This window comes from Tamandua tetradactyla, chromosome 5 (genome assembly GCF_023851605.1).
Source record: "Tamandua tetradactyla isolate mTamTet1 chromosome 5, mTamTet1.pri, whole genome shotgun sequence".
In the NCBI taxonomy this organism is placed as follows: domain Eukaryota; kingdom Metazoa; phylum Chordata; class Mammalia; order Pilosa; family Myrmecophagidae; genus Tamandua; species Tamandua tetradactyla.
In genome coordinates, this window is record NC_135331.1 from 80,221,418 (window position 1) to 80,293,506 (window position 72,089).

Sequence of the window (72,089 nt, forward strand, 5' to 3'; positions counted from 1 at the left end):
TTTTTTTACCTTAGTGCATACATGGCTATATTAAATAGCGCTATTTATTTTAGACTTTTAAAAGGTTGTAGATTCTGTTGATTATGAACAAGAGATGCAGACCAACACAAGTACAAAGATTATAACACAGCCCATATTGGATGATTTCCAATAAAAAAAAGTCTGTGTAGCACAAGCCAATCTTCCTTTAGAGAAAGTGGGTATAGAATGAAAACTCTCACTGTATTAGGCCCTTACTGAAATATTTCTTGTGGTTATTTCCTCTTTAGAGATACTACTATCCAAATCTATTTGAATGAAAGTATCTTAATTGCAGATTTATAGACAATCCATGTAAACAAACAAAAAGGATACATGTGGCTGAAGGAAGTGGAGTGCATTTATTAAATGCTAAACTATGAGGTAGCAAATCTAAAGCAAAAGGATAACCTGTGGTTTTTAAAAATGGAGTCCCACAGGTGGCTGAGCAGCTCTGGTTACTACTTCTGCTTGAAGAAAAGATAGAACATGTTCATTCATTCATTCATTCATTCATAATTCTATCCTGAGTACAACTTTGTGCCAAGCACTATTAGACACTGGGGATATTAAGAAGGATACAGATATGATGCCTTCTTTAAAGGGGAAATATAATTATAAACAAATGTCAGGAAAATCATTTAAATGCAGTAATAAAGTTTAGACCAAGCAGAGCAGTAGCACTGCTGTTTTAGTTTCCTGGCTGCTAAAACAAATACCGAATAATGTTTGGCTTAAACAAAGGGAATTTTTTGGCTGACGGGTTTGAGGCTAGGAGAAGTCCAAAATTGAGGCATCAGCAAAGCAATGCTTTCTCCTGGAAGACTGTGATGTTTTAAAGCTGGCTGCTGCAATCCTTTGCCCTTGACCTTGCTGTTACATGGCATCGCATGGAGTAGCTTCTTCTCGCTTCTCTCCCAGGCTCCGCTGACTTCCTGCCTCTCCCCATGGCCGGCTCCTTCTTTCTGCGTCTGTATTTCATTCTGTTTGTAAAGGACACCAGTCGACTGAATAAGCCCAACCTAAGTCCATCGGGCCACACCTGACCTGAAGTAGCATCTTCAAGGGAAGCTGCACAATGGTCCACACTCACCAGAATGAGGCCATGGCCAAGGGAATGTCCGAGCTGGGGCACATGCCTCAGCCCACCGCAGTTACAGACAGGCGGCTTCACCTGGGAGTCTTTGCGAATCTAGCTGTTCGTAACTTACCGAAATAGACTTGCTGTGCAAAACCAGGCAGGAAGAACATATTAGAACACCTAAATATTTAAATAATTAATAATGGCTTCATTGCTTGGAGAACTTCTGTTTGTTCTGGCAACCGATGAGATCACTAGATTCAAAGCGGAAGATAAAGCATACAGTACTGAAAAGAGCATTCAACTGTAATTATTTAAAAGGAGGTGTTAGTCATGATTATTTTGAAGAGTGAGGAGAGAAAGTGCTAGTTTCCTTCAGATTTTTAAAAATATTTTTATTGTAAACAACTAACAAACATACAAACATTCTTGACATGGTGTACAATCAATGGCTCACAATATCATCACACAGTTGTGCAGTCATCACCATGATGATTTTTTTTCAACATTTGCATCTCTCCAGCAAAAGAAATAAAAAAGAAAAAAAAAACAAAACTCATACATGCTATACCCCTTATTCCTCCCTCTCATTACCCACTAGTATTTCAATCTACTCAATTTATTTTAAAAGAGGGTTATTTTTTGTTTTGTTTTTTTGGCAAGTGCATGATCCAGAAATCGAACCCGAGACCCAGGTCTCCCACAGAGTGGGCAGGAATTCTGCCACTGAACTACCCCTGCCCTGCTCTCCTTCAGATTTTCATAGCAAATTTACCTGCCTTAGATTACTTATCTCTGGGCTATTCTAATCATTTCAATGTCAAGAAAAGACACAAAGCATTTTTCAAAACTACATATTTAATTAATTACTTGTTTACTTGGCTTTCTCCTCACTAAGCTGTGAGCTTCTTCGAGGTGAGAGACCATTTCTTATTCATCTTTATATCTAATGCCTAAGCACAATTCCTGGTACACAGCAAACAATAAATACTTGTTACATGAAAAAATTCTAATGCCCGTCATTTGCATCCTTTTCTTGGCCTCCTACTACTGACAAAAACAAGGAGAAAGGGATTTCCAAACAGCCTAATACATAGTGTTTATCAAAGTCTCAAGAAATTAAGTCTTCAACACTTACCAGGAAACTTAAATTCTCAAAAAAAAAAAAAGTCTTTTATTTACATTTAAACTCAAACTTGTATACTTCTGAAAGCGTTCCTGTTGTTGGATATCTGTGTGATACCTTAACAAATAGAAAAACGCAGGCATAGCCCTAAACTTAAATAAAAATGATTGTATTTATTATTTTTATCTTCACTTTTGCTGCAGTGGCTGTGAATGGCTTGGAACATGCAAAATATGCTAAGCAAGAAACACAACCTGTACCTGAAGAGTCAGCAGTTGAAAGACCCAAAGAGGTACAATGGATTTAAAAGCCTCTTGAAAAACAGCCTTTTGCTGCATAGATGCCAAGCTTGACAGTATGTGGCAGAAAAAGGGTTGGAGAAACTGCTTTAAGAACCTATTAACTAGGAATGTGAAAAAGCAGGGAACAATTGGGAAAGGAGGGAGGTGCTCACTGTTTAAAAGGCTTTTAAATGTGACCATATTTTTGTTGGCTTTTTGCCTGCAACGTAAAATGAGGATGTGTACTGAATGGCTAGCTGGCTGCCAAAGGTGGAATGAATGGAGGCTGGGCTAGAAAGTCAAGGCTGAATTTTGAGATGCCACTCTGGACAGGGTATAGCTGTTGAGACAACTCTCAGCAATGATTGAGTGAAATAAACACAAAATTCAGTCGGCCTACTCAATCACCCTTTCATTCCTGTGTTTTTCTTGTTCCCATAAATATTTGCCGTCATGTCTTTGCTGCAGATATTAAGGAGTTAATACATTAGGCAGCCAAGGAGCAGGAGTTGAAGAAAGCCACACAACTTAGAACTGAACAGCTGACAGCAGATTCTGCAGGTGTGAGATGGGAATCAGCTCTGTGTTTTCTGTGTAGCACACTTTTCTCTGTCTGGGCTGTGACCTGATTTCCTGGCCCTTTCAGGACAAGCTGAGTTATAAGGGAGAGAATTCCAGAAGATCTTCCCCTATCATCTTGTGAACTAACCATCTAAAAAACGAAGCAACCTCCTTTTATCTTTGCATGGCTTTTCCTGCATAGTGGGGACAGCCTTGTGAAATGTTAGTTTCCTGTTAGGAAGGATGACGCCATGCTGATTAAATGTGATAGATTAACTGCGCAGCTCAGGGCACCGGCTTCATCCAGTTAGGTGTCAAGAGGTGTGTGTATGGGGGTCGGGGGGAAGTGTTAGGAAAAGGATGGCTGCTTGTTGTTGAATATATAAGTGCTGCAGCAGATAATAAGGTCATAATACAGTAGGGAGAGGAAGAGAAACGGACTGTTAACTTGCACACTTCCAATAAACCAGGTTATCATATTCTTCTAATCATGTCATTTGCTGGCAATGGGCAGTCAAAGCTAAACCCACATTGTGGCAATTCTTCCAAGTATTTTTGGCCCTGTCATGGCAAAAATGTCAATTATATAGAATTTGAAAGTGTTTGATAGGATTCCTTGATTTTCAAAACATGTCAGTGCTGCTTCTGTGAAGGGATTTGGGTCGCCTGTAAGAGTGATAGTAGCTGATTGGATTGATGATGGGAAATTAATTTGATTTTCCTTTAGGCTGCTGAATGTGGCCTATACATCCAAATCCTATTGCCCAAACACTGTTATGAGGTATGTATTTGGAATAAAGATAGACAAAGCTCAGAAATCTAGGACTTTTTCTAGCTGGACTCCAGGAAAGACAGACAAATACTTTAGATAGCAATGGTCAAAGCGGGAGCCAGTGTCTACTATTCAATCCCTTTGTGAATCTTCCTTTTCTCTCAGGTCGACTTTAAGTCCCTAAAATTCTATGCCTCCAAATTCCCCCTTCTAAAACTTTAGACCAAAAAAGGTTGGCTGCTTCAGAAACACTTGCCTTAGTGAAGTAGATTGACTTAAAGAATTCTGAAAAAGTCTCCCTGATCCAAAACTGCCTTCCCCAGACTTTCTGTGGTGACCTAAAATTCAACTATTAGAAATTTCAACATTCAGAGTCATTTTCTGTCCCTTATATACAAATTCAATTTCAAAACACAGCAAAATTAAGCACGCATGAAAATTCAAAAATAAATGTGTATTACAGGGCAGTGCGACCGTGGCTCAGTGGCAGAATTCTCACCTGCCATGCCCAACCCTCAGGTTCGTTTCCCAGTGCCTGCCCATGCAAAATAAATTAATGAAAATAAATAAATAAATGTGTATTACAAATATGATTTTTAAGTATCTGTAGCCAAAGACCAGAAGAGAATTTTTTTAATTTAAGTCATTTATGGTGTTAGGATGATGCTATTATAAATTACATTTTCCTTTTATAATTTCCCTTTAATGCCCTTATAATAAATAGCGAGGAAAAAATTAGTATCATTTTTAAAGACTGTGATTCTACCTGACCGCTGTCTATCTCTCAGTATTGGAACCTAAATAAATAAATAGTAAAATAAAAAATAAATGTATACTCTCACTTGTGAGTTACATGAAATAATTAAATTAAAGGAAAAAGAAACATACAATTCAACAAATATTCACTTACAAGTGAATGAGTATTTATTATTGGGAAGGCATTTTTGAATGATCGGAAGATACAAAAATGACCAAAACTGGTTCACTCTTCAAGCTTGGGACACAGAGCTAGTAACTTCCAAGAAAGAACAGACACATTGTTCTTATCTGTCATTAGTATATTAAGATGAATCCATTTCTTAGCCATTCATTCAGTGGCAAACAGCTAATGATTTTGGAAGAGGAAAGGATGGGGCAAGCCTGGGACCCACACAGAGATGACGAGCCTGCACTGAGACACTTAGCGAAGGAAGAAGAGGGCAGCAGGCACAGGCGAGGCAAGGGGGTAACACAAAAGAGGGAAGAAGGTGAGAGCGTGCTGGCTGCAAAACATATCTCTTTCACAGGGTTGATCAGTGCTACCGCTGACTTCCAGCAAATAATTTTCAACAGAAAAAGTGAACCCAAACAAAGTATCATCCCTATCAATCAAAGAGTATCAAGTAATCACAGAGGGATAATTATAGACAAACATGCGCTCACATTCGCAATGTAAACTCTGAAGCAGTATGCATTTTCTTATAACACTTCACTGAAGATTGCTGTAGACCAGTTATTTTTAAATCTCACTCCAGTATCTCAGGTAGCTGGTATTCTCATTTGTTATTCTGTTCCAAGCCTATAAAACCAGAAAGAAAAAGTAAATCCCCTAAAGAGTCAAATTCATCATGAAAAATTAAGTATTTCCTAAGTTGTTTGGGAAATGGTTAGCTTTCTCTCTGTTCCCCTTCTGTAAGCCTCAAAACACAGTGCTTTTTCTTCACTGGTAAAGAAATATGACATTGGGAAATATCAAGTTAACCCACTTTAAGAGACTTCTAAGCATACTACAAATTTTATTTTATTTTTAAATGTCTCTTTTTAGGATGGGTGATGGTGGCTCAGTGGCAGAGGTCTCATCTGCCATGCTGGAAACGCGGGTTCAATTCCAGTGCCTACACATGCCAAAGGAAAAAAAAAAAATGATCCTTATTTCCTTCAGTGGATCACTCTTTTTAGGAAGCATTAACAACCACAGGCCTTAATTTCAATTTGATTCCCAATACCTCCTTTGGTAATCAACATACTCTTTTGCTTTTCCCTCTAGAGACACCCTTGTTCTTTGTATCTATTACATTTTTCTGTTTCCTTTAGTCACCTGCTTTCATTCCTAATCTCTCCTTTCAGGCCAAGCTGTCTGCCGTTATATCCATATTTTCTTCCTCTTCTTTCTCACTCGACCCTTTCTAGATTCTTAGATTATGGACATGGAGACTCGTGACTCATGGTTTTTGCCACAGTGACCTCCTAATTAATAAAACGAAACGCCCCTCCCTCACAAGATTGTTCCAGAACAGCTTCATTTTAAGCATCTGCCTAGAACTGCCCAGATAGAGAGCCGTTTGATTCAATTTCATATGTTTTGAATCAAGTGTGTTTAAGAAAATGACTTTCTACTCCCCATTCTTATTTGGTATTTTCTGCAGTTCTCCTTTGTTACGTCTTTCTGTTGCGCTGCCGAAACCCTAGCTCTCTGCGTCCATGACTGGCCCGCACGGGACCCAGTGGTAATGACCTGCTGACCTACCGTCCTCCCTGGCTGTGGGCAGAATTGATAGCACTTTTTCAATTTCTCCCTTGTCTTTGCTTGAACATACTGGAATTACAACCTCTGACAAAGGTAACATCCCTTTTGTAGTGGAAACAAAAGGCGTGTGTAATGAATTGGTTAAGATTACATTGCATGTTTACAGGATGAAATCCAATGGCAGCTCCATTCCTTTATTTTCTCTAGCTGAGTCTGGTCTTTCAAAAAGACATTATTGACTGGCATCTTCCCGAGAACAGGTGCTTTGGAATACAGCCTTGCTGCCCTGAGTTCTTTAGACTGTAAAACAACTATCGTATAGGTCAAGGGAATCAGATATGGGACAATAAGGCCCAGTATTTTAGCTAATCCATATCCAGGTAGCACTAAAAGAATAAAGAATGAAGGGTCCTTGGGCTTATGTGAAGTGCTAGCCCTTTTAAAATAAACTTTTTTAGTTACTCAGATAGCAGGGTATGAATTATAGTTTTATTTGGCATTTCTTTGAAAAACCCTAAGGCTGAGAGAAGTGAGGAAAAGAGAGGCAATTTTTTATACTTCATCATTATGGATTTTGCTATACTGCCATTATAAAATGAATTTTCAATCTCTCTGGAGACATAATCAATGCCACAATGGTGTTGTATTAACTATCTTTTTATCATAAAACATATCACCTTTGGTTGCTCAGAAGTGTAAATAATAGGCTTCTTTCTTCCTTTATCTCTTATGTAACTTTTGCTGACGGTTTACGTCTTTAAATGAAAAAAAAATCCCTTATAATTTTTGTTTTTAAAAATGATGTAATACCCATATTGGCCTCAGAAAATATTTAAAATGTGTTTCTCAAAGGATGATCAGATCATTTATTCATCTTTTCAAGAAAAATGATTATATTTATTTCAATTATTTTTGCCAAGGACTTTAACCCTAATTTTACTCTTTCTAAAAATTAAAAGAGCAAACAGTTTATATAAGGTGTTGATAATTACATATATTATTGTACCACTGTGACAGATGTTGGCAAAAAAGCCTAAAATGCCTACAGCTGTGCACTCCATGACATCTAGTTTATACTCAGACAGAAGGCTAACAGATGTTCTGAACTTCACTTTGCCTAAATGTTTTTAAAGTCTAAGGGCCTGCTTTATAATTCGCGAGGGTCTGGTTTGGTTTCAGAGAGGTCCTCAGAATCCCCATCTGTGACAATTAATGTTGAAGACATTGATAAATCAGCCCTTGTGTCTTCCCTCTTCTTTAACAAACAGGCATCAGTTTTTATTTGGATTGTTGAATGGAAGGCTGCTTTTATATATGAACTGTGAAAACTGTATTGATATACATCCTACTTGTGAAATTATTGCCTTAATCACAGATAGAATTGGGCTACGAGGACACACCAAGGTTTGCTTTATGTATGGAAAGGGCCCAGGAAATCACTCCTTCTTTCCTCTTCACTAAATTTTATAGTCATATACACATTGGAAGTAAAATATTAACAATTTCTAATGATGGTTATATGCTTCCAGTCATTTAAAAAAGTGTTTTGTTATTTTTATGTAGCATTTAACAACTCAACTCATAACAGTCGCTATAAATTGTGTGGCCTGTCAAAATGATGGAAGAACAAGATAAATGGAATTCAGGTAGTATAGAGCACATCGTCTCCAGCTTGACACCCCAATACTCCCTCTTCCCAAACATGCCTTCAGATCCCTCATACAGAATTATTGCTCGAGCCTTTTTTGCTGCTGCTCTTAATTTTAACAAGTTGGATTCCTGTAGTACACTCGCTTAATAGTTTAAACATTTGTTAACAATCAGGTGTTTGGCCCATCCTCATTCTCCTCCATTCTGTATAGAAATATAACTCCAAATAGTACATCTTTCTGGGTTTGTTTCTAAATTAGTCCCCACACTTAATTACCAGGATGAGAGGGATGCCTTATTCCTCTTTGTTATAGGCTAAGCCCTCAGTAATCCCAAACAAAAGAGCCAGTTCTGGAAGATATAGGATTTGTGAGCAGGATTATGGTCTCATAGATAATGATGTGCAGTCAGCAGAAGCGAAGCTTTATTTTAATTCAAATAAGCTAGTAAACAAACCACTGACAAGTCTGCTGGTGAGAGTAACTGGCTGCTCTTACCACATTGGCAGCTAAATTATAGAAAATCTATTATACCCTGTTCACCATATGTTTAATTTAATACAAGATACAAATTAAACTATCCACAGTGCCTATTAAAATAACAATACTTTTTTTATATTTGAATGTCTTAAAATAATTTCTAGTGACCTTTTACAGGGCAGTTTTGATATAGGTGATTATCTGGGATAGGGGGGAGGTAGTTGATAGATGGCAAAAAATGAATTGCTTTCATTAGAAAATAAAAATATAAATGTTCATTTGTTTGCAGCTGTTAATAAGGTTAATTAGCAGTCATGGATTCTGTTATTACTATGTTTCTCTCCCACACTTCTGATTTCTGAGGCTGGGGCTTTAAGGGTGATACTTAGTTTGTCCTAAGTAAGTCTGTCCTTAAGAAATCATTACCTGGATCAGCCAGTGTGTGGGTAACTTTCAAACAGATGCCAACCGAGACTGATATTCAGAAAATCGAGTTTGAACTCTATGGTCACATTCAGTATGGCACAGGAAAAGACTCAGACTTTTATATTCCTGCCTCAAGCCAATCTCTCTCCCAAGCCAAACAATCCTAAGGAGAACCAAAATTCAGAGGCTGCCTTTCAGAATAAAAGAAGAGAAGAAAAGACAAGCCCATACCCCGTTTGCAGTTGACGTCTTCCTGTACCCACATTAGTTAGCAACCAGTGATGCTTGCTTGAGTCCATTTCGACTCAGTCTACCAGGTTCTAAAGACCAGACAGGGTTTTAGAATTGCAGAGCTAAATTTGAATCCTGGATCCACTATTTGCAGTTGTGTAACCAGAGGGAATGAACTCAGCTGGTTCTTCCTTTATTCTAACAGTTAAAAATAAAAGCAAGTGGTGGTGGGTAGGGGTAATAATTTCAGTTTTACAGGATTAAGTGTGTTAGGTAATAGGTGCTCATCAAAGGTTAGTTCCTTCCCTCTTTTCATCCTCAAGCATACAGAATGCTGCTCTTTTTCAAGAATGAAGGGAGAGTGTAAGGAGGAGGGACTGAAGAGGAAAGTGTAAGTAGAAACCCCCCTGGAATCAGTTTCCTGGAACATTAACTCATTTCCACAGGGAAAATCTAAAATAGCATGCTCCTTTACTCCCAAAATTCACCCTAGTCCTTACTCTCTTTAAGAATTTACTATAATAATATTTATTGAGACAAAAATAAATAAATAAATAAATAAATAAAATGGGGGGGGATTTATCAGTAAGCTACCCAAATCAGCTGCCTATGCCAGATAGTAATGAAATAGAGAAACCAAAAAGGATCACCACCCCTTGGGATGCCTTTTCAAAACCGGGCCTGCACATGGGCTCATGGGCTGTGCACGTGTGACTCGGTTCCAAGAATACGAGCAACTTCAGCCGCGCACCTGTGGTTACAGTATTGCTGCATAAGGTGCGCATTGGAAATGGCCCAGCGAGGTTACCCTTGAAGTCCTGTAGATAATTTTAATATTTTACCCAAAATACTAGTTAATTTATTTTAGATTGAAGCCAGAAGCAATTTCAGGGGTGCAGTTCCCATCGCACATACCAGAGGGACAAGATACACTGCCCGCCACACGCCCTGTTGATTGAGAGTTCCGAGACATTTCTATTTACTGAATATATTAAGAAATTGGAAAAGAGGATCACAAAATTTGCGGCCTATTTTAAGAGTTTAACATTTTTAATTGTATGCCTTTAACACATACAAAAAATCTGATTGTATTATAAAATGTAACAAGGACTTCAAGAATATGGGACTTCTATAGCACTTCAAGAATAACTTACACTGGGGCCTTTTCAAGCGCTCACCTTATGCAACGCTAACCACTGGCGCGGAGCTGAATTTGCAGTGAGCTCCACCGCCCATAGCCTGGCGCGCACCTCCAGCACCCTTCCTACCAGCAGAAGCGCGGCCTTCTCTAGTCCTTGGATCGGTTTTAGCGGAAAACAAACACGGAGGGAGCCTCAGCGACTTCCAAAAGTCTGAGCGCGGGTGGGAAGGAATCCCCGCACCGGGTGCTTCTAAAACGAGAGGGCGGGCGGCTTTCGACCGTGCCCCGGACGGCGGTCGCAGCCGGGTGCCAGCCGACCCGAGAGCGCGGGCGAGGAGGCCCTGCTGACCCGGCCTGGTTCCCGATTTCTATCCCTAGAAACCCTCGAGGTGACCACGGAGCAGCGTCCGGGCCTGCCCAGGCCTGCCCACCGGGCAATGGCCGCCGAGGACTCCCGACCCTCCGAAGCCCCCAGGGCCCTCCTGGGCCTGCATTTCCAGAACCGGAACTCCGGGGAGGCACCGCTGGGGGCGCGGGGCCGGCGGAGGCCCGCACACCCGATCGCTGAGGCAGAGAGGCTGCCTCCGCCGCGCCTCGTTGCCGTCCAGGCCCGTGCGAAGGTGCGAGGGGCAGGGCAGCCTGGAAGGCGGGCCGCAGCCCCAGGCTCCCACCCAGCGACCCGCGCGGGACGTCCCGTGCAGGCCTTTCCGCGGGGGCCGGTGCGGTCTGCCCTCCCCAGGGCCGGGAATGGGGCGCGCTGGGCCGCGTGGCACCGGGAGAGCGGGATCCGGGGCGCTGCGCGAGGGCGGCTCTGCTGGCCCACTCCGCGACCCTGGGGAGGGCAGACCGCACCGCAGAACCCGCGACCCCCTGACAGGCCGGCCGGGTGAGGGAGGGGACCCCTCGCGGCCGCCCCCTCGGTTTCCACAGCCCGAGAAAGGGTCGGAGCAGGGCAGGAGGCTGTGGCTCTGATTAGGGACTGTTGGGGGGGGGGGGGGCTTTGACACATGATCTTCCCAGGTCTGTTCACGGGGCGCTCGGGATAGTGAATCTGCAGACTCTGGATTTAAACCACAGCGTTCCCGGGTCGCCTGTGCCGGAGACGTGCGCTGGGCCGCGCTCCCGCGTCGTTTGGCCCCGCGCGTTAAGCGGCGATGCTGTCTTGTGTTGTTTTTGTCGTGACTGTGTGATTGAACAGTGTCGGGAGAAACCTTGTGTTACATTCTAAGGCCCTCGCATCTGTAACCCCTGCGGACCCGGGGCAGCTGCTCGCGTCGCGGCAAAGCTGTCCCGCAACCGGGCGGCCGGGGCAGGAGAGGAACTTGCTAAACCGCGGCGGGTTCAGCGCCCCGGGCTGGAGACGCGTGGGGTCCGGGGCCTGAGAGCCGCGAGCCAGGCCAAAACCGCCCGAGCCCCACTTACTTCCCGGTGGAGAGTGGGGGAGGCCAACTAGCGAATGACGGGTCGCTGGAGGAGAGACCGGCTCCGGCTCCGCGGCGGCTGCCGGCCCTGCCATCTCCTGGAAGCCCGTGGTGGGTGTGATCAACGGGTCTCTGCTGCATCCGACCCTGATAGCGCGCAGTTTGCTTCCTTAGAAGCAGCCTTCGTTAACTCAAAACCGGGGCTCGGGTGCCCTTCTTGTTAATCCTCCCCCCGCCCCCCGCGCGCCATTAGTCCTTTTAAAGCTCCCCTGTCTACCTTTCCTTCTTCCTTTCCTTCCTTCCACAAGCACAGTCCTTCGTGCTGAACGCCATTCGCCCAGCGGCAGGAATGGCAGTGGGAGGGAATCCGCTCTTGGTCCCCCACTTTGCTCCTTAGACGGCTGCCCTTGAAGGTCCGAGGAGCATAGCTTCGGCCCCCAGCCGCTTTTAAACAGTGAAGTTTCCAGTTCAGAGCCACCTCCCAGCGTCCAGAGGCCAGCTCACAGGGGTTCCTCCACCCCGTTAGAGAGCAGCTTCTATCGTAGGATGCCTTGTTAATGTGGTGGCTCTAAGGAGAAAGGCTTTCGACGGTCAGCTCAGCCTGCGCTCCCTGGATACAGCAGGGGTTTGTTCGTTCATTTACTTATGGACAGCAGCTTTCCAGTCGCAAGCAACGGGTTCCTGATCCCCTCATCTACCAAGACAGGGGCCCATCCCTTGACACAGCCCATATTTTTGGTAGCTGCTGTCTTCCTCCATGTCAGATGGAATGTCACTGCATTACAGTCTCTGAGACAATTTTTGGTGATTTGCCTAAAACACTCTCTTCCTGATCCTCCCAGGAGAGTAAGGCCAACTGAACGACTATGAGCTTTTCCTAAGGCTAGGACTGAATAGGTGATATGAACAATATGAATACATAAGGTTTGCTCACCTCTAATCACCCTGACAACTCACTGAGTCTTCCTATCTTACAATCTTAGATTTAGCCCAAAACCTCAGTGGACAGAGGACAGCTTGGAAGCCAGCACTTCAGATTCTCCTTTCAGTTCTGTGTGAAGTTGAAAATACATTTTATTTCATTGGGGCATCCTTTATAAATTTTAACCAAGAAAGGTATGACAAGGGAGGCCAGAAGAGATCATTCAGTTATTTCAGTGGGTTGTTTTTTTTAGTGCAGTTACAAAACACTGGAAAAAACATTTCACATTTGCCCTCCTCCACTGTTAGTTGGGACAAGTCTTTGTAACACTGATTTTTAATTTGGGGTAATGCCCAACAACCCCCCCCTTCCTACAATGTCACACACATCCCTGTACTTGGCAAGTAACAAATACACATTCCTTAACCTGTTCTGTTAAAGGTCACTCTTGGTTTTGACTGTTCATTTCTTCCCCAGCCCCAACACACGTGCACACACACACTTATTCAGGCACATTTTTTCTTGATCCAGAGAGTGCTGGAATGTACATAAGTTTTTTATATTATCCTGACTTTCATTTTTCTTGAGCTGATATTAAGGTGTTTATTCTGAGATACAAAATGGATTACTGAGAAACAGCCATGTGAAAAATTGTTTAATTTTCTGTTTGTTATTTGTCCTTTTTTCCCTTCAAGTTTCAAAGGAGGGGCTTTACTTTGTGTCTATGTAATGGTCCTCAAGAATTAGATTATTTCTTCTTAGATTATTTCAGATGAGTTGTAAACCAATAACATCATTGTTTCCAAAAGGGAAAGTGGAAACTGAGGTCAGTTTTGTCAAGGGTCTCAATTTAGGCATTAATCTTTCTTTTATCTTGAATGGTTTATGGGAAGAATACAAGGAGAAATAAAACAGAAGCTGGGTTGGGGGTGGGAAGGGAACCCAATGAAACCTGGTTTTGGTTTTTAAGATTAAAGCCATTATCCCAGGCTGTTGTCTTGCCACAAGTGACAAGGCACAGAGCAGAAGTCGTGAAGGTGGCTTACTGTCACTCCGGGCTGCTGGGGGCCTGGAGAGCCCTGGCATTCATTCTTCCCAAAAGGTAGACAGACCTAGTCAGGAACTAATGACTCACCCCGCCACCGCACCCTCCTCTAAGGCTCATGGATCCTCAGGAGTTGATGCAGGCCTTAGACAGGTCTGGGGAGCAGGGCTTCCCCAGCAACAGAAAGCAGATGCTCTCAATGGAACTGATAGGGAGGAAGCTGAGAGTCCATAAGAGTGAGCTTAAGGGGAGGCAATGCTGTAACTAAAAGGAGGGCTGGGCCTCTAGTCCTCTGGCAGGGTACAATCAATGAGCCAAAGACAGCCAAATGGTGATGAGCCAAAGAGAGGCAGAAGTAGGGCCGTTTGGTCTTGGAGACCGATCATTAGTTTCTGCCATGCTCCGCCTGATCTCCCATCCTACACTGTCCAGGACTGGAGACCTTATCAGAGGCAAAGGCGAACCTGGCAGGGAAATGTGCCTAGTCCTGCCATCGTGCACACACAGGTGGGAGCTGGCAGAGATGAGGAGACACACCTCGAGATGTGAAAAGTACTCAGTGATCTGCCTGCCTGGCACTTGCAGTAGGTTCCCTTGTGCGTGACCAACAAGGGGACTGGGGGGGGGGGGAGGGAAACCTCATTTTCTTCAGTCACTCTATCTGGTGTGGCTGTGCTTCCTCTCCCCCAACCTCCGCCTCACCCCACGGGGAATAAATAGATTTGAAACTCTCTTGCCTTTGCCTGGATTGAGCCTAAAAACTCAGATTTTGATAAGGTTACTCACCATTGATACAATTGCAGATTTTTAAAGCCTTCTCAAAGAGACAGATGTTTGGGCTGATTAAGAATTAAGGAGGAAACCTGCAGCTGCACCAAGGAATAATCTATTGGACAAATATTTTAGTAAAAAAAAAAAAAAATATGAAGAGATCAGCTCGACCTTGCAAGGTCTTCTGCTTTAAAAAAAAAAAAAATCTTTATCAAACCCCTATTCTATGGCTTCAATAAACAGAACCCATTACCTCACGGCATCTTTTGTTGGCCCCATACAAGAGAGAACAAAATGGTTATTCAGGGGAACGCTTTCGATTTTTATTGTGGGTAGCCTGCACAAAGAGCCGTGTTATTGTATTTAAAAGAACCATCTGTAGCAGAAACAATGGCATCAAATTATCTTTGAATACCCACTGAAAAAACATAAAGCTTTTTTTTTTATTCTTCTGTACGGTGGGGGGATAGAGCAGTGTTAGGGTAACTGACTTTTTTGTTGTTCTCTGGGTGCATTCTTTTCGCTCCCCCTCTCTCTCCCCCTCACCCTCTCTCCCCTCTCTCTCTCCCTCTCCCTCTCTCTCTCTCTCTCTCTTTTAAAAAATCAGCCATTTGGGGTTTTAAGCCATAAACGATTTTTCTTGTTGCAGGGGACTGCAGTGGTGAAGCTAGGCTAGGTCTTGGAGGCTGGTGGAAGGCGATGCGGGTGAAGGCAGGAAGCTGATGGAGAGACTGAGGAGAAGAAAAGCCGAAATGGATTCACGGTGCCTTGGATGGAGGACGAGAGGGGAATTGCAGGCTCCTTGAGCTCGTTCTGGCCGGTGAGAAGTGATCAAGCCTGGGCTGGCAAGAGGCGCAGGGAGCCCACGTTCTTTCCCTTTTTTACCTGCCAATCAAACTCCTACAAGACAACACCCTGATCTGGCATGGACATGTAAGTAGCTTGCAACCCAACTTTGACATTCACTGCTGCCTCACTCTTCCCCACCCCCAAGCTCACTTTCTTTCCCTCTCATTCTGGGCTTTTTTTTTTTTCCTTCCTTTTGACCTTTAAGAGCTCTGGAAATACACCCGGTGTGACAGTCATTTAACACAGGGAGATTTAAGTGTGAAAGCGTTAACTTTTGGAATTCAATGCTAATTTAGATTTCTTTAACAAATGCAGAAACGAAGTGACATTATTTTATTTTCTTCTGAACAGGTTTAGTGCTCAACATAATTAGTTGCCTTGCAAGGGCATGTGTGTTTCTTTTTCTATGAAAAAAAAATAGATCCGTGAGCTCCCAGAGAGAAATCCAGGAATTAAAAAAAAAAAAAAAAAATGCAGGCTTCCATCTTAAAAATGTTAAAATTCTAGCATTTCACCCCTACAAAAAACGTTCTCCAGATCAAGGTTACTTGAAAAGCGTGATTTGATGCAAAAGGTACGTGTCATTAAGGGGTGGCTTCAACTTCATCCCTCATCTTGCTATTTTAATGAGGGGGAGGGGATACAAAAAAGAGAAGGAGGGGGAGACGGCAATACCTCGTGCTTTATGAGAGATTGACATTGAGGGAGGCAGAAATGCGAGAGGGCAGGAGAAGGAGGAAATATTACCTGAGAGGGGAGTTACGGAGCCGGGCGAGGCTGGGAGCCTGGAGGGCGGCTGCGGGAATTGAGCGGAGCGTGCGGGGAGGAGCTTGCTCTCTGGCGCCCTCTGACGGCCGCTTGGGCCAAGGCGTCACCGTTCTCCTTCGGCTGGGGGAAAAGCAGCTGCGTTTTTGTTGTTTTGTCGGTTATTTCTCTGCAGGTTCAGAGACTAGAGACGATGAGTGCATAAATGGATTGTTTTCAGCCCGGAAACTAATGTATACGCTTAAAAATTGTACCTGTTTTCTCCCGAAACACCCCCTCCCCTCCCTAAATCTTGTTAACCTAACAGAGGCGGAGAGGTTAATGGCAAATTGACTTTTGGAGGGTCTCCCATGCCCAATTAGTCATTCGCAGAAAGGGCTTCGTTTCCTACCTGAACAGCCTTCGGACTCTTCTAATACACTCGGGAGGTGCGTGGGGCGGGAGAGGAGGATTTGGAAATTGCAGATTCTGACACGGCTGCATTGTAATACAATTTAAAGGGGCTCTTAGGAACCTCTGTTATTGCGACATGAGCTGTGGTCGGGGGCTTTCCTCCCCACCTCCTTGTTCTTTTTTTCCCTTCTCTTCTTTCTTTCGTTTCTCTTTTTTTAAGAAAAAAAATTGGTAGATAAAGGTTAATCTTGGGCTGAATGATAGAGCTGTGATTGACAAGCGAAAAGGTGTTGAGGGCAGGTCGCGCTGTCTTATTTACAGCCCACTGCTTGCTGTAGAGTCTTTGTTAGGACTGGAAAGCTAATTTAGTGCTGATCAAAAGCACCACAGAGTTAAAGGACTGGTAATGACTGCTAATTTCATTTCAGCCTCATGCATCCCAACTGCTGTAATTAAAGACACGCTATTTAAATACAGGTGAAGGGTTTTTTTTTTTTAAGTTGGGTGGGGGTGGATGGATTACAATTTTATTTGGCTTTCATCCTATATATATATGGGTGTTATATAGTCCAGATTGTGGTGTTGCTGTTTAGAGCCCTTGTCAGTTATACCTGGCTTTGCAGAATCGGCAGTGTGAAATATATCAGCCGCATAAAAGCCCCTGTTTAAAGAAAAAAAGAAAAAGATGGCGAGGAGTAACTATTTAGGGGGGATTTAAATATTTGGGCCCCCCCCCCCTTTTTTTTACTCCTTCACATTAATTGAAGGGCTACGAAATAGCTAAAAGTATTTGAAACTTGGGGCAGGGTTCACAGGCCAAGGGGATCAGTGTCAGCTTTTAAAGTACTTCTAAAAAAGATCATGTGAACAGATGGAAAAATATATTTTTTTAATTAAATAATTTCCCCTACACTGTGGCCGCAGTGTTGGCTCAGAGAACGTGTAATTTCTCAACCGATAGGACTTTCTTTATGAGAACATCAAAGGATAAAAGCTCTACATTTTCGTAGTTGGTTAAAATTGATACCCCCTTCAACCATCCACCCACCCACCCCCGCCCCCTCACACACACACCCAAAAAAGAATTTAGCCTTTAATCTCTTTTTATCCACCAAGACCAAAGCGCTGTCCTCGACCCGGCGAGCGGCCTCGCCTGGCGGGGCTGGGCCCGACTCCGAGAAGCGGCGCGGCCTGCCCAGCGCCCCCTGTTGGACGCAGTGGGAGCTGCGCAGCGCCAGTCCTGGAAATCGCTACAATCTTGCAATGAGGTTAGAGAAAACGCTTTATTGCCCTCCAAAAAGGGGGTGGAGCGAGGAAATAGACGTTTCTATATCCTTGAGAGGTAAAATAATTTTAATTCAATAAAAAAATAAAGAGATGATACAATGTTAATTCAATAAAAAATAAAGTCTTGCTCCCCACATCCTAGCCGCTTGGGTTTGGGTTTGGGATTCTTTTAAAGCTTCCACGATGGCAAAGCAGTTAGAGAGACGCGACGGAAAAGAGAATTTTCTTCTGTAGCGGTGAAGAACCAAGCAAAAGCAACTTCTTCCGCTTGGTCCACATTTCAAAAAATGAAACAGAAGGCACTGCTGCGTGCTGTTTTCACGTTATCAGCAGCGTCGTGAGGTCCCGCGAACTATTGTAACGGAATCTCTGAGTAAACGAAATAACTTGCTCCTTTTTATTCACTTACTCCCGGAGTGTCACTGAAAGGCCAGTCTCTTCCTCGCGTGTTTCCCATCCTCCAAACCAATCTTGATCTAACTTCTCCTTTCCCGGTCAGATATTGTTTAAGAAACAGGTGCCTGACACCTTTCTCCTTTTATCCCAGCAGTAAGATTTCAAGGAAGGCGTGCTGGTGGCAGAGCATTTTATTTGAAATTCTGTATTTTCATTTTCGTAGCGAAAGAGGGGTATTTTTACACTTCCAAAAACTACCTGTCCACATAAGAGAGAGCTTTGACTTTTTTCTTTGGTCAGCACGTGAGGCAAAAGGACACAATTCTTTTGGAGAGATAAACTATTAAAAATGGTTATCCTCTGAATTCAAAACAATGTGAAAATGTTGTAGGTTGGCTGGTTAAAATCAAATAGAAACAATTCGTGTGCTAAATGAACACGTATCATCTCAACAGTGTGTTTTATGATTTCCATTTTCAGGGATAGTATTTACAATTTAACTTTTACATTAAAACCGTAAGAAGTTTAGGGCTCCCCCTGCCCTCCTTTTTAAGGGTGCCTGTTGAAGAAATCCAGCCTGATTATCCGAACAGTAGGGCGTTTAAAAATATCTGACACCATGGCTAAGCAGGTTGTTTCTGTTGACCTCACGTTGATTCCTGCCACCTTCACAAGTTAGTGGGTCTGAAATGGTGTTGCAGAAATTGCTGTTCTGGGGGCTGCGAGATGCCTTCTCCAGCTCCGGACCCGGACCTCGGGGTTAGTTTCCCAGTGAGTGGGTTCGGCTGCACTGGCAGGGACAGACCCGAGGGCTGTGATAAAACTTTACCCGGAAATCCGTCGGAGTAGCGGGTAAACGGGCTTCCCCGGTGTGGGCCCCTCCACCCAACGCTCAAAGGCCGCGCGCCCAGACCGAAACGCCGCGCCGCGGTTAAAGCGCTGCGAGCCGCCACTCGCCGGACTGCTGGTGCGCTGACCGCCGCCCCGGCGCGGGCCACAGCCAGACCCGACCGTGGCGGGGATGGGCCTGCTACTAGCTGGCAGGCAGGATAAGGACCGGGTCCCAGAGACACGACCTCGAGGCCCCAGCTGTCGTGGGAGGGGGGTGACCGCACCTGGCAACGGCCAAGGAGGAAACACAGCCCCTGGCTGAGGACAGGGGCCAACCACGTGGGTGGCCGGGCCGGGCAAGCAGCCCAGCGCCCCCGGCTCAGCTCTGCAGGCCCAGGCGGCCCAGCCCTGCCGGGATCCCACGGCCTTTGCAGGGCGGGGGTGTGTGTGTGGGGGGACGGCTCCCAACGCGGCGGGGCGGGGCGGCGTCCGTGGTCTCGGGTCCCAGCGCCCCGCGCCCCCGGCCGCGCGCCCTGCTTTGTAAATAGCCAGGCCCACAGAGGCCGGGCCAAGTCGCCGGCCCTTTCTGCCTCCAAATCCCTCTCACCTTTCCTGGTGAACCGAAATCTCCCTCTAAAAGCCAGTGTATGTGGCTGGTTTGGGGCCTGAGAAAACGGCTGATAAAGCCGAGGCTCTAAGTGGTGGTAAGACCGAGCTCTGGTTTCTAAGTGCGCGCTTTTACTTTGTCTTAAACTCTGGAGACGCTTCCCTCCCTGGCTCCAACCCCGAACGAGACCAAGGCGCAAGGAGAAAGCGCAGCTGGAGCGGCGCTGGGTGGGCGCGGGCCCTCACCCCACCTCCGGGCACCGCGAACCCGGGTCCGCAGCCACGGCGCGCCCCGGGGTGCTGAAGCCACAAGTACAACTTGACACCGCTGAGCCCGGGTGCTTGTCAATAATCTGTGAATTAGGTGCAGGGATTGTAACCGTACACCCTAACAGTTTCTCAAGGACTCATTACAGCCTATCGTGTCAATGATCTTCAAATTAAGGGGGGGGGGGGCTGAGGGGAAACAAGTGGGGAGAGCTGACAAAAAAAAGAAGAGGGACCGGAGGGGAGATAAAAGTCAGAGCCCGGCTCCGGAGGCGCTTTTAGAGAGGATCAGGCCCGCAACCTGAGGGGTCCCCGGGGGTGGGTCTGGAAGCGCCACTCCACTTCGGCCCGAGCTGGAAGGGGGGCGCCGGGAGGGGAGCAGGATTTCGCCCCTGGGAAGCTTCTTTAGAAGCCAGAAGAGCTTTGGGGAGAGAACTCGAGATGTCAATGGGAAATCTGGAGGATGCCAGCCCGCACGGACCGGAGTACACTTTGATTTAGAGCGCGCTGCATGGCGAGCCACAGCTGCAAATCTTTGAGAAAAAGTGGTAATAGTTTCATTTAGGGCTGATGGTGATTGTAGGGTGATTTTATTCAATGGTTTGCTTTCAAGCTTCTTTTCATGCCACAGGTGAAAGTCTTTCTTTGATATGTATTCTTGTCCCGTAAGCACATGTTAATGCAGTATCTTTCCCCTACTGGCTTTTTGGACTGCCAAATAAATACTTCTGCCTTCCCGGATAAGATGGGCTTTGTCACTTTTGTCGGTTTGTATTAAGTACGATTGTACACCTGGAAAGGGGGCCTGTGGGTTACACTGGAGCAGGATGTACCATCAGAGCTCTAGAAGAGAGAAGACTGAAGGCCATATAAGCAGCTTGGGGGATGATGTTAAGGAGAAGAGGTTCTCCTGCCTGGTAAACTCCCTTATAGTGAGTGCCCATATGCACTGGGGTGTCCTTTACTCTGATCTGGAGAAACCTTAAGGAAGGGCCTAGGTTTGTTTTTCCCACGAAAGTTGTGGTTACAACCAAATAAAATAATCCCAGATGAAGATTTTAAAACAATCATCTTTTTCCTAAAATGAGAGTAATAATCCTAGCCACTGGAAAATAAGGCTTCTAAGGAAGTCTTATCCCTTTTGTGTGGTTAATTGTGTGAGATGCTACTATAATCAATCCGGGAGATATGTAGTTAGACCTCCAGGCAATGGCTTAAAGGTAGAAAAGGGTTCAAAGGTTTGTTGGGCCAGCAAGTTCCAGGAGATCTGTTTGTGGGTTTTATTTTTCATCCCTTTCTCCTAATTTTTTAAATCAAAATCATAGATTCTCTTTTTTTTTTCTGATGCAACTGAAAACCATGAGTGGCAGCTCTTTAAATTTTTAATTTGTCCTTTCAAGGGAATTGCTATTAAAATAATTAGTTGTTTTTTTTTTTTAATGAACACACTTGCATTTTTCCTGGACAACAGTTGCAGCACAGGGAACAGAATCTTATGTTAAAATTGCTTGACAGTTCAGAAATGGAAACTCTGAACTTTTGAGCTTGATAAAATATGTGTTCTCTTTATATTTAGATAGATAGAGAGAGAGATGAATAGATATTGTGTGTGTGTGTGTGTGTGTGTATGTCTGTGTGTTCGCTTTCCAAAAATTATTTGAGCTGGAATATATAGAGGATGTAGGCATGTATGTGATACTATAAGTAATATGATGATTGTTATATCCAGTCCTGAACACACACATACATATATTACCTGTATTTCTATAACTTAAAGTAAGGGGAAATATATTTAATTTTCTAATCATTTAATTATTTTAAATATATATTTATTTCATCAGTGGGAATCAGATGAAAGAGAGTGAATAAGAAAAGGAGCTGAATGCAGAGCAGCTCTGCATTCCTTGGGTTTCAAGAGTCCTTACAGCTCTTGAGTGAACTTATTTGGTGAAATTGGGTCTGGGCTGAAACAGCATTTGTTATCCCCTTGCACTTGTAATACCACTTCTGGAAATTAAAGGCAAGGTGCTGAAGGAACAGACAGGAAGAAAAAAATATGATTAAGCAATTTTAAAGTGCCAATCTACCATGCGTCCATATGCAATCTCTGTCTTGGTAAATAGAAAGGGGTAGAATCTTGCTCTCTGTATCATTTAGAAATTTTTACTATTATTCTTGCCAATAACCCTTCACATTTCCAAAACCTGACAAGTTTATCATAGGAAGAAAGTGGGAGAAATGTAGATGGAAGAGTTTCTATTATTTTGAAAATTGTTTAATAAAAATTTAAAGAGATCCCTCTAAGACTCCATGTGAGGGATCCTTCACACTTAAAAGAGATAAAGTATGACAATTCTGTTTCTAAATTTGGCTATTACTTCCCATATCCTAACTTTTTCCAGCTTATTCTTGTTGATTGTTTTTTGAGCAGTATATGTTTTTGTGTTTTATTTTTTATGGGTTTTTGTTTTGTCTGTTTGCTTGTTTTAGGAAAAATAAATCTTCTAGTACATTTTGTTACCTTCATTTATCCTTGTTTGTTTCATAAATCTTGGATAATCAAGCCTTGATCATTCTGGAAGTCTTGTGGCATGCTCCCATTTGGAGTGCTTGGAATTTTTTATAACTTAGACCAGAGAGGAAAACATATAAAAAAAAAAAATGGCTATATCAATCTCCTTAGTCTGTAATTGTCAGTTTTCTCATGTTAGGGGCCACATATAAATAAATAGTCTTCTCACCCTAACAGATCATACCAGCGTTGCTGTAAACATTAGAATTTTTCTTTACTTTTTTGTTTTTAAAATCAGAAACTTTACTTGGTTTGCTTTTAGTTTTATTTGCCTGTGCCTTATCAGACTGCTGGTATGGTAACTTGTACTGCAGTGTGACTACTGTTCTGGTCACTTTCAGTGGAGATTGCTGAAAGGGTGGAGTGGAGGAAACATAACCAAAAAGGGTGTGTCGGGGGGATGGGGGGCTTCGTTTGACCAAATCTGGCTCCTAATATATTTAACCACTTTCAGAATTAGCAATCCTTTCTGTACATTTTGTTCTACTTCTCTCTCTCTCTCTCTCCTTTCTTATGTAATGAAATTAAAACTTTTGGAGCCCACAGTTGACATTTTTCAGAAAATTGAGTTATCAAGGCAGTAATTATTTCACAGGGAGATAAAACTCTCATAGCCCTAACTGTCAAATAGGACCCTTTTCAGATTTTAATTACAAAATAAAATTAGTCTGCTCTTCCTCAGAATGGTTTGTGAGTGGTTAAACAGAGCTTTCCCCAATACTGGTGGTCGTCAAACTCTGCTAATTAGCAATGCTGAGAAATTCCAGTTAACAAGGACATTCTCCAAGACTCTGCAGGTTCCCTGCCGTTTGCCTTCATTTCCATAAGAAGATTAAGAGAGAAGGGGAACACACTCAAATGCAGATGCAGAAAAGAAGCGTTTTTTAACAAGCATCATAATAGTAAGATGCTTGGCTAGTTCTCACCTAATTACTGCAAGTTAAACCTCTATTTGCCACTAAGAAGAAAAAATAAGTCTACAGTCCCCTATCCCCACAAAATTGTTAGTTGGCTCTAGATATAATACTTGAGGGTGGATGGGAGGAGTTTAGAAGAGAGAAAGCAATGGGGAAAAAAAAGTTTAATAAAATCAAGTTACACTTGGCAGCTAAGACTTTTTGACGAGGGCTTATAGTAGAATAAAATCAAATCAGGATACCCCAGGCACTATTCATTTTATCCCTAATTACTAATCTTGCAGCAAAAGTGTGTAGATTTTTACTGTCCATGGAAGGGAAATGTTACCCTGTCTTTAAGTGCTTTCAATTTTCACAAATTGTGCCCACAGCAACATTTTAAGTTCTCAGAGGATGAAGCACCCTGTGTTATTTTGATACTCTAGTAGTCGATGGTGTATTATCAGTTCTGTAGCTGTCTGTTATGAATCTAACAGTTCTGCTTCTGTTGTCTGTTGTCATTGTCACAGTTACTATCATATTTAGGGGCCAGTAGTGGTGCTGGGTTGAAATAGAGTGGCCAGTGATCTAATTTTTAAAATGCATATGTTCTAAAAATCTAATGAGAAAATTGTTTCTATTATCACCACCTTCTTTAATCTTATTTTCATAGCACATTATTATGCATAAACGCCAGCCACAGTTAGTTTATTGCCTTGATAAGTTCAGCAAGCTTAATTAAAATAAAGCTGTAAATAAGTGCAACCAATGATAACACAATTGTAATGTATTTCCATAGCTTATTTATATGATAAAAGCAATTAACAAAGGACCTAGCCAGCCCCTTTCACCTCTTAAATGCATTATGAGAGAGTTCAGACAGCAGCACATGCATCTGAAATTCTTATAAAAGCTTTTTTTTATATATTATCCCAAGGAAAACTATGTGCTGCTTACTATGGGGTGGGGGGTGGAGGTGATTATTTGAAGATTCTGCAACCATCTGGTATTAATATTTATTTTAAAACATATACACTACCATTATTCACACCAACCCCTTATCTTTTTCTTCAAACTTAATTACCCATAAGCTTTGATTCGTTTTTGGAATAATGCTATTAAGCTCAGACCAAAGCATACACAATCATAAAGTGAATGCTTGTTCTGCCCTTCGTTGCGTCTGGACAATCATAATTCATTCATATGTTGAATCTCATAATTTGTACCTATTTTTTCCCATGGTTTAACCTCCCACTTATCTCGAGGTTATATGTTCATTTCTGCTAAGCAAATTAAATCTGATTCTTATGATTTGGTTCCAAGGCTTATATGATTTGTTAGCGTTTCTTTTGTTTAGATTACATGTAATTAGTTTAATCTTCCTCCCACCCCCCTCATTTTTTCCCTTTAATTATTTCTAAACACTTTCTTTTTAAGGTAAAAGCAATAGTCTTAGCGAAACGATGCACCAGTAGGGGGCGCACCAGCCACGCCTCTGAAACCAGGCGCGGTGTGAAGCCCGGCCGAGCCTTCTCCCAGCTCCTTCCGAGCTGTTCCTTCCCTATTTTCTTTCCTAATAATCGAAGCTAATATCACACTTCGATTAAACAGAAACATTATTTGGAAGCGTATCATATTATTTATGCATTCCGAAAAGCTCGGTCTCACCTTCCTGGGCTCCCAAGACCTAAAACAAGCCACAATTTAAGAGAAAAGTGAGAGCCCACGGGGCGTGGCGTGGGGGGGAGGAGATCGGTGGGAAATCCTTTAGGAAGAGTCTGCAGGATTCTTTTTAGGAACTTTTCTGGATTTCCCGTAGTCACACACAGCCTGAATTGAACAAGCCCAGAAAAGTCAAGGAGGGCAGGGATTGGGGAGCGCTTGTGTGAAGAGGGCTGGCAAGGAGCAAAACAGTGCACGGTTCTGTAAAGCAATATACGGAGCGTGGTCGGTGGATAACAGTACATTTTCTTAGGGCGAGTAAGGGTAGGTCAGAGGAAGAGGGGGCGGAAAGAGAGTTACAGAAGAAAGAGAATAAGTAATCCTGATGGTTTAAGCCTTTTTTAAAAAAAGAAATGGCATCAGGTTTTTCTTTTTCTTTTTCTTCTTCTTCTCTTTCCCCTCCCCCTTTGTAGTCAAGTGCATTTTAGCCACAAAGATCCCAACAAGAGAGTGGAAGGAAACTTAGACGGGGCTTTGTTTGACTCCGTGTAGCGACAACAAGAGAAACAAAACTACCTATTTGTAACGGACGTGCTGCCGTTGCTCGCGGCATTGAGCGCCTACCTATTGAAATCTTTAGGTCGGGACAATGGGAGTGCGGCTAAAATTACCATCTTGGGTCTCGGGCGGGCCGGATTCCTGAGCCCCTACCCCGCCCCCAGCCCGGCCAGCCCCGCCCCGCTGGGCCCCCTCCGCCAAGCCGGCCTCCTCCCCCTCCGTGGGCCTGCACCTGTGCCTGTGCTTAGCGGGCCCGGGGCGCCCGGCTCCCGAGGATGCGGCCACCGCGGTAGATGGCTGCGGGGGACATGCCAGAGCTGTTCCTGCCCGAGCACTAGGAGCTATCTCTGCGCAGGAGGGAGTCTGTGAGTGTGGCCCGAGTGCCACCTCCGTGCTGTGCAGTGGGCGCCAGCAAGTGAAACTTACTCTCCCCATTCCCGCACTTTCGAGCCATCGCTCTGTCTCCTCCTTCCCCCAGCCCCTTTTGAAACTGAAATCCTTTGGGGGCGGCTCGGGAGGAAAATGGGGAGAGGGGACGAGAGTCTGTGCGTCCCCTTCGCAACAACCGCGTGGAGGACTGGAGGGGAGGGGGCCCGCGGCTGGAGCAGAAGGGAAGGCTGGGGATTCCTGGTTCCACGCACTGCGTGGGGCCGTGAAGAAGGTGGAGGCGGCCGCCCGCCAAGGCCCTGCCGGTCCTCAGCTCCAGGGTCGGCCTCAAGGCCCGAGCGGGATTTATTTTTCAGAATAAGAGAAAGCAATGTAGAAGCAAAAAGGGTTTGAGGACAGAGCTTTCAGTCTGGTAACTTCTTGTCGGGACAGTGTGAGGTGGGGCCGAGGGAGTGCGGGCACTCGGCGAAGAAGAAAGGAGAAGGGAAGAGCGTGGTGAGGGAGGGCAGTGCTGGGGAAGGGGGTGGGGGGGGAGCTGGGGGGGAGAGTGCGGCGAACGAGCGGGAGAACAATGACAGAACAACTCTTGCATTGCCTGTTTCCTGAAATACTAGTTGGACAGTTGCCCTGAACCACCCACTCCGCCCTGCCCCACCCCCACCCCTTCGCTGCTTCCCGTGCCCCCTCCTCATTTCAGCACCCCGTACGAAAAAGTAAATCAATATTAAGTTTAAAGAAAAAAGAAGAAGAAAAAAAATCGTGTCTTAGTGCTGTTTACCCACTTCCTTCGAAAAGGCGTGTGGTGTGACCTGTTGCTGCGAGAGGGGATACAAAGGTTTCTCAGTGGTTGGCTGCCGGGCTGTGGGAGCCGCCTCCCCCTCCCCGTCCCTCGCCCTCCCCCCTCCCTCGCCCTCCCCCGCGCGGCCCCGCCCCCTTTCATGCAAAACCCGGCGGCGGGGCCCGGCGCGAGTGGAGGAGCCGCGACGCGCTGATTGGCCGCTGGAAACCCATTTATTCCCTGACAGCCCCCGTCACATGGACGGTTGTCTATTAACTTGTTCAAAAAAGTATCAGGAGTTGTCAAGGCGGAGAAGAGAGTGTTTGCAAAGGGGGGAAAGTAGTTCGCTGCCTCTTTAAGACTAAGACTGGGAGAGAAGCGGAGCGAGAGGAGGGGAGAGCAGTGGGCGCCCCGGCCTGGGCCTCCCCCCGGAGCGGCAGCCGGCGGCGGCGGGAGCAGTCCGAGGCGGGCGGAGCGCGGCTTCCATCCCGGACTGCGGCCGGCCTAGCTGTTGCCCCGGCCGGCCCGGCGCCCGCGCTCCACGCCGAGCCCCGCGCTCCGCCGCCCCCGCCCGCCTCCCCGTCGCCTCCGCCCCCGCCCGCGCGCCCCCCGGAGTCCCGGCCGCGCCGAGGGTCGGCGCCTGGCGGGCCGGGCCCGCGCGCAGCGCCCGCATGTACAACATGATGGAGACGGAGCTGAAGCCGCCCGGCCCGCAGCCGGCCTCGGGGGGCGGCGGCGGCAACGCCACGGCGGCGGCGGCCGGCGGCAACCAGAAGAACAGCCCCGACCGCGTCAAGCGGCCCATGAACGCCTTCATGGTGTGGTCCCGCGGGCAGCGGCGCAAGATGGCTCAGGAGAACCCCAAGATGCACAACTCGGAGATCAGCAAGCGCCTGGGCGCCGAGTGGAAGCTGCTGTCCGAGACGGAGAAGCGACCGTTCATCGACGAGGCCAAGCGACTGCGAGCGCTGCACATGAAGGAGCACCCGGATTACAAGTACCGGCCGCGGCGGAAAACCAAGACGCTTATGAAGAAGGATAAGTACACGCTGCCCGGCGGGCTGCTGGCTCCGGGCGGCAACAGCATGGCCAGCGGGGTCGGGGTGGGCGCCGGCCTGGGCGCGGGCGTGAGCCAGCGCATGGACAGCTACGCGCACATGAACGGCTGGAGCAACGGCAGCTACGGCATGATGCAGGAGCAGCTGGGCTACGCTCAGCACCCGGGCCTCAACGCGCACGGCGCGGCGCAGATGCAGCCCATGCACCGCTACGACGTGAGCGCGCTGCAGTACAACTCCATGACCAGCTCGCAGACCTACATGAACGGCTCGCCCACCTACAGCATGTCCTACTCGCAGCAGGGCACCCCCGGCATGGCGCTCGGCTCCATGGGCTCGGTGGTCAAGTCCGAGGCCAGCTCCAGCCCCCCCGTGGTGACCTCTTCCTCGCACTCCAGGGCGCCCTGCCAGGCCGGGGACCTCCGGGACATGATCAGCATGTACCTCCCTGGCGCCGAGGTGCCCGAGCCCGCTGCCCCCAGCAGACTGCACATGTCCCAGCACTACCAGAGCGGCCCGGTGCCCGGGACGGCTATTAACGGCACACTGCCCCTCTCGCACATGTGAGACGGGCCGGACCGCGGACCGGAGAGGGAGAAGGGAGGGGTGCAAAAGAGGAGAAAAAGAAACGGCCTGGAGAAAAACCCAGTACGCTAAAACAAATAAAGTGAAAAAAGAACATCCCATCGCCCGCAGCAAACGACAACTGCAAAAGAGAACCCCAATCCCATCCACACTCATGCAAAAACAGGATGCCGAGAAGAAAACTTTTATGAGAGATCCTGGACTTCTTTTGGGGGGACTATTTTTGTACAGAGAAAGCCGGAGGGTGGGGAGGTGGGGAGGGGGGAATGGACCTTGTATAGATCTGGAGGAAAGAAAACTACGCAAAACTTTTCAAAAGTTCTAGTAGTACGGTAGGAGCTTTGCAGAAAGTTTGCAAAAGTCTTTACCAATAATATTTAGAGCTAGTCTCCAAGCGACGAAAAAAATGTTTTAATATTTGCGAGCAACTTTTGTACAGTATTTATCAAGATAAACATGGCAATCAAAATGTCCATTGTTTATAAGCTGAGAATTTGCCAATATTTTTCAAGGAGAGTCTTCTTGCTGAATTTTTATTCTGCAGCTGAAATTTAGGACAGTTGCAAACGTGGAAAGAAGAAAATTATTCAGATTTGGACATTTTAATTGTTTAAAAATTGTACAAAAGGAAAACAAATTAGGATAAGTACTGGCAAAAATATCTCCATGGTCTTTTAAAAGGGCAAAAGTTTTAGATGTACTAAATTTTTTTAACTTACTGTTAAAAGCCAAATGGCCATGCAGGTTGACATTGTCGGTAATTTATAATAGCTTTTGTTTCCCAACTTTCCATTTTGTTCAGATAAAGACAATATGAAATTACTGTGTTTGAAATATTTTCTTATGGTTTGTAATATTTCTGTAAATTTATTGTGATATTTTGAGGCTTTCCCCCCTTTATTTTCCGTAGTTGTATTTTAAAGATTCGGCTCTGTATTATTTGAATCAGTTTGCCGATAATCCTTGTATATATTTGAACTAATGCCACCCTGATAACAGGTACATTTTCAACTTAAGTTTTTACTCCATTATGCACAGTTTGAGATAAATAAATTTTTGAAATATGGACACTGAAATTATGCTTTGAGTCTTTTATTTATTTGGATAATGCTGGTTATTAAAGCATAACTCCTTTGGGGATTATAATACTGTGCTCAGCCAAGAAAGCAAAATAGCAAAATCCTTGGTATTTCTCCTCTGCAGCGTGTGCTAGCAAAGTTAGCTGCAACAAATAAGTGGCTGGAAGATTAATTAAATAAGTACTCTTTAAAAATGGAGATACTTATGTCGTTTCTAAAATAGAAACTACAGATATATGTCGTAAGTCCACCCCCTCCTTTTGGAAGCAGCGTGAATAGGCATGATGGGGACTCATGCTTAAACTGTTTTATGCCACTTGTTGCCAGAAAGGAGTCAATTCTGAAAATTTTCAACTTGCTTAGCAGATGGGGTATTGAGCCAAATCAGAACCAGGTCGGCGGGTTTTGTTTTCTTTTTCACAGCACAATAGGCCCTTTTGGAAAGCTGGGTATAGAGGGAAATGATACTTCTTGTATAAGAATAATTGCAAACTAGACATGCAAAGTGCTCATCTGCTGAGTTGGGGGTATGGATAATTCCGGCCCTGCTATTGTCTGAGAGCAAACAAGTGGTTTGCGTTCTTTGTTCCTTGACTTCATAAACTTTCTCCTCTACATTTTCCGGTTTAGGGACAAGAGAAAGCAAAGACCGTCTTGCAAAACTCCCCGACTTCTCACGGCTATTTTATTATTTATTTTATTTTTTCTCCTCTCTCCCTCCCTCCCCGAATTCCATTTCTTAAACTGGCAGCACGGTCCAAGCCTGTAGCCCCAAATCGGATAATCTCTACAGCTGATAACAAGCAAAAAAAGAAGCCAGGCAACAGCCAAATTAAAGAAGAAAACAAATCAACTCTGAGGTAGATATTTTACTTTGTCCGGTCTAATCACATTGGGAGATGATTATGCTTTTGATCTGTTAGCAATGTTTTACTACCCTAGTGGAATCGCGGAGGGTGGGGGTGGGGAAACAAGCTCGGATTTGTTGTTTTCTTTTGCCCTCGGAAAGGCAAGGAAAGACGATAATTGTCCTCAGTGGGGGCAGAAAAGTTGGAGAGTTCCCCTGGTTTTTGGATTAGTAAATGAGGCTTCTGCACCGTCACGGACCCTGCGCTGCCGCGCGGCCGAGTAATCTGAAAACCCGGTCAGGGATTTTTCTCTCCAGTTTACCGGTTGCCTCGTTCATCGGTCCCCATCGAAGGGACCAAGGACCAATACCCGGGCTTTCTTCACGGCGCAGTGTAGCTCCCACAATTTCAAGAGCTTGTGACCTCAACTTGCTTTACAACTTGGGAGAAGTTAGGGTCTGGCGGAATCTTCCCCTGGAGCAACGTAGCCGCTGTAGCCAGCGTTCGATTGTCCTGCTGGTTTGCAGCTTCTCGAGAAAATCTTTCTTTGGCCACTGTGGTGTCGTTAATGGTAGTTCTGGGCTGCGCTGGTGATCCCTAATTTTTCTGGGATCCGGAGGAAATAAAACAGGGTAGACGATATGGTTTTAGTAATGTTATTTATTCTGGATTGCTACATGTTAGATGTGTATTGGCTTTTATGTATTCTTTCTTCCTCTCTTTTTTTTTTTTTAGAAATCATCTCATTTTTAGGGTAATATTGCACTGGGAAAGAGAATTATTATTCCAGTTCTCAATTCTAAGTGAGGCATTTTCCCCCCTAATTAATGCAGAGACTCTAAAAGAATTTCTCCGGCCTGGCCAGCCATTGTAATGCATATACGGATTATTCACGTGGTAATGAGCACATTCGCCAGTTCTTGCTCACACATACGAATAAAAGAAACTTTGAATAAAGATCCAAATGATCTTGCTGGGGGATGGGAGCTTAGTTCCAGAATTTGAGCCAATCAACTAAATAGAAAGTGAATATGTTTGAAAAATAGAGATTTATTGGAAATATGTATAGGGATTTAGAGTATTTGCACTGCAGTAACCCTCCCCCCTGTTTTCCCAAAGAACCCACAGGATTAGGCTAACTCAAAAGCAACAACTTTCTGGCAAAACGTGCAAGTTCAAATATTTTGAAAAAGGGAAGAGAGAAATATTTTGGAAAGTTGGGCTAGTTTGGAATGACTGCAACTGTCAGCATAAAATAAGAGCACACCCTTCCCCCACCTCACCCTCCTTATCTCCAGACCAAATAGTTAGGGAGGAAAAGAAAGGAAGCCAAAATATTTTGTTTGCAAATATAAACTCTTTTGATAAACTGCCTCTAAGAAAAATGATATATATCTTATTTTATCATTCACTTGACTGTGTTAAATTCTTCCACAAGATGTGTAGCTTTGTGGCTAGATTAAAATTGGATATAATATTTTAATTATAATGTGGTTTTCAAGGAGAAACCTATAAACCTGCCCAGAGATGGTTATCTCTTGGGTCTGAAGTTAGTTGTTGAGGGCTCGGCTCCTTCCTGGGAGGCATTATTCTGCTCACGAAAATCACTCAATTTCTAGTTAAAGGGGGAGGGGTGAATTTAAATATTTCCTTAACCGTATACAGAGAAGTAGAAATGTGAAGAAGGAGATTACAGTTTGTTCCCTCTGCAATTTTTTCTCTCCCTGCACCTCCCCCCATACTTTAAATAAAGAGCGTTAAAATATTTTGCTGAGCTGTAGGGGTAGATTAGCAAGGTTTCTTGCCAATGCTGGGAAGCTGGTATTACAGACAGTCCCAGGGGAAAATGGCTCACATTAACCACTAAATGAATATTTGACAAGGGCTCATTCGGAGGTATTATTACTATAAACGTGTCCCTACTGGACTTTTCAAGGGTCAAAGAGCAATGCTTCAATTAATTATTTAGACTGCAAGTAGATTTGGTTGTAATAGCTGTACTTATTTCTAGAACCGACACATTCTTACAGTAGGAAATCTCAGGAGATTCTTTTCCATCAGTAATACCTTGGATCGAAATGCATATAACCCTGGCATGCTAAAGCTGACTTTTTCAAAAAAACCTTTTCTTGGGATGAAGAAAATTACCGTCTCTTTTTCTAGTTCACTGATAGTTTTGTATGTAAAAGAAAGAAAAAAAGAACATAATTTCTCTTGATTTCCACATCGTGTCTAGCAAGGTATTCTTGGGGCCTTGCTATTTGGAGAGAGAGGACGGGGTATTTATTCATTCGTAACCTTTGTTTTTTCTAAGTGGAGATGTCACTGGATTTCAGAAATTCAGGCGGGTGATGTATTTAGACAGAATGCATGTTCCTGTTTGCCAATAAAACTCAGTTTTAAAATCCAAGATTTTGTAGGTTGGGGACTCAGGTCCTAATAGTTCCAGAGTAAATTGGGGTGCAAGGTAGTCCCTCCTCCCCTCCCCCACCTATTGGTTTGAATACTGAGATGCAGTTGGGGGTGGGCAGTGAGTGTTCCATTTCTGCCTTGTCATAAGTTCCTCCACGGTCCTAGGTAAACCGTGGCAAGGGAGTAATTTTAAGAGTAAGAGTCGTTGACGATATTATAAGTTGAATGAATAAGAGATAAGCTGCTGGGGGAGGGGGGTCGGGAAGAAGTAATTGCAAACCCAATTCATTCAGCTTTTCAGAACTTTTGTTGTGGGAGCTCCATTGACGGGTTTTGAGCTGCCAGTTTTCTCACATTAAAAAGAACTGATCAGCGCCTCAGGGGGACAAAAAATACCGTGTAACTGCATAGTGATGGGGTCTTCATTTAGAACCATTACAAGGAGAAAATTAAACAGTGCCTTTGTGTGCACAAGATTTACTTTTCAATTGCGAACAGTTTATAGCTAACCGATCTGAGAATGAAGTTTGACAGTGGTTTGATCGCCTGCTAGTTGGCACAACTTATTTATCTGTTGTAAATTTTTAAAGCTTTTTATCACCACCTTTTTTTTTTTTTTTTGCTCCTGGGGAATTTACAGAACCGGCCCTCACATTTTGCTTTGTAGAAGGAATTTCTTTTGCCTTGAACTTAAGCAGACTTGAGTTCCTATTCCCCCAAACTCCCTGCCCACTCCCCTCCCCCAAACACACATACACACCATTATTGCCTTAAAATAATCTGCATCTCAGTCTCATCCTTTCTGCTTCATTTCCCTGCTTCCAGAGCAAAGGCTGCTTTTCAGGCCAGCCACAACTGGGGCTAGAAATGGGGGTGAACTTATTTCTTTGCTTCCTTTTTTCACCTCAAGTTGAGTGGATTTCCCTAGGGACCTTTCCTAGCAGGTGGATCTCTTAAAGAGGAAGGAGAGGGGAAGAGGGAATTTTTATCTTTCCTGTGAAAATAAGGTTCAAGTCCAAAGGGACCCAGGCTCCCGTGTTAGAGAGTAAGATGCTGTGGAAGGAGCTTTCCAAAAGCGGTCATTACCCAAACCAGAGAATCGGTTTGGTGTTTTTCATTATTATTTTCTAGTATAAATTTTCCTGTAAGTCTAAAATGCCTGACACCACCCGGGAAACGTCTAACTCCTCTCTTCTTTCGATGTTCTGCAGGTCTACAATTCTTGTTTTCAGTTTGTATGTTTTGCTTCTGTGACCTTTAGGCAATAATGGACTTGGCTTTCTTATTTTGACTAAAGGACTTCTCTTTGGAAGGGTGTGGGGGATGTTGCGATAAGGCCAAGATTTCCCAGGGCAGAGAGCGGGTTTAGATGGGTTTTCTATTTTGGCGTCATCGTGGTATTTCTAATTCCTTGACCACTGTGCTCCGTTTCTCTCCAAAACCAAATGAGACGTCCTTTCTTTGGGGGACCAGGAGATGAGGCGTTTGACTTGAACCGCTTGTTCTCCGTTGCAAAGTAATGTCAGGTGATCTTAAAAGCCCGAAGGAGGAACTCGTTTCATTACCTTCGGCTCCCGGTAGAATGAGGCGTGCTCTGTGTTCTAGAAAGGCCTCGCCGCTTTGAACTCCATCGCGCCACCCTCGCGGACTTCCGCGCGCGGGGCTGCTGGCGTGGGGGACCTTGGGGAAGGCAGCACCCCGCGCCCCAGGCGGCCGGGCGGGCAGCGGTGGCCTGACGTCACCGAAGCCCCCCTTGCCGAACCAGGTGCGTGGGGCTCGAGCCCTCCCGCCCGTGCGGTGAGAGCCGCGGGTTTCCGGCCCGTCCCGCGGCCCTCGGGCTGGAAAGTCTGTAGAGCGCTGAGGACCCCCGCGGCGCCAGGGTCCTGCGACTGCTGCGCCCCAGCTTTAGCCCTCCCCCATGCTGACCTCGTGACCCCGGGGATGGGTCTAGGCCCCCGAACTGCCAAGGCGGAGGGGAGTCCTGTTTTCCTCGCGCCTTCTAAGGGATTGTTTGTCCCTGTCAGCTCTGAAGACACTGATATTCTCGCTCCTGGTCCTCCTGTATTACAGGGGTCGCCGAGCGGCGTGGTCGTGGGCAGAACAGCAGCCGTCTGGGCGCTCAGAACTATTGGGCGCCACGGGGATTGGCGGGGGGGGGGGCGGGGCGGGGCCGGGCGGAGGCACGCCCTTCACTTGCCCGTCTGTAAAATGGGGATGATATATATATATATTCACCTCACAGAAGATGAGTGCAAAGCGCCTAGCACAAAATTGGCTTAATTAATAGCTATTACTTTTCTTACTGTCCAGCAAAATTGGGTAATAGGGAAAGAAAGCTGTTCTCATTTTAGAGTCCAGAGATCCATACAGAAATTCTAGTTCTTTCTCACTTTCCTGGCCCCGGACGACGTAATCAGCTTTGTTCGCAGCACTCTTTCTCCTTCCCCGGTGCTTCGACTGGCCTGGGGCTCGCCTGGGAAGTTCTCTTGCAAACTTGCCCTCCCTGGGAATCTTCTTGCAGGGAGGGACACTGGCATTCAGGCCAGGGACTGTCCCCCGCCCGCAGAAAGCAGAAAAAATAATTACTGTATTAAAAGGAGCTGTGGAAGCTTCCCGAGGGCTCTTATCGCCCGCGGCCAGGCCAGAAGCGGGGCTGCCCACCAACCCCCGGCTGTGACGTCAGTGCCCGAGGGCCGCTCGCCCTGCCGAGCGTTCCAGAAACGGCGGTGGGAAGGTACACTTGCAGAGTGAAGCCCGCAGTCTAGGCCTCGTCCACTACCACCACCCAGCCCCAGTCTGTGAGGATCCTCAGCCTCTCCGCCACCCCCCCATCCAGGAGCATAACCAAACCCCAAACAGCCAGGCACTTCCCTAAGGGTACAGCTGCATAGACAACACTCATCACCGGGACACAGGCACTCACAGGCGCAGGCGACCCTACTTGTGTGTGTGTGTGTGTGTGTGTGTGTGTGAAGTTATTTGCTAGCTGGAGTTTGTTGCAGGGTCTGAATGAGCTATTTTTGTTCCATTAATGTTTGTTTTGTTTTTAGACACTCAACAAATTACACCAAAGCCTTTACAATGTACACTGAGGCTTAATTCATTGTATTTTTATATGGCCTTGCACAAGTTTCAGGGCTGGTTTATGAGTTGGTCTTCGAAGAGTTTTCTGGTTCTAATGTCATGCCATGGTTAGGACAGTTGTTTCTGGCTTACCATTTCCATTTTCTATGATCTCCTTCCCTGTCCACTCCTGATAATTTGTATACCTTAAAAACCCAGTCTTTTTAGAATCCAGAAAAGTATTGCTGAGACAACTCCTTTGAACTGAGACTTAAATTGTAGAAAAGAAGAAAGACATTTGGTAGGTGGAATCCATATAAGGTGAATGGAATTATTTGTGGGTAGAGAGCACATCAATATTTCTGGAGTATGGAACTTGCCAAGTTTTCTTTACAACTCTCAAATCAATTTAATGCATTCCCTGCCCTCTCCAATGGGAAAGACCCTGGAAATTGGGCCTATGCTCTGATATTAGTTCAGGATCTAACAGAGTAATGATTTGGTAAGAAATAGCCAATATTTTGCATGAAGTCAGTTTAGTATCAGCTCACATCCAGGTCGATTTGACTGTCACATTTTAACAGCTCAAATCCGGGATATTGCATAACATTACAGTTTAATCGGTATGAAATATTAAGTGACAAACGTCTCCTCCTTCTGCTCAACGTCCCCCTCTCTTTTTTCCCTCTTTGCTTTCCTCCCACCTCCAAAGAAAATATCTTCAAATCAAGTTTCCCTTGTGAGAGTTTGTTTACCCCAACTTCTGTTAAACTAGACTAACACTCTCTCATCAGCTTTCTAAACACTCTCATCAGCTTTGTGAAATGGTGAAAAAACATCTTGGAATCCAAGATGGCAAAATAAACCTGAGCATATGGGGGAAGACTTCGTTGTTAGGAAATTGATTTAAATGTTTAGCTCACACTTCAGCCTTGATGCTTCCTTTACCACCCACTCCGGCTTCCCTCACTGCTCCTGCCTCTTGGGTACCCCACTTCTATTAGCAAGCTGGTTCACAGGCATAAATTATGAATGCACTTCAAACTGGCCCTTCGATAAGATGAATCAGGGGCCTTTCTCTTTTGCACATTTCTGCTTTCATGCCAATCCAAACTTCTCTCAGCTCCATGCTGCAATGTCTTTCTACAAACTTGCTAAACCCCTGTAAACTATGGAGGTATCTTCTGAATAGGAAAAAAATCAGGTAATTTTTTTTTCCCAAGGAGCCTCAGAAGTTAAGGACATAAAATATTTCATGGTTACTTGTATGGGCTTCCAAATTAGCTGCATATAAAGTATTTTAAGATTTTTTTTTTTTTTTGGGCTGTCACTGGCTGGCAATACTCATTTTGTGTGTGTGTATTGGTTTGAAAAGCAGGAAGAAATGTAATGAATTGAGTGCTGTCAGAGATGTCTTCTGTTTGAACAATCTGCGATGGGCTGAATGGCAGGGACTCCCTCACCCAGTGCAGGTGCAGCAGAGCTGGGGAAGATGGGAGGGGCTCCCTCTGTTCAGTCAAAAAGCACCATTCTCCACAATAGACCACACACTGACAGCCAGCGTGACATCAACGCACACTTTCATACTTTTTCCCCCCATCCATAGTTCTGAGTTCACAAAGTGGCCATACAGTAGCCTTGGTTAGGTTCCTTTAATGAGCATTTTGTGGCTCCTATGACCAACATTGAAATCTGCTGAGCCCTGGAGGGAACAAATACATTTTTAATCGTGAGTTCCAAACCAAAATGTATAGATATTAAAAGTAAGCTGGTTTCCCCACACTCTCCCCAAACCAAATGATCTGAAAACTCACAGTTAAAAGTTCTGCTGAGTCTACTTAGGTTTCAAAGCACTGTTTTCCGAAATCCGGAGAGAGAACAAACAGGAAAGGAGAGAAGGCACGAATTTCATGTATTTATTTAAATTTAAAAGGAACTCTAGTATTTTATTATGCTGCATGAGAGGGTTAATCCTGCAAATGAACGCACATTAATCTTATGAAGTGGGGTCCTGTCCTCTTTTAAATTGGTTTTACTGGGGAGAGGGGTAGAAAGAAAGAGGAGGGGGCAGGAGAGGAAGGCAGCAACTGTTTTAAAACTCGACAAAGATGCGGCCCCCTTTTGGTTGCCCCGCCGCTGCAAGGATCGGACTTGCCGAAGATTTCGTTTTATATTTATCCGTTTAAACCCAGGCCTGTGAGATCCGCCTTGGTGCCTCGAGCTTTCAACGGAATTATTTTAGGAGAGGACGCTGCACAAGAAACCAGTCAGTCTCCTCTTCCCACCACCCCCGCCACTACTCTTCTCCGCCCCCTCCCCCTTCGCCAAATGTTAGCCTGGGATCCGAGCTTTTGAGGGAGAGGGGAGGAAAGAGCCTTACGGGCCACAAGAGGTCCCGCGCTGAGCCTAACGCCCTGCGCTGTTGCCGCGCCAGGCCGGACCCCGCGGCCCCCGCACTTCAGATGTCCCGGCACCGGGGCTGGCCCAAGCTTCGCGCGAAGGAAAATTGCTTACCATTTGCACATAAGAAAATATGTAACCATATATGTTTTTTATCGTGGCAACAAAAATGCCAATTCCTGGACTTCGAAGCAAACCGTCGGTAACCGTTCGCCTTAACGTCCTGCTGCGGGGTAGGGTGGGGGTCGGCAACAGGCACCCTCCCTCGCTATCCAGGACAGAGACCGGGTCCCCGCCCCGCCCCCACCCCAGCGAAGTGGGAAATATCAGGACTGGGGGTCCAGCCGAGTTCCGCTCAGCGGGGCGGGGCGGGCGCCGGGCAAGGGGATTTGGTGTCCAGGCAGAGTAATAGCCAACTTCTTCAAAACTTCCAGCAACACAGGAAGAGATAGGCAAGAGTGCTGGGAAGTCCTTGGCTCGTGACTGCGACGAGTCTTCGGTTAGCCCACGTTAGGTATGCCCTTGGCGTCTACTAAAGTCTGGGCCTAGGACGAAAGGCCTCTTCTGCTCCTCGACCCACCGCTACTTGATAGCTGCCGCGTCTTCCTGTCGATACACACCCGCAATTAATCTTTCTTATTAAAGCCCCCATTCTGTACCCCAGGGGCGACTCAAACCTATTTAGATATCCTTGGTTGGCTGCACAAATTTAAGTGGGCAAAGAGTTATAAACCTAATAACAGGGAGGGAGAGAGCGCGACTGGAGTGGAGAGGGTGCACGCGTCTCCAAGGCTGTGATAGCGCGCTCTGCCGGCTCTGGGCCCCGGCCGGAGGCGCGCCAGACACTGCGAGGGCGGCCAAGCTTGGGGCGCGCAACATCTGCCCCCACTGACATCCCGAGCCCCCGCGCGCACAGGTCCACCTGCAACGAGAGCGCCTCGTCGGGGTTGTTTGTAAACCCTCCCACTGAGGCGGCCTTCTCAGAGCGTCCCTAGCCAGGGAAGTTCCAGGGAGCTGGGAAAGCTTTCCGCCGTCCGGGATGAGCGGAGAATAATTAACAGTGGAGGCCGCGAGTCTCCGCTTTGCCGGCCTCTCTCTCCTTCCCGGCTCTCGCTGCGGCTGCGGGCGCGGGCGGCTTCGCTGGTGAAAGTGAAGACGTCGCGGTAGCTGTCACCCAGTTCGGCTGTACTTTCTTAACCGCTCGCATATTGTTTGATTACTAATTCGAGTTAATATGATCTTTATGGCAACAGAACAGTGGATAATTGGCCTTTTTTCTGAACAACAATGTAAATCACAATCGCTTTATTATTTAATAACGTCAAACGCTTCGTTGGATTGGCCCCGACCGGGAAGACCTTTTCTTCCGAGACAGTGTTGTGGGGGAGGAACAATGGAGACCTAATTGTGGAGATTTCATAAGTTGGCTCCCGTAAATGAACAGCTTAGATATGGAAGTTCCAGCAGATGTAGTGGCAGACTCTACCCCACCCCTCACGCGCACAGCCCCATCCCGATTGGAGTGTTTGGAGCGGTGCTGCTCTCAGATCCTAGCAACCACCGAACCCTTCCAGTAGCAATTAGAGCTCGGATCCGGCTGGCTCTTCGGGCCTTTATTTTGCCGATGGAGCATTCCGGTATGGAATCCACACACCAAATTAGCGCGCTCACAAATGGCCACACGCCACGTATGCGTCCCTTCGGTCGTTCTGGTTTTTGGACACTAAAAGTCCCGGTCTGGTCCTTTTCGGATCTTATTTTGTATTGCTTTGATTTTTCACTCGGATTCATCCTTGCAACGTCTGGGAATACACTTGTTTCAGGCAGAGTTTTGCAGGGGGCATGAGCTATTATTCTGTAAATGCCTGGAAAAACAGCGAAACCAAGACGCCTCAAATACAGAGGACAGCACTAAGAAGGAATGGGTCCCCGCTGGTCGAAGGAAAGATTAATCATTCCCTAGCGCCGCGCGTCTTCCCCCCACCCCCACCCCCAACAGTTCTAACGGTTCTCCATCACGGCTCTTGCCATCGCTGGATAACTGCTGGCTATGGGGTCTTGGAGATTTCGGAGTCCTTTGCAAATGGAGCGCCCCCACCATTTGGAGAATTCGGGTCAAGGAGAGCGACTCCAAGTCTGCAGCAGTTTTTGTTTTTGTGTGTGCTCGCCTATCCATTTTATTCAACTTCTCCCGCCAGTCGGGAGGCAGAACAATTCGCTCCCCACCCCACCCCCTCCTCCTGATCTAAGATAAACAGGAGGTGCGAAATGCTTCGCCTGCACACGCGCCCTCCGGGCGGCCCCCTCCCCTCCCCGCGGTGCGCCGACGGCGCAGCTGTCCCCAATCCGACCTGCGGAGACATCCCCTGTTCTCCCACAAGCATTTTAAAACCCACATATTGATCGTTCGGAAATCATGTGCACATTTTCGACCTTCCCATCCACCCTCCAATTTCTTCCTGGTGCACTCTCCCGTTTTCTGAGAACCTAAAAAAGTGAAAAGTGGAAGAGTTGAGGAACTGCGGGAAGGCAGTGGATTTTCAAAATTCACTGCCTCCCCCTCAGCTAAAAGTAGTGCTTTACCACGGGCAGCGCATTTGGGAAACTTTTCCCAACAGAAGTTGGGCGCGGGGTTGATCTGCTCTAGGGGCGCACTGGACAATGCGCGCTTTGAGGCTCTGGGGCTGCAGGCGCGGGAGGCGAGGGGACTCGGCGGCTTCGCAACAAGGGGCCCGCAGCTGGCCGAGCTCCGGGCGGCGAGCAGGGACCGAGAGGCGGGCCGCGAAGGCAGGAAAACCATAAAAGTACCATTTTTCTCCCCAGCCCTCCACAGAGGCAGACTTTGAAGACACGAGGGCGGGGCTGCTGGGGTGTGTGTGAACGATTCTGAATTTTGTTTCTTTCTTATACCTCGCCCCACCCCCACACTCTGCCATCCAAAAATTGGGTTTGGAAACAGAATTTTGCATCCAAAGTTGTCCATCGCCCTCACTCTCCTCCCTGGGAACTTGGTCTCCGGTTTATAATATTTCAATCCAGGTCTTTAACACTCAAATAGACGCCCGCGCTCCATCCAGTCCCTCCTCCTGCCCTCCCACCGCCCCCCGCCCCAGCTCGCTCGGGGTACCACCTTCTGGTTTGGGCTCCCTTTCCCCCCGAAGGGGACTCCCACCCACTCCCAGCGCCGGCAGCCTCGAGGAGCGGACCTCTGAGTTCAGCAGATGCCGTCGGGGGTCACCAGATTAGTGAAAGCATTTGTCTGATGTTTTAAAACGTAAACGGAACGGGGTGTCGGCGCCACGTGCTGTGCCTTCGAGACGCCGCCGTGAGCCCTTTTTCCGCGGGCGTGAAGCCACCGGCCGGCTGCGGGGACGCGCGCGGTGCCGACCGCAGCGCAGTATCGGGGGCGCGTTTGATCGCGGGCTGCGTGGTCTGCTTGCGCTTTATTTGTTTATTTGTAATCTCATACTTAGCAAGCCAGGACAGAGGCAGCAAGCGAGGAAAGACCGGGTGGAGGAAGGGGCGTCGCAGTAACCACACCCCTTCCTAATGAGTTAATTTCCATCTGGGCACCTCCGGCTCCCCGCCCGCTCCCTTCCCCGACGCCTGCGTGCTTTTGCGTTTTGCGCTGCGCGGGCGCCTCCGCTCTGGATTAACATGAAAAAGCTCGCGGTAGGAGCAGAAAATTGGTCTATTGATACTTTCGCTCCGAGTGTTGATCTTGGCATCGCCCGCAGCCAGTTAACTTTTTTTTAACTGCTCGAGCCGGGATGGCCGAGGGCAGTGGACGCGGAGCCCGGGAGCAGATAGGCCGCCCTTCCCGCCTCCAGCCACCCGACCCGCGCCGCCCTTTCTTTTTTACCCAACTCCAAAATTTTTTTTCTTTCCTCAAGGTGTCGGTACCTCAGGGTGGACAGAATAATCCCAGACGAATGAACCAAAAGTGAAAGTTTCAAATTAGATCTCGGCCTGGGTCGAATGGAGCCCACACTCGAGGGAGGAGCGGGCGGGTGCGTGGGAGAGGGGAGGGGAGACGAGGAGCGCGGAGTCCGGGTTGGCAAAAGGCGGCAGCAAAGAAGTTTTGTCAGAGCCCTGGGTTGAAAACTAAGGCTACTGGTAACCCCGTTTCCCAGCCATTTTGTGGTGATTCGCCTCAGGAAATCGAAGAAAGAAGCAGACCTTACAACTGCGAAAGCAGAGCTTACAACTGCTCAACCCACCCCCCACCCGCTACTTCGGGGCGCGCCCCAGGGTGGGGGTTGCAGTTTGAGCTCCGAAAGAGCCCATTTGTCAGTTGCAAGCTGTAGCAATATCAAAGTGAACTGTCCCAAGTAAGTCCTGTCTGGAACCCGGGAAGGAGCCCCAGCAGCTCGCTTTAATGACGATTTGCAACTCGGCGAGGGGCGCGGGCAGCGGACACCCGCAGGTGTGCACCCCAACACCGGCGTCCCGGCTGGAATGTAGATGACTCTGGCGATCGTTTGATCGGCCCTTTGAAATCCTTTACAATTGCCTGTGACGAACGGCTAGGCTCAGTTTTTCCCTGAATAATGCCTTGAGAGTAAGTCCTCGGGGCTTTTAAAGAGCTCCAGTATTTTGTTTCTTAAGGAAGAAAAAAAGAAATGTTCGGTTTTAGTTTAGACCTTGTCAACTGCTGGTCGCTAACAGGCATCACTGAAGCCATTCAGTTCTTAATAACCGCTATCTTTGCTGTATTCCCAGAACCGAAATATGCATGGATACATACACACATATTTACGTACATACATATGTGTGTGTGTATATATATATATGCATCCCGTTAATTTAAAAACGAAGTTAAAATTTCGTTTTCTTCAGCTCCGAATCGCTCTGTTTATAGAATATTTGCGAGGTGCTGTTTTAAAAACACGTGTTGTTGTTATTAATGCATTGTTACTCTTATCTTAATGCCTTCTCTTTCCTCTCTGAACTGCATCTCATTGAGCAAGTGGGTTTAACTTAGGCATTAAAGTTTTCCAAAGTAAAAATTCAGGAGTTTTATTCAACTCACCCGTCAACACCTTGGCACCAACCTCATCACCAAAATGAAAAAGGTAGTGCTGTTCAACCTTTCATACTTACTCAGAGTATTTACATATGGGGAGGAAAATGAACTTTTGTCTGAAACTTGCAACAAGCGGCACTTTGATTTCATAAAATAAATGTCAACAATTGCAAGAGCTTATCAAACTCGGGTAGGGGGTAGAGGGTGGGAGTGTAGTTGAATTAAAGGCCCATTCCTACCACTTCAGACGACAAAGGGTTACATATAAATAAGTGCCGCATTTGCCTATTGCAAAAGTTTTCTTGGTGCTTTCTCAGTCACAACATGGGAGGGGGAAGCTGTCATTTATTATCCATCTTTGGGCAGCAGCAGCCTCCAGTTCCAGGGGCTCTTAGCTGTGGACAGCAGCAGAGGGTTAGCCTTTCAACAGCAGCCCCCTTTGTTCTCCCAATCTCTTTCCCAATTTCAAGCTTCACTTGCACATCCCAAGTTTGTGTGTTAATGACGCTATTACCATCTGGCTCGCCCTACTTTCCAAAAGATATAAATCTCCCAGCTCCATTGCCCACATTATCATTTAAGTGCCACCATAGCCAGAAGAAAAAGATGCTTTCAAGACTGCAGATTCTCTTGCACTGACTACCCCTGGCATGGCCCTTCCAATATATTTATAGACTATATGCTGAGGTCAGGCGCGCTCCTAGAGAGATGTGGTTTCCCAAAAACTACCCCTCCAAGCCAAGAAGGTGTGCTCCTGGGTGGAAGGGCAGCTTCAGATGAATTTCCCCTTAAAACATGTTTTGTTTTGTTTGCAGAAGACAGAATAGTTTGCCCCAACATACTTTCACATGCTTGTGCCTTCCTCTCACTCTCTTAGGTTTGTAAAAGTTTCCATGCAGTTCCCAGACCTTTAGGTGTGCTGCTCTGCAAACGCTATTTTGAGTGGGCAGAAAGATTTGGTATCTCTACAGCAGTGGGAGAAGGGGTGATGGGAGAGAAAAAAGAGCCCCAAGACGCAACTTTTGGGTGCCAGGCAAGCTGTGTCTCTCTTCCTAAACTCTTACTTTCATTAGAACCTTCATAAATGCGCAGAAGTTGTGGGATTTGCTCACTTCTAGCCGTAGATCTAGATCGACCTCTCTCGAATCTTTTTTGGGCCAAGTAATTGGTGATTTGCGTGTTTTTGAGCACAGAAGCTGAGAAACCACAACAAAAGGAATTGGGCTGGCTTGTATATGGCTCCACAATGACTCCATTTATCTAGCCTGAGCCAAGTGAATAGAGCAGAGCAGACTCTGCCTCTAAACGCGTGGGCTGTGGGTTCAGCGCCGCCCCCCCCCCCCCCCCAGCCGATTTGAACAGCTAATTTCCTCTTTGAGGCATCTCCTGTTTGTGTCTCTGAACTGTCCCATCTGGGTGCATCTCTCTCCTTGTCGTGTTGTGCTCTGCTTCCTTCCCAATTTTGTCTTCACAGAGACAAATTCCACTAAAATAGGCCAACAGGTTGGAAGAATTGGAAATGTGAATTTTCCAGGTTCAGAGGAGAAGCTCTTAAAATCAGCGAGATTTGGACAGATGCGTTCTCTCTTTTTCTCTCTCTCTTTCTCTGTCTCAAAAAGAATCTTGTCAGAGTAAGCATCTTTAAGGAGATACATCCTTTGGGAGGGATGAAAAAAATCACTTGTTATATATTCCTAATCGTTTGTATGAACTAAGCACAGAAGGTACCCAAAACAGTGATTAATTTATATTACACTGATGTAGCTGTTTGCATGCAAAAGCCAGTTTTTTTTTTCAGTTCACTTTCCTGCTTTTTTTTCCCACCAAAACTCAAAAAAAAAAGGGTCTTGTTTAGAAATTTGTATCCCTACTTTTCTCTTTTGAGAACATTATCGAGTTGATATGAACAAATTGCAGAGGATATACCATTTAAGTAAGATGCACTTTTAATCACTGATCATTAAAATGGTTATGTTAAATATACTCAATTACATGCATGACTTAACTCTAACAGTACTTTCTATTCTCCCAGCTGCTCACGTATTCCTCAACGATAGTCTGCGGTAGAAACTTGATTATGCTGAATCCATATATTTCGATGGATTTCATCAGTCTAATTAATGCTTCTGGGGTCTGAATGAACCCTTTGCTATTGCATGAGGTTAAAGTATTGGAATGTTAGAAGGTTTTTCTTTCTTAGTTACTCACAGGGTCACTTTGGGACTCCACTGAGCAAGACAGGTAGCGGTTGTTAAACAAAAAGACTACGTGAAACAAGGATACTCAGCCCAATGGCGGAAAAATTAGGGTAATTCTCCATTCTTAGTGTCCACACCAATACTTCTGGGTTCGATGAACAATCTCCAAATATTTAGCAAAGAGGAAATTACCATCTCTCCATTGTCTCTCCAAACTTCACTGAAAAAGAAAATGTCTACAACCGGTAGCTAAATACATTTCCTTTAACCCATCCAGGCTGTTCATTCTCCATCCCTTTTTCCTGTCCCATAATGTTCAGGCTACTTTTCCCCTCCATTGCAACTTTCATCTTTCACAAGGAAGCACTCATGGCCCCCAAGTGAGGGCCTGCATTCTGCCTTTTCAGGTGTAAATTAACATCTGAATACATCACAACCCCGCTGACCCTGCCGCCACCACAGTCCCCGCTGCAGCCGAGCTGCCTGCTAATCTGCACCTCCCAAATGGGCAGGGCAGGCAAAGGTCGAATTTCCCGAACCCCGCCCCCCAACAGAAAGACCCAAAGTGCTTGCATTGCCTGGGAGAGGCCCTGATATGTGTCCCGTGTGTGATGGGGTGTCTGTGGAAGGAATACCTTTTAAAGCATATTTTCTTGGTGGGCAAGAAGAGAGAAAAGGGTGGACTGAAGAAGGGTATACAGAAGGAGGAAGAAAAAACAGATGGAGTAATCTTGACGTTTTAAGAAATGTCCCCAATCACGCAGGTGAAAACTGAGACTTTTACCCCACCTTGAGTCCCCAAGAACAAACTGCTCACCCCAGCAGATGCTCGATGTGTGTGTGGTGGTGGGGGGCACCCACTTACTTCCGTGGTGGCCGAGCAGCATTGCACCTCATCCCTGATCTCGTGGAACAGGAAGGATTTCAGATCTGTGGCTGAATTACCACCTTGGGACTTTGTGCTTATTATGCTAATGTAATGACTTCTGTAGTAAGGGTATATTTTCAAGGTTGGAAATTAGCGTTTTAGAATGCTCCGTGTAATGACAGACATTAAACAGAAGAGACAAATGCGCCAACAGTAGTGACACACTACTCCTGGCAAACACCCTGGGCCACTTGAACAGTTAAATGGAGACTCAAATATGTTTGTGAAATTAAGTTAGGAGTGAGCTCAAGGAACTGGGTGAGAAAGCAGATGCTGGCAGCCAGTCCGTTGCAGTGGCTCAGATGCTGCCCCCACCTTTCCTGCAGACCTAAGTTGAGTGGCAGCATAGCATATTGCTTAGTGCCCTGGGATGGATGCCTAGGAGAAGAAAGAAGGGAAGTGCTTCATAAATAGTACAGCAAACAAGCAGTTCCAGCTCATGGTTTCTACACCCTTACATTTGTTTCCATTATGTAGGTTAAGGGAAAGAAATATTTCCTGCGGGGGTGGGGGTAAGGGGAGGAGGCCAATATGCAAATCTAGGGGGGAATGAACAATTTATAATATTACAGCAATATACAATGGGGTTATCCAGTGCACCATAAGCATCTGCATTACGTGATCAAGAATTCAGGAAAATCCTCAAATTTGCAGTATTGGTCTTCTGTGGTTTATGCCTTGGGATTCAAGGACAAAATACTTTAATGCACCATATTTTACAAAATAAGTAAAATACATCTAACAGCATATGAGGCTGGGTTGGGATTCAGTCATTTCACATAATTGTAACTAAGGTAAATTCACACACTGATCAAGTATCCAAGAACAAGAGAACTCATTTCATCAATTACTTGTCCCTGATGGACAGCAGATCTCAGTCACTCCCAACCCGCTTATTGTGTGCCTAGTTCTTGCCACAAATGACAGTTGCTTCAGAAATAAGTGAGTTGGTTCTTGGATGAGTTTTCACCAGATCTGCATGTTGTGGTTTCCAAATGTCAACTTGCAGCTATGGAGAAGTCTGTGAACTCTGATAATGGATAAACTCTACTAGTTAGCAGTCAAGGTTAGAACAAGTTTGTTGAGAAAGGGCTTGAATGATTTGGGAGCTTCTGAGAACTTCTGAAATGAGGTCGATCTGAAATGTTGGCACTTGAGTGCTGAGCTTTTTGTTACTGATCAAGTTGTCCCATTTTCTTCCAAAGAGTCAAATAGGAGCAAAATACCTGGGTTGACGCAGTGGTTCCCTGAGGACAAATGAACTAATTAGAGGTGGGGTTTCTTAGTTCAGCCCAAAGATTTTAGTGATACTAGGTGTGGGAAACACAGACTCCAACAGCCTGAATTTTAGAAAAGACAAGTTTTATACATCCCTGCTCTGAAATTATAAAACTGATTTGTCTGACCTAGCTTGCAACTGTCTGATTCCCCTTAGCACTTTTTTCTGTATAGATTGGTCCATGCAGCAGAGGATAACTGTAATATTTCATATATGGAACTCTCCGACAGAGCAAATTTCATGAATCAGAGATTACCTTTCACCTTTGTTGTATAAATGATTCATGGATGCTAAGATCCTGACGCATCTCAGCAGGTTCTTCTGAGATAAATTAACATGTTTATCGCATAATCTGATCCATCTTGTGGGGTAGATCCATGGCAGGTCCACCCAATACCACTTTAACAAAAACGCCCACTGTGAAACAAGTCCCTGAGTTAAGAGTAGCAGCCTAGCAGATCTGTATAAAAGTGGAGAGGACACTGATAGGGCTTATATCTTCTTGCTCCTGAATGAGATGCAGTATTTGTGTGTGGCAGATTGCAGAGAGGAGACTGAGAGTGCAACAGGAGACTGTGACATTTAGGCAGAGAAACAGCTTGCTGGAGTTTTATGGGTTCACGTTACTCATCATCAGATGCCACTCAATGACTTCTGAGCTGAAGGATTTCTATACTGCAGAAATGTTGATGGGAACGATCTAGGGCTGCAAAGGAGAGATTTTGAAGTTGGGCATTTAGTTTCAGATTTCAACTGCGAAATCCAAACCTGAAGTACTCATTGGTTTCGGAGGAAAGCACCTAACTTGGAACTGTGTTACAAACTCCTGGAAAATAAGCAATGCTAAATGAGCTTAACTATAGCTTTGAATCCTAGATCCCAATAGGCCGATGCTCATGCAACTTGTTTGTGAAAGGGGAAAGGGAGTGCCTGGCCTGCAGTTAGGAGAACAGTTTAGTCTCAGCATCTCAGTCAGTCTTCAGTAATTCATAAGAGACCACAGCGTTTCAGCTGCTTTGGTAGTCTCACATCACCCAAACACTACATTCTCAGACGCAAAGATGCCAGATCGTGTTATTTCTGTGGTGAGGGGTTGCTTAGGATCTGTGACAGCTGAGATTTTCCTATCGATTATGTGACAATGCAGTTCATTTATAGAGTGTAGAGAAATAGGAAAATCATCCAGTTTAACAAGAAGACCCTTAATTCAAGTCCTGTGCTGTATTTAATGCAGAAATCAAAATTCAATTTAAAGAATGTGGAAGAGTGGCTTAAATTTTGAACCCAAACTTTTGCAGCTAAATCAACCTCCTAGGAGGGTTATGGCTGCTGATTTAATTTGAAGTGTTATGAATGGGTGGTCGGGTTTTTTTTTCATAAACCATGCAAGAAACTGTATTTTACAATGCATATTTAGGTGTATGTTTGTGTCTAAAGTTGCTCCTAAATTTAAAACACAGAGAGTGAATCTCAAACTTAAAAAAACAAATCAAGTTCAATTCCTGGTGCCTGCCCATGCAAAAACAAAAACAAAAACAAAAAACAAATCAAAGGGCACTCTTGGGGAGTATGGGGGGGCAGAGGGAGAGGTGTTTATAGAAGCACTAACCCGCAAACACCTTGAAAGATCTTTTTCAGATTTACCTTGAATTCTGAAATAATTTAAGATGCACCTGTCCTTCAAAAGCATCCACAGGTAAAAGTATTGCTATTTGTCTTAGCATCAGTCTGTAACAGCTGTCGGCAGACAGACGTGTAGAAGTAATTAGATTAGGACATGCTCAAGGACTTGCTAGCCCAAGATTTCAAACAGAGAAATACCCTGGTTATGTGCCTGTCAACCACCTGAGCTTGATGCCTTAGACGCAGGTACCCAGAAGGGTTAATAGTAGAGGAAAGAGAGACGCTTGTCCTGAGAAGTCCATGTGAGCACAGGAAGAAGGCAAAAGCGGGAGTGGGCAAGCCAACAGGCCCAGCGTTAGGGAAGGGGGTGGGGAGGGGGCATGATGGGGAGCATCTGCAGGCTGCCGTCCTCACCTCTGCTTATTTACGGCTTGAGAGCTGTCCAGCAGATCGGCGGTGTGACTGTGGACATCTGCCATTCTGAATTTGTCACTGGCAATACGTTTTTGTGAATTTTCACTGCCACGCGGCTGAGGTTTAGAATTAGGAGACCCCTGGTAAGACAGCTTTACCTTTTGGCTTGCTCTTCCTTCAGACGTGGTCCCCACAAGCAGATGAAAGGAAAGGAGCACTGACTCCTCTGCAGTCACCCTGGTCTCCAGGTGCAGAGGAGAAAGTGGTTCCTTCTCCGTCAAAGCTCTGTCCTTCCCCACGGCCCCTTCCAGGCCCATTGCTCAGGCTGGTTGAGTGTGAGAGACCCCAGCCCGTGGTTTCGTAACCCCCCCCAGTCCCCCACCCCCAGGCCTCATCACTCTCAAAAGTCCATGTTCTGGGCCTTCAATGGACTTCAGCAACCCGAAGCTGAAACCCTGTGGTCACAATATGTGTTTTTTTAGCAATGCATAAATTTTTTTTATTAATTTTTAAATTAAAAAAATATAACAACCACAAACATTCTTAACATATGATCATTCCGTTCTACATATATAATCAGTAATTAATGATATCATCACATAGTTGCATATTCATCATCATGATCACTTCTTAGAACATTTGCATCAATTCAGAAAAGGAAATAAAAAGAAAACAAGAAAATTCATGCATCCCATACCCCTTACCCCTCCCTTTCATTGATCACTAGCATTTCAAACAATACATTTTTTGATTTTGTTTTGCTGGCTTTTTGTTTTGTTTGTGTGTTTGAAGGACTCTCAAATGCCAGAGACCAGGGCCCTCGTTCTAGAGCTGAAACCTGTAACTTTCTGTCCCTCCTCCTCTCTTCCTCTCACTGGCCTGGGGGTCTGGGGGCTCAGAGGCGGCCTGGCCCTCAGATGGGGCAGCTGGGGCAGCTGCTCCAGTGCAGCTGCTGTGCCTTACTCCTCTTCTCTGGCAGTCATTAAAATTCAATTTCCAAATTTCTGTCTTTAACAATTTCCTAAGGGGCCTATGAAAGATGCCAAAAGAATGAGCCTCTTTTCCTGGGGCAGCAGGTTGCCCCGGGGTGCACACTCAATGGCCAGCCTGGAAGGGAGAGCTGGGGCCACCGGCTGCAGGCCAGAGCATGAAGGGCCGGCCTGGCCCCTTTGGGGGGCACCCTTATCATCGGGGGACAGAGCTCAGGGCAACCCCAGGGAGAAGTTGTCATTTTCTCATCTTAGGATTCTTCACTTTCCTCTTCCTGCTCAGCCCACCCACTTTGAATCTTTGATTCTGAAAAGAAAAGCATTTGTACACCTGAAAATTCCCTTTTCCAGAGAAGGTTCCTTTCACAGGTCTCCCTACCTCTGGGTGGATCACTTCACTTCTGGGCCCAGGCAGTCTGTTAAAGGGTTTGGAGAAACAGGTAAATATACAAACATACCACCGCGGTAGCTAAGACTGTTCGGGAGTCTTAAGAGTTTCGTCAAGCAAACCCTCTTCAGACCTGGCCTCAGAGTGGTGTCTCTCTGTTCAAAACTGTAACAAGTGGTTAGCAGGACAAGTGGCTCCCTTCAGCTGGGACCTACTGAAAGGACAACTGTTGCCCAGAATTCCATATGAGAGTGAGGGACTGCCCAACAACCATTGCCTTCAGCGTTTAGTGCATGGAACTCTCTCCTGAACACCAGCCTACTTCCTCCTAAAGCCCCCGGGCTGGGGGATTTTTTTCTCCTCCTCTTAAATTCTTACCCTTCACTGTTTTCTCCAGTGTCCCCTGGGGACTTGAGTCACATTTTCAGACTTAACCCTGAACTTTTCCCAAATGCAGCAACAAGTTAGAAGGTCAACTTCAGGACAGCCCTGGAGGTGCGCTCCATGGTGAATGGTAAAGCTGAAGGCAGTTGTCCGATGGCAGTTTCTGGCATGCAGTGAATTCCATATTTTTTAAAGGCTGTTTTTTACTTCGTTTCAGGATCCCCTGATCCCAATAGATGCAAGTTAAGACTAAAGTAAATTGGAGCAATGTTAAAGAGAGACCAGATCAGCCTTTTCTAGAATGCAGTGTCCTATCTTATATAGCTTATACTTACTTGGGCTGTTTCATACCGCTGGAAGCTGAGACGGAGTAACAGCAAAAGCCGTGCTTCTCATATTTAATTACAAACCTGGTGGAGTGAGACTCTCTACCAATTAAAAGAGAATCAGTCAGTGTTTGTCAGCTCTAACAAATCAGTAGAAACAATTAATTGGGAAAATAATAGTAACAGCATGCCCTCGTTGCCATAAGACTTAAGTTTCTGAGAACTTTGAGGCGCCCTACAGCACATATTATTTTATTGTTTTCCTATCTGATTTTCTAATGTTTCTGCCCATATGGTATCTAAAGTCGTTTACTGGAAGTGCCATTTGAATGTGCTTTACAATCATTTTATATCATGGTTCCAGAATGGCTCTGCTTCCAGGGCTTTGAATGTGTTTACTGGTGTGGACTTTGGAAATTCTTCACTCCAGGAAAGAGATTGCACAGTGTGGCGTGGTGAAGAACACACTAGGTATAAATGCCAGGCGGGCTCTAGATTCTAGTCGAGGTGTCCGACTGGCACTTAAGCAGTTCATGTTCCTGGGCTCTGGTCTCACATCTGTAAAGTAATAAGACAGGTGAGATGATCTCTGTTCCTTTCAGTGGTTCTATAGCTTGTTTGTAAAGGATCCCATTAAGAGAATGTCCAGGTCTCTGAGTTACTGAATAGAACGTCCAGGTCTCTGAGTTACTGAATAGAACACCTACTTATTTCATAGTCCTTTGAGCAAAAATGTATGCAGAAGATTGAGAAATGATCTTTTGCTCTTCTCCTGGGTGAGATACTAAATTTGAGTAGAGGAAACCAAGCAGAGATTCGGCATTATTTTCTTGTGTCCAAACAAACCACTGCCTTATATTTTAACTTCTTTTCCTTTTCAGGTCCAACTTAGAAATAGTGTCCACCCAAGATAAGGCTCATGGTTTGGGAGATTCTGGCCTGGCTTGCCTCGTTTTAAGACTTCTCTCATCCCTTTTCAAAATGCGAGAAGAATCTCATTTCCTGTGGTCTAGTCCCTTAAGCTTTGCCAGCCACCCGGCCTCTCAGGAGCTCGCCAAGGGGGCGCGGCTGGAAGGACAGTTCGTGCTCATCGCCAGAGAACAAGCTGGCACCTGTGCCTGAAGTCAAGAACCAAGCCATCTAGTGGGAAGACCTGCGTCTTAGCAGAGTGCAGTTGCATTACATGGCAGAGTCATCGCAGACTGCAGCTCCAGCCTTCCCTTTCACTGCCTGGGAGTGCAAGACCAGGAAGGAAATGATTCCTGGGTTATATTTTGCTTTTTTTTTTTTTTTTTTAATTAAGATCAGTTAACAAATACTTGGTCTTGTGTCCATTCTGTCTAAGAACTTAGTGATGATTATGAAACAGTGAAAATAGGTCACAGCAAAATGGACATTCAAGATTAGATAAAACATTTCTCTGAAATTTCAGTATTCATTTTTGGAGTGTCAGTTACTACATTTCTGTAATTCATCATTTTTTTCTTGGCTTAGAGTCAAGATGAAAAACAATATTTAGACTAAAGGCATTGTTTTGTTATATAGCCACTGCTTTTTAAAATGCAAATACCACCCGCACCCCCACCCCAGGCTTGATTGTACATGTGTGCTCCCAACATGCAGCACACAGGAGCCCAGATAAACCCTGGAGGATGCGCTTTCAGGGCTTCCAAACCTGGATCATGCAGAAAGTAGGTGGGAAAATTACAGGATGGCTGAAGCAACAGCAACAATAACAGCCAATGATTTTCATTTTACAAAAAGTCTCTGTGTGTATAGAAGGGGTGGCAGAGCAGGACACTGGAGTGGTGATGTAAGAGACTATTACATGTCTAAGTTGTTATTCTTGTCTGAGTTCAAGCACCGCATAGGGCTCATTTTGAAGACATTTTGTGTTAAGATCTGTCACCAAAAACTGAGTAGGAGAATTTTATAATGTGCATAGGTTAACCATTAGAGAAGTTAATTTTTAAACTTATTGTAGTAACATACACACGACTCAACATTTCCCATTTTAACCACTTTCAAGTGTGCTAGTCAGTAATAGTAGTTGCGTGCACCATGCGGTGCTGCCGTCACAGCACACATCTCTAAGAGCTTGCTGCCTTCAGAATCTCCCCCTCTTGTCACCAATTTAAGGAACTTCTTCACTGAAGCTCCTCAAAGCCTAAAGGAGAGCATCTTCAGAAAGCATCGTCCTTGGGAAAATTTCTAGATGAGAAATTAAATCTTAACCCAGAAATGTCTCTATCGTTGTGGGATGTTAGGACAAAGTAGCATTTGATATTAACTTGGAAGAATATTCTATGGCTGTTTGAGCTTTAATGTTCATTGCTCTAAAAATAAAGTGCACACTGTATTTCCCCCCTTCCTGTGTTCTTTTGTTATATGTAAGGTATTTTTAGGATATTGTTTTTAATATTTACATTTCTAATTGTCATTTAATAAAAAACAAAATGCATGGTAATAATATCTCCATGGCTTTTCTCCTAACTTTATTATTTCAGATTAAACAAAAATGGACACTTTTCTCTCAGGGGAAAAAAAAAAAAGTCCTGAGCATGTTTTTGATGCAAAAATGATCATTTAGTTACATTTTTTCCCTAATAGATCAGTATGTGTAAAGGATTTTATTTCAGAGATGACCATTGTCAAATAAAAGCAGAGAGATATTAGAAATTCGGTGAAATTTCATTGTTTAAAAAGTACGTTTATACATTGTTCATATTGCTGTTAGGTATTGTTGAAAAAGCAGTCTCTATTCCAAATGCGAAATTTTGCAGTTCAAAGGACCTTGCAAATCCCAATACCTTTTAGGACATCAGTGGACATTGATATCAAAGGCATAGATAATTTAAACCCTTCCGAATTATTATTATTTTTTTGCTTTAATCATGATAGGCATCTCGGCAAGGTAGGTTTTAATATAGTCTTCTTCCTAATTTTTTCCCCTTTCAGTAAGAGGATAAGCTTTTAGAGCGCCCGGTCACCGTGGTAACTGCCAAAAAAATTCTCCTGAAGTTTGAAGAGGTCAGCAAGCAGGGTCAACCACTCCGGCCCGTGTCTGCGCCGGACGGCGTGCCCCAGCCTGCGGCCGCAGCGCGGGCGGCTCTGACCCGGGAGGTGGGCCGCTCCGGCGCTGATAGAAATTTTTTGAGTCAGTTCACGGCCTGGACTCTCCAGGTGGCCTCCAAAATCGATTGTGACCCCTTGACCCTGTCTCACGGAGGCATCGCATCCACCCGAAGTAAGGATTTAGTCAGGAATGACAGCTTTCCGCGGAGTGTTATTGGGGACAGGATAAACAGTTTGGAAAGCAAGGAAGGAGGCACGAGTGCTCGAAATCATTAAGAGCACATTAGAAAACACTCTGAGAAATCTTCCTGTGTGTATATAAAGAAAAGTTTGAAAATACGGGTCTGTTAACAGAACTTTGATGTGATTTGTAGGGTTTTTGAATCAAAGAATTGTTTTGGATATAAATACTCAAAGAAGCCGCATATCTTTATCCTTCTGTATACTTTGTTACAAATATGCAAATAACATTGGCTGGCTTGCAATGAAATAGGTACATCAGGGATGTAACTGTACACTAAAGGGAAGCTAGTTATTAAATACACAAACTGGCAAAGAGATTGGAGTCTTTTCAATACTAAAATTTGTGTGTCTTGATGTGTTTAAGATGGGTATATGAGGAAGGTTAAAATCAACAGTCAGGAATGAAGATACACTGTGTTACACACCGAGTGCCTTGCTACTTTGTAAAACAAATAGCTAATATACTCATTTGGGTACAAATGAGATAAAAATTATAAATATGCAAAGTTCTGTTCTATAAAGCTATAAAGCAAAAACCAAGAAATTAATAGTGTCTCTGAATACCTGTGTATTTTCTGTGGCTGCAGGTATGGAGAGGTTGGGGGGAAGTGATGTATGCGAGTCACTAGGGGGTCCCCTCTCCCTCCTCGCCCCCCCTCCCCCACCCCCAGGCTGCTGCCCTGAAAGCCCCTCCTTCTCTCTGGGAGCAGAGAGTTCTCTTCAAGAGTTCTAGACTATGAGCTCAATATGTGAATGTGATCATCCTGCCAACTCTAACTCCCCAAGAGGGGAGTTCAGGACTATCACTCTTTCCTCAAACCCTTCGCTGGTACTTCTTCCTGTGGTGCTTTACTCAAAGTTTTCCTCTTTTCTCAGCACTGTTGAAAATGGCTCCCAAACAACACTGCAGTGGTGAAACCAATTGCACTGTGACGTTGCTGAGATGCCATTTCATCTGAATCTTTTATAAAAAGTTAGTTTTAAGTAGGGGGTAAGTATCGTTTAGGGGGAGGGGGTCTGGTGGGGGGAGGGCCTGGGAGGTTTTTTTACATATGTATTCCGCCTTTGGAGGCCTCTGTGTCTTGGCGTCTCACTATGCCAAATCCCTATTATAAAACTCATCTTTGCAAAGCCTATTATAGTATTCTGAGAACAAATTGAACCATGAATAACTTAGTTGGAAGTGTAGATTATTTTCTGCTTGGGGAAAGTTAGAGACGACAACAGCTTAACTAACAGAATAGTGGTTAATCTTAAATAGACGGATTTCAACATTTCACTCTTGATAAAGAGCACCTTTTAGATTCCCCTCTTCACATTTCCACTTTCCTTCTATTAAGGATTGTCCCAGTGACTGCACTGTCCCCCTAACCCAACCTGGCTCTAACAGCAGATCACTTTTTTCCTGGCGGTTAATCTCTCAGCGAGGCAACCGACCACAGAGCGCTCTGCTTCCCACTGGTTAAACCTGTAGTTCCAAAGTGGGCACCTGAGCTGAGCCTTCAAACTCAATACTAGGAATGATATCTTGTACAAATTATAATTTCTCAATTACATAAAATTGTTATTTATAAAATCTTAAATGTGTTCTGTGCTGTACAGTCTACAAAGCACCTTTCAACTCATAATTTTGTTTGAGTCTTAAATGTTACAAAATAATCAGGTATCATTAATTCCGTGTTCCCAAGGAGGAAGCTGAGTCATCTGCATACTGTGATCAAGCTAATGATGGAAACACTGGGTTATCAGCTCAGATCTTATAGCTTCTGTTTCAAGTCATCAACCCAAAGCAATAGATTTTAAATTATTTTTGTGTTCTACATCCCTGGACATCCAGATTTTGCCTTAAGGATAAAAAATTGGGGTAGATTGCAACACTAGTGATCAATGAGAGGAAGGGGTAAGGGGTATGGGGTGCATGGATTTTTTCTTTTTCCTTTTTATTTCTTTTTCTGGAGTGATGCAAATGTTCTAAAAATGATCATGGTGATGAATACACAACTATGTGATGATTTAAAAAAAAGATTTTGCCTTAAAAAGCAAAGTTTTACTATCTCTCAGATAAAAAGTTAAACCACATGTGTTGAAAAAATTCTATTCCCTTTTCATTTTGCCAATTATTTTGTTTTCCTTTGTGTGTGTGCCTATCTATTTATCTATCCATCCATAAATGGTCTTTCAAAACTGAAGATCTTAATTTCAGTTCTGAAAGTTCTATATAAATGATAAATTAAATAACCACCTTGGATTTGAAACATGTACATGAAAACCATACATCATATGTCTCAATATAAAATATTGCATAACAATAGATAAGCTTTAGAAGTAGGTATCACATATTAACTAGTTTATTTGAGCATATGCCATTGATAAAAATCTTCTAACATCTTAGCAAGTCTGGATAAATGAAATTGTGTAAGGCTACTTTTGTTTCCTTTGTGTTTTTTACTCTCTTGCATTTTAAGAAAATGTTTACCATACGCTCTAGGAAAAATAAATAAAAGGATTGGTTAACAAATATTAATATAACCTTTCTAAGCATACAGAAATCACAAAATACAAAAAAATGTGGCACCATATGCTTCTCCTTAGTTTTTTTTTCCTTAGGTTTTTAATTATATTATTTTAATTATGTAATGTGGGCAGTGTCGATGTTAATATGGAAAACTTTTCTTTTTTTAGTTCTCAGACTATATGCAATTAAATTAGTCATTTTATATGTACTTAAATTAAGGTTTTTGTCCCTGATTTATATTAGCAGCCAGACAAATCCACTCAGGCTTCTTAAGACAAGAAAAAATGAAAAATTGTACAGAAAAGGAAAAGCAACTGTTTTGGTTGTATGTTGCATTCATGAGTTTGTATGATCCATAACACAATTTGTAACCTTTCTTGTGCTCAGGTTTTTCAATAAAAGCTTGGCAATAGACTGAGGATTATTTATTTTGAAATAGAAGTAAATATTAAAGCCCCCCAAATCTAAACTTAAAATATCTGCTCCACTAATATGCAAGTTAGTAAATGCAAAAATAAAGGCTCTCATGCTAACGTAGAGATATGCTTGTTTAGATGCTCTTTGAAATGTTTAAGCTCCTTATTACATTACCAGTCTTACTCTCTTTGCTCATGTGTGTCTCTTTCCTTCCTCCTTCCTTCCCTCTCTTCCTCCCTTCTCTTCTTCACTCCTTCCTTTCTTATCCTCCCTTCTACCTCCCTCCCCACTTTCCTTCTTTTTTCCATGTTACTCATCAGTCATGAGATTTATTTTTTAAAATATTGGAGGCTTGGCAAAAGGGGTTGAGCTAATGCAAAATATTATGCCTACTGTGATATGCTGCACAACAAAACTCACCTTCAGTTAAACTTATAATGTCACAGAATTCTCAAGTATATCAAGACTTCTTTGAAAAGCAAAATCCATTTGTAATGTTATAGATTCTGACAATTTCCCTTTTGCTATCTTTATAGTGCTTTAAAGTCGTTGAAGCTATTGGTTACCTTTCCTGTTAAAAAATGAGCATTTTTAGAAATTTGAAAAGAAATTTTGCCAAGTTGTTGCATATAATGTGTGTATAAATAAGAGAAACTTCATGTTAATATTGGGGGGAAATGATTAAAGATCAGAGATTATTCACTTTTCTATTAAGTCATCCCCTGTCAATATGCTGTGTTATCAAAGAAGAGGTTATTTTTTTCTCTCTCTCCCCACCCCCCCTCCACTCCCTCTTTAAAAACTGTTATTAATCTGGAAAACTGAATGCATTTTTGGCAAAATAGGATTTCTTTATAAAGGTACAGGAATTTTTCCCAAGGCAATTTGAAAGATTTCTAAGCACTAACAAAGTTTTGAGCAAGCCAATTAGACGTAAAAAGGTATTCTCCTGAAAGAAAAAGTACGTATCCATATCTATTTAAAAAATCACAATGAAAAGTGAAAAATTCAGTCAACTATTTGGATATTAGCCTCTATTATACCGCATTTTTCTGTATCTCTAGATATTACAAATGTATCCAATATATCTGAGTGCCAATAGATGTAATCTATAGTTATGGAACTTAATTGACCAGAGAAACTTAGAGTTGTCCTAGGTTTGTGTTGAGTATTGTTTGATATCCACTATTCACTGAATAAACATAAATTAAACTACTTTCTATAATAGGTCTGAGATATTCTTCTAAGTTATTCAAAGATGAATAAGACAAGTCCCTGCCATCACAGAATTTAGTGCTAGGTCTGAGGTAGAAGGAGAGATTGGAATTAAGAAATACAGAACAAAAACTCAAGATTTGTTCTCAGCTTGCCAAGAAAGAGAAAGTGGCACTTATGCAAGTCTCTCTTCAGAATAAGCTATGATAAAGATATGGAAAATAGCTGTGATAATACCGTGTGGCCTGGAGGGGAAAGGTAGAGAGGTAAGATTGTATAGTATTCCATAGAAAATTAATAGGATTAAAATAAAGTTTCTAGAATTACATAAAATGAGGCTGAATATTGCCAATTTTATTAAGCCATTCTATAGCTTTATACATTCAGGAAATACCATCATAAGTACATTAAAAGCATTTTATTAAAAAAAAGAGTGCTTCTTTTGAAGAGAGTTACAATTCAGGAAAGAGTATTAATCGTTAGTAATCTAGCGCTTTGTTCCTGAATCTGGGTACCTCTGTGTTCCTCAATTTCCTCATCTGGATATGTATTTCTCATATTTATAACATAACATTTCAAACATTAAGATGATGACATTGAAAAATCAATCATTCTTTTTCAAAGGCATTTTGAAACTATTCTCATGTACCATATTCTTCCAGAGTTACATTACAGAGTTATGAATAAACACTGCATTTTAAAACCAGGCTTTTTTTTTTTTTCTTCTTCTTTCCTTTGTAGGCCAAGGATACGGGAATGAATTTTCAGTGTAAGGGAAGAAAATAATCATTTTTTACTCTGTCATTCAGAAGCCCCATATTCATGATTACCCAGGTGAATGAAAAGTTTAGAAATTTATTTAAATATTTTTAAAAGCCCACAGAGGTACCTTGTAATCAGAAAGTACCAGCCAATTATATGAACAACCTCATATAATTGTGTTTTTTTAGTAACCTTGGTAAACAGAGACTAAAAGGTAAAGAATCAGGGAATAAAGACATTAAATGCATACTAGCGGCATCAGATCATCCTGTACTGATCAAACTAGTAAACTAACATGAATGTTTTGGTGATTCAAGCACAAGAGTCCTGGAATAGGATGTTTGTTCTAAATGTCAACTTCCCTAATATGAACGTAATCTGAAGTCAAGCAAAAAGCAAATCCTAGAACTAAGATTTGGAAATCCAGGCCTCAGTACTATTTTACAGGGGAGATAGGTGGAAATACATTGAACATCAAATTAGAGTGAAAGCTGAGGTAAATAAAGGGGATGGATCCTGGGGTTCAGGAGGGTAGAAGAGGCAATGTTCCCATTAGCCAAGTTGGTGAAAGCCCTGGCTAATGATCCAGGACTATGCACTGAATTTGTATGTAAGCTTTGCTCTGAACATAGCCTCAAATGCTAGGCCCTCCTCAGCAGAAGTCTTTCCCTTACAGGCTACTTTCATTCTTTCAGCCAGTAAACAAAACTTTCTAGTGCTCTTAGTGAGCAAGGTGCTGTGTAGGTGCTGTTGAAGGTAGAAGGGGTTACAATAAAAAAAGAAAAGGTGCTCACGCTTCCTGCTTTCAAAGACACGAGCAATATGGCTCCATCCAAAGGAAATTATTGACCTTGCTTTCAGCTTAAAGACTATTTATTTACAAAGCTTTTCCTTTTATAATTACTGCAGCTCTATATGAGATAGCTCCAGTGTCATAATTGTCAACTCGGCTATGACAATTCAAACAGTACAAAAGTTTATAGAATAAAAAGTGAAAGTGAAATATAGAATGAAAAGGGAAAAGTAGGACACACACTTCTGGAGAAGTGTGTATCCTTCTAGCTGTCGAATGGATAGATGGATGGATGGGTGGGTGGATGGATGGATAAGATGGAAGGAGGTAGATGATAGGGACAGACAGATAAGAGTTACGAGCATAGACTCTGAATCCAGACAGAAGTTTGGATCTATGCTCTGCTATTTACTATATGCATGACTTTGGTTTTCTCATCTGTCAAAGTGGGGGTGACTCAATGGGTTACTGTAAGGATTAAGTAAGGGTTACATGTGTACTCTCAGATCAGAGTCTGCCAAATGGTAAACACTATATCAGGGTTTGGCTACTGTTATTATTATTATAATATACACACATCTATAATTTTTTTAAAAACACATGAGATTTTAGTGCAAGTATTTTCTTACCTAATGATATGTCAGGGAGAGCATACAACTAGCACTTGTGGAGCTCTCTCACTCTGTTTAACTACCCCATGATATTCCACAGTAGGGTTAGACCAGAATTTATTTAACCATTCTCATGTTGATGGTCTCTTACGTTGTTTCCAGATGTTTCATCTTCAAAGCAACTCCTAATATCTTATTCTTGAACATAACATAAGGGATGCAGAAGAGGCAGACCCATGATATTATCCCCATCTACAAATGAACAAAATGAGGTTCAGAGAAGTTTGGTAAATTGCCTGAAGTCACATAGCTAGTAAGTAACAGATTCAGAAACAAACTAGTTAAATACAGTTTCACACTGTCACACATCTAATTTTCCCATTTAATGTAGAATGGTTTCACAAATACAGCGATCCATATATCAGAGTGTGACAACACTTCTGCTTCCTTAAAGAAGCACCGGGCAACTATAAGTTAGTGCACTGCCAAGGGCGGTAAGTACGGAGACGTAAAGAAAAACATGAAAAGATGCAGTATAATGGCAAGCCTTGCAATTTTGGGGGGGTGCTAAAAAGAAAATTAATATACTGGTCATAAATAGTTTTAAATCAGAATAAAGAAAGCATGCGGGGCAGGGAGTAGAGAGGATACCCCTGCAGTTTGAACGTTTTTCAGAGAAGATCATTTGAAAAACTGCCACATTTGGCTTCTAGCCTTCAGAGGTGGAGCAGCTGCAGGGATGTCTGATGAGGCACTATCCTGACTCACACCTCTGGGCAGTTCAGGGGTGGAATGCTCCCCCGCCAGGTGGGAGGCCTGGGTTCGGTTCTGGCCCGTGCACCCCGCCCCCCAAAAAAGTTCATACCTTCACTTAAACCTAGACCCCACACCCTGATGATGCCTTACTAAGTAATGTTGAGATAACTACACCTTCATTAACTGCAAATGCATATAAAAGCCATTTTTATATTGCCTTTAAATTATAATTTTAGAGTATATAGTCCATTTATAATACACTAAAGCCTCAGCCAAGTATGGTCCTCACCCTTTCGGGCAGGAAATACCTCTCCTTTTCAGACAGGAAATACCTAAACAATGATTTCAAAATGTACTGGGTTCTTCAAGGAAATATCCTTTTAATAACTTATGTTTCTAATTCCCACAGTATTTGGAACCCAAGAATAGTGGAACCCATTTTTCACGTCTATGTGTAGTTACATGCATCTAAGTATATGTCTATTATATATATATATACACACACACATATGTTTATTTATTGGTGGTCTTGCTACACTCTCAACATTGGGAAAATATGGTGAAAAGATTAGAAGTTTGAACCTCAGAATGCTGTTCTCAGGTAGCTCACCCAATGACTTTGGGGCTAGGGCAAATGATTTCTCCGGATTTGAAATGACCTCTTATATACAATAGTGATAGTGTATTCGTCTTGTTGAGAAATGTGTGAATTTTTTTGTTGAGATTTATCTGAAAGTTTGAAGAAGTCTAGATGAAGCAAATTACGGTATTTTGCTGCAATAAAAGAGACAGTAAAATTAGAAATGTGAAGGACCTCATGTAATTTTAAAGAAGAGAGCAGAAAAAAAAAAAAGATGCAACATAGTTCTTTTTCCAAAGATATTTATCTAAAACAGAAGTATTTATTTATCAATCTGTTGTTTACCTTCTGTTTGTGCTTTTGAGTTATGACAACATGTAGAAAGCTTTCAGAAATACTTATCAAAATCAGTTGGACAGAGTGCAACGATTTAACTCCTAGTGACAGCTACTTCTAACTATGAATGACGTATAATAAATTATGTTTGAACTGGATTTTCAGCTGCAGCTCCTTATTCTGCCACCCAGACAGCCCTATAAAGTTGCACTTGTGGCCTTAATCCCACTTGGATGTGTGCCCTATTGCCTCTACTTTCCATCATTCTGCTGCTTTAGTCTCCTTGAGTAAGTGAATAATCTTTGTTTCTGTACCTTATTAGACCAGAGACCATAGCAGCTAGTCATGGCATCGGCAAGCCCTGCGGGCAAGGCTCTCTGCAGACCAGCCAACCTCCAACAAACCCCTTTTTATACTCCTGTTTCTAGGAAGAATTATGATGGCAGTGCCCTGCTGTTGATCAGTCAGATCTGTGGTAGGCCTAGAGATAAGTCCTGTAAGTGTGGTGTACTGTAAAACAGCGGCTCGCATTCATGAGCGGCCTGTGTGTAATAAACCACCAAAAAAGGCAGGGAGGGGGGCGGGGAGGCAGCTGCAGCGTGCAAGAACAAACAACGCAGCTCATTCTTGAGAGCCAAAACTTAGTAATTTGCGACTGGGCAGCGTGCTCTCTCTGACATTCTTTCTGATAACATAGCAGTGCCATATCTATATTTATAGTTTACTAGCCCAAGAGATTCTATTTTATAACTCTGTGTGTGTGTGTATATAAACACACATGCTCTCTCTCTATATATATATACATATATGTATATATACACATGCAAATATGTAAAACTATATATATAATAAGATTTTATTAAGGAAGAGATAAATATATCATCAAAAAACTGCTGATTGGCATCCAAAATTGTGAGGCTAAAGGGACAGTTTCCTCTATGAACTGACAACCTTAAAAACATTAGGTTAACCATTGTTTTATAGTGCTGGTTTCATAAGGATGGCACTTGTAAAAGATACCAGGAAAAAATGCAAAGAATGGGGTTATTGCCCAGAAATGAATTACGTCTCTTTGCTAAAATAAATTTCAAATATAAAAACGTTTTGCAAATAGAAAGGTATTTTGGGATGCTTGATTAAAAAAGATAAAAACCTATAACCCAAATTTCATTTTTTTGATATTGAATATCTAAGAAACATTAATTTACAACAGTTCTGCAAATTACTCATCTGTCTAAACCAAAATGTGGAAGCAATTTAATTGTGAAAGAAAGACAATATACCTGTTGGGGAGGGGCACCTCTCAATAGGCCCTTTTAATTCAAGATGGGTTAACCTAATAAAAAAGACATGTTCTTGAATTTGCTCGTGGTTAACTTAATGAGAAGGAAAAAAAAATGTTGCAGTTTCTGTAATAAACTCTTTCTTTTTATATCCAAAGCAGGTGCATGGAATTGTGATGTCAGCACTGTACTTGCTTCTCACCAGCTCCCCACTGTCCCCCCAACTGGAAAGCAATACTGTACATCCTGGGCATTTTTTCTTTGCCACTTGGAGCGCAGGGTCAGCAGAGTGGTTGCGGCAGAGCGGAAAGCATGCCAGTTGTTTTGGAATTCTTGCAGGTGTTTAGAAAGCAAAGCCCCTTCTCAGAGGCACATCTGCATTTGTCATAGGCCATGCGCGCTGAAGCCTGTGGGTGTTTTTGTTTATGCCTCCACAGGTTGATATGTCAAGGCCGGGACAGCCAGGCAGCTCTTTCCAACCGGGTCACTCTGCTAGCTGGAAAGCCCCAGAAACCAGCTGACCTGAACTTCCCATGCCTTTTCTCTGTCCTTCGAAGGAAAATAGGCTATTCTTACGTTCTTCTGGATTTCTGTTTGCTGTCATGGTTAGTTTTGGTTATATGAAACTTAAGATAAAATAGTGATGGGGATAGTAAAAATACACTTAAAAAGAGTTTTCAAAACCAACCAGTCCTTGAAATTGGCTTAGAATTAGCTAAAGAGATAGTGGAATTTAAATAAATATTGGTGTATCATAGACTTGAAAAAAAAAATTAGAGAACATATCTGTATAGGTGATGAATAACAGAACTTAGTAGAGACAAATGATGTGTCTTTAAAACTTTTTAACATTTTTAAACACTAAAGTAAAATTCTGTTTTACTTTTCAACCCCTTTTTCCTCTTTCATATCAGTGAATAATATACATGAGTACATATATAAATGTGTACAATTATCAAACTTGTTACCACAAAGCCAAGTAAATATGTGTGAAAACAAACTTTAGTATAGTGCCTTTTGTTGACTTGACATTAAATCAAAAAACTTTATTTTCAGTGAGAAATCTTCACACGCATATAGTCCATACATTGTGTATAATCAGTGGCTCGCAATATCATAACATATTTATGTATTCATCACCATTATCATTTTTAGAATAGTTGCATCAGTCCAGAAAAAGAAATAAAAAGAAAAAAGAAAAACCTCATGCATACCATACCTCTTACCCCTCCCTCTCATTGACCACTAGTATTTCAATCTACCCAATTTATTTTACCCCTTATCCCCCTATTATTTATTTACTTTTTATTCATGTATATATATATTTTTACTCATCTGCCCATACCCAAGATAAAAGGAGCATCAAACACAAGATTTTCACAATCACATGGTCACATTGTAAAAGTTACGTCTTTATACAAGCATCTTTAAGAATCAAGGCTACTGGAGGCCTCTCTTTCTAAGTCAACTGGGCAGTGAGTTCCCAACTGGGCAGTGAGTCTCCTACATGGAATATGACTCCCAGGGGTGTAAATTTCCCTGGCAATGTGGGATATGACATCCAGGGATGAGTGGGGACCTGTCATTTTGGGATTGAGAAAGCCTTCTTGGCAAAAAAGGGAAAGAGAGAAATGAGACAAAAGAAAGTTTCAGTGGATTTGAGTCAAGAGGTTATCCTGAAGGTTTTGCTTATGCATTATATAGATATCCCTTCTTAGTTTATGGTGTATTGGTGTGGCTAGAGGGAAGTACCTGAAACTGTTGAACTGTATTCCAGTAGTCTTGATTCTTTACAATGTTGACAGTGTGAAAACTTTGTCACTGACACTCTCTTTATCCAGGGTATGGACAGATCAGTAAAAAAAAAAAAAAAAGACAAATAAATAGTGGGGGGGGGGGTAAGGAGTTAAAAATTTGAGGTAGATTGAAATACTACTGGTGAATGAGAGGAAGGGGGACGGGTCTGTTATATGGGGTTTTTGTTTCTTTTTCTGGAGTGATGCAAAAGTTTAAAAATGATCATGGTGATGAATACTCAACTATGTGATGAAAAATAAAGTTAACCTAGGAGAAAAAAAAAAAAGAATCAAGGCTGCTGGAACAGAGAGCAACAGTTTCAGGCATTCCCCTCTAGCCACTCCAGTAAACAATAAACTAAAAAGGGATATATATATAATGCATATGAATAATCTCCAGGATAGCCTCTCTACTTTGTTTGAAATCTCTTAGCCACTGGCACTTTATCTTGTCTCATTTCTCTTTCCCCCTTTTGGTCAAGAAGGTTTTCTCAATCTCATGATGCCAGGTCCTGGCTCATCCTGGGATTTCTGTCCCACGTTGCCAGGGAGATTTACACCTCTGGGAGTCATGTCACATGTAGTGGGGGGGGGGGCAGTAAGTTCACCTGCTGAATTGACTTAAAGAGAGAGGCCACATCTGAGCAACAAAAGAGGTTCTATAGGGGTATAACTTTAAGTAGCTTAGTCTATCCTTTGTGGGAATGTTTCATAGGGGCCAACCCCAAGACTGAGGATTCGGTCTACTGATTTGATTGTCCCCATTGCTTGCAAGAATATCAGGAATTAAATCAGGAATCTCTAACTCCTATTTTCCATATGTAAGAAGTCAGTGTGTCATGGAACTGAGAGTTCAAAGTTGATGATTCAAGTATTAGCTCTATTACTGATGTAAATATCTGAATTTTGTCTACTCCTAATACGGAAGAGATAACAAAGAGGGAAAAAAGTGTTAAGCAAATGCTAAAGTGTCAAAAACATGTTCACAATACCACATGCATTCATTCCATTGGCCTAGACATTTCCTGGGCATCTTCCCCCACCTCTGTTTTACTACTTTCCTGGGTAGATTCATTCCTTTTCAGGAAGCATCTCAATCTGGGCTTCTTGCTCCTCAAGACGCAGGGGCTCCCCTCGTCTGTCTGAAAAGTCAAGCTTCCATGGGACCCTGTAGCAGGAAAGGGGAGGCACAAGAGGACAGAGCCCATGAGAGGCTCATGGTGGCCATGGTGTCAGGGGGAGTTTATTAAAAACCCAGGACCACCTGTTCAATGGAAAATAAAAAATGGGAGTTGTTTTTCTCTCTTACATTAATGAATTATGTTCTGAATATGAACATTTTTATGTCACATTAATTTCATTTTAAAAAAGCTTTCAAAGAAAAGAATTCCTATCTTGTTACTTAGGTAGGAACTTGGATTAAAGGACTAGGAAATAAATATACTCCAATCTTTATTGTTTGTAGTTGGGTTGCCAGATTTAACAACTAAACAGAACCCTAGTCACTTTTGAATATCAGATGAACAATGGATACATTTTTATATACTATTGCATGGTACATGCTTATACTAAAAAAGTATTCATCTGAAAATCAAATTTAACTGGGCATTCTTGTATTTTATCTGGAACCCTATCTGTAGTGGAACATGATTGATAACAAATTGATGATCAGAAGCCTTGGGGTTTGAAGGGCTTAAATCTTTAAGTTTTACTTTCCTGGGGTCCATAAACAAAGGATTTCATTAAGAATTTCTGTCACCTATTTAGAGAAATGGGATTATCAATAATAGCTATTATCCCCGAGCACCTGCCCAGTCACACAACGAGGTGCTTTCCATTTATTATCTTATTTAATCCTCACAGTTATAGAAGCTAGATTATGTTAGCCTCATTTTACAGATGAGAACACTGAGCTTCAGAGACACTAAGTGATTTTTCCTGAGTTGTACAACTGATAAGTGGGAAACTAGAATTGGAAACCTGGTCTGTTAGGTCCCAGAGCTGAGCTCTTTCTTCTGGACCACACTGGGCTGATAAGTGTGAAAGTTCATTAAAATCATAAGTGTTTGTAATCAGGTGATTGAGACTCCAATTTTTAAACATATTATAGTGATATTTTTCTGCGAATGTGTCCTCGCTCTTGCCAGCCTAAAGCACAGTGGCAGGGACTTATATTTCCTAGTACCTCCCTTTCAACAAGCAGCCACATTATTTTATAATATTGCATTAAAGTAATGCCACATCATTTCAAGATAATCAGAAGTGTGTATTTTGATTACATCAAATATGTCTTCTTCATTATTTAAAAATTAAAGCTCATTATCACAGTAACCCTCTTTTGTTATACAGCCTCTGGCTTTATTTGCTCCTTGCCTGTAACTCCGTCATGCACTTCCGAAGTTACTTGCTCTATAAACTATTTAGAAACCTCAAACATCAGCATTTATTTCCCTTCCCAAATTATGCAAATAGAAACACTTACTGCTCCAGTATTTAGCATGTCCTTGCTTTAGATAGGTCATGGCAGAAAGTATTGGATTTTAGGGTCTTGTCTCCCAGAAAATGCTGCAGGTTTCCCCTTGCCTGAGGGCGCTGTCTGATGTAGACACTGTTACACAATAACGTCCCTCCTAGCTCTTTTTATGGTTCTTTGATATTACTTAGAAGGTGATTACACAGCATCATTTATTTCTTTGAATGCATAGGTTTCATGGTCATTAAAGTAATCACAGTCTCATCAGTTCTCCCCATGTTTAAGTAAGATCAATACAAACCAGAACAAGAGGCTTCTTCATTCCTTTATTCACAAAGATTTATTTTTTTCCTTCTCTCTTTCTCTCACTCTGCCTCTCATTCCTTCCCTTTTTTCCTACCCGCAAGCCCCCACATATAGAAGAGTGCAGTTATTTTTAAATAGTTCTTTCTGTAAGGAATCATAACATTTATTCAGCCGTTAGTTGAGCCAAAGTGAAGTGTGGCTTTATGAGCGCTGTCAGAGGCAGCTGGAGCAGGAACTTCAGAGTTTGCCAGGGATAAAATCTGCAGGCCCTGCCTTAAAAACCAGGTCAGCAACGAAATGGTTAATAGGATGAGTAAAGGCTATTTTTAAGTCTGGCTCCCCTCTCTGATGCACTCTTGAAAATTCACCCTGGACTGCAGAAATCCTAAATTGCAGTGCCCTGCACCCCACTGAAGCTCTTCAGTCTGCTGTAAGTAAGCCCCAGCATGGGCGAGATTGGGGGTGAACAGCTGGAGGAGGGGCTCCAGCCCCGGGCTTTTGTAATGGAGGGGCGAGACACCGAGGTCCTGCAGAGAAGGAACACAGAAACCCTCAAGGCGCAGAGAAATAGAGCTAGACAAAAGCCCCGTTACATGGTTGCAAATCACCCCACTGCTGTTATTTTATTTACTGTGGTCTGCAGGAGGATTGTTTTCTCTTTGCAAAATTTTTAAGCTTCACGGGCTTTTCTCCTGCACAACAGCGGTCACTTATACCACAGTGCCACATAGAGACCGTCTTCACCTCCAGCTTTCTTAAGGGGGAAAAAATTCTCCCTGGTCAGGACGCAACAGACACAGAACCAAGTCTACGAATTTCCTGTCTTCTTTTCCGAGGATAAAAGATTGAAGTTCTGTGTATTTAAAAGATTGACTTCTGTCACCACTATTGGTATGGTTTTGTGTTTCACTTTTTTTTCTGGCTTCATTTGATTGTTTTTCTTAAAGACAAACACCTACATACTTTCTTTTGGGCTTGAATTTATTTAGATGTGGGAAGGAAAGAAAAGGCGACACCATTTGTATTTGGATCTATTCAGGAACTATAGATGAACAAACATCTTTTTTCCTCAGTAAAGTAAAATCTCTGCAGTTTCAGAATTGGTAGAGATACCATTTTATCACTGTGCTCAAGACCCATGCCAGGAGCTTGAGGTTTCCACCATGGGACGTTAAGAGAGGAGGAATGTTAGAGAGAGTTGTGTTAAAATCTAAAGGGAAACAAGTGTTTATGAGTGCAGGTCATCTTTTGTACAGATTTCTTAGAGTACTTGTAAAATGCAGCTTCTGCCTGCTTGCAGGGGGAGGGAGAGAGGCCTAGGGGAATAGGAGCAGTTTCCTTCTCGGTACAGAAATCCGTGGCTTACTTTGGTAAACATTTCTCTGCAATGCAGCCAGAGCTGCGCGCCCTGCCTTGGGGTAGCTGAGGAGGAGGACGAGGAGAGGCACTTCCCAGCAGCCCGAGGAGCAGGAACCCATCCAGTGAGACAGCTTCTGTTGTCTTGACTAGGACGTTGAAAGGGAAACTTGGAATGAGAGATTTCAATTAAAAACAATAAAAAAGTGAAATTTTCCTATGACACATCCAAGGAGGTATTTGCCAAGTGTTTGAGCAGGTAATTAGCACTCAAACCAGGTTTCAGGAAATAGTTCTGGTCACCTAAATGAAGAATATATAATGAGTTAAGAGCTTGATTTTCGCTGGATGATTTACCCAGGACAATAGGGTTTGTAGGCGGTAACCGGAGACGCACTGGGCTCCCCTCCCGGGAGCTCCTTCTGTCTCCTTCTCCCAGCCCCTTCCCTCAACCTCTCTCATTTCTCTTTCCAACAACCCCACCAAATACGCACACACCCCACAACTTTTCTTGAAAAGTTGGACATAATCTTTAGAAAAAAATACCATCAAAGAATCATGGGGGAATGTGCCAGAAATACAGAATAGATTTGCCTGTTGCCGTCAAGGCCTGGATAGTTCTGGGTTGTTACACGTTGCAACTTTTGTGATTGCATTTTTCCAGATTAATTGATCAATTATTTTTTAATTGTGGTAAAATAGATCTATCATAAAAATAATTTTAACCGTTTTAAGTGGACAATTCTTTGACGTTAAGTACATTAACAAAACTATAACTTTTAACACTACCTATTTCCAAGCCATTTTCATGATCCCAAACCAAAAATCATACTCATTTAGTCATAGCTCCCCCCATCCGTAGCCACTATTCCGCTTTCTGTCTCTATGAATTTGCTTATTCTACGTATTTCACATGAGAGAAATCATGCAATCCTTGTCCTTTTGTGTCTGGCTTATTTCATTCAACATTATGTTTTTAGGGTTCATCCATGTTGTAGCATGTGCCAACATTTCACTTCTTTTTATGGCTGAATAATATTCCATGGTATGGCTATGCCACATTTTGTTTATCCATTCATCCATTGATACATGCTTGTGTTACTTCCACCTTTTGACTATTGCGAATAATTTGCATCAATGAATATCGGTGTATTCTACCTAAGTCCCTGCATTCAATTATTTTGGGTATATGCCTAGAAGTGGAGTTGCCGAATCATATGGTAATTCTATATTTAACTTTCTGAGCAGCTTCCAAACTGTTTTCCACAACAGCTGTACTGTTTTACATTCCCAACAGAAATGTAAAGGGTTCCTACTTCTCTGCATCCTTACCAACACTTGTTATATTCAGTTTTTAAAATAATATCCGTCCTAGTTGGTGTAGAAATGGTATCTCATTGTAGTTTTAATTTGCATTTCTTTAACAGCTAAAGATTTTGAACAATTTTTTCATGTACTTATTTGAATAGCCTTGGCCCATTTTTTTAATTGGGTTGTTTGTCTTTTTGTTGTTGAGTTATAGGAGTTCTTTATACATTCTGGATGTTAAATCCTTATCAGATATATGACTTCCAAATATTTTCTCCAAGTTCGTAGGTTGTTTTTTCACTTTCTGGATAATGCCCTTTGATGCACAAAAGTTTTTAATTTTGATGGAGTCCAGTTTTTTCTATTTTTTCTTTTATTCCTTGTACATTTTGTGTAAAATCTAAAAATTTGTTCAATTACTCCATAATTGCCTTTATATTTATCTTTGCTTGCTTCTGTGTACCATTTTGATTCCCTTCTCCATTCCTTTTCTCTCTATTTTTTGGTTATTTTCTTAGTGGTTACCCTTGTAATCAACATTTTAATTTTAATCTATTAACAATCTGGTTTGACAAGTACCAACCTA

General features: G+C 43.5%; 1 protein-coding gene across 1 annotated transcript; it reads left to right on the plus strand.

Moving 5' to 3' along the window:
* Positions 1–27,349: 27,349 nt before the first annotated feature.
* Positions 27,350–29,389, plus strand: SOX2 (SRY-box transcription factor 2). The gene has a single exon (XM_077159175.1). It carries the CDS (start codon positions 27,350–27,352, stop codon positions 28,301–28,303), a length of 954 nt encoding a protein of 317 aa, XP_077015290.1. The 3' UTR covers positions 28,304–29,389.
* Positions 29,390–72,089: the final 42,700 nt, after the last annotated feature.

Excerpts from the sequence above, each read along its gene's own strand:
- SOX2 (XM_077159175.1), top strand. The coding sequence starts at position 27,350 with ATGTACAACATGATGGAGACGGAGCTGAAGCCGCCCGGCCCGCAGCCG.